The 72,089-nt window shown below is 37.7% G+C and overlaps 4 protein-coding genes across 4 annotated transcripts; 2 read left to right on the top strand and 2 right to left on the bottom strand.

Moving 5' to 3' along the window:
• Positions 1-6,380: 6,380 nt before the first annotated feature.
• On the top strand, positions 6,381-7,648 carry LOC129282825 (histamine H3 receptor-like). The gene has a single exon (XM_054918686.2). It carries the CDS (start codon positions 6,470-6,472, stop codon positions 7,646-7,648), a length of 1,179 nt encoding a protein of 392 aa, XP_054774661.2. The 5' UTR covers positions 6,381-6,469.
• An 11,361-nt stretch (positions 7,649-19,009) lies between these two features.
• LOC129282429 (mucin-2-like) lies at positions 19,010-32,541 on the bottom strand. The gene is made up of 7 exons (XM_064114949.1): positions 32,451-32,541; positions 30,397-30,631; positions 28,950-29,102; positions 25,812-26,150; positions 24,652-24,875; positions 23,812-23,854; positions 19,010-20,268 (listed from the first exon to the last, which is right to left on the bottom strand). Exons 2-7 carry the CDS (start codon positions 30,617-30,619, stop codon positions 20,129-20,131), a joined length of 1,122 nt encoding a protein of 373 aa, XP_063971019.1. The 5' UTR covers positions 30,620-30,631; positions 32,451-32,541; the 3' UTR covers positions 19,010-20,128.
• A 7,075-nt stretch (positions 32,542-39,616) lies between these two features.
• LOC129283233 (synaptotagmin-2-like) lies at positions 39,617-51,314 on the top strand. The gene is made up of 8 exons (XM_064115054.1): positions 39,617-39,869; positions 41,279-41,426; positions 42,508-42,676; positions 45,304-45,429; positions 45,679-45,933; positions 47,049-47,293; positions 48,183-48,297; positions 49,224-51,314. The coding sequence occupies exons 3-8, from the start codon at positions 42,526-42,528 to the stop codon at positions 49,553-49,555; spliced, it is 1,224 nt and encodes a 407-aa protein (XP_063971124.1). The 5' UTR covers positions 39,617-39,869; positions 41,279-41,426; positions 42,508-42,525; the 3' UTR covers positions 49,556-51,314.
• A 234-nt stretch (positions 51,315-51,548) lies between these two features.
• Positions 51,549-55,219, bottom strand: LOC135157784 (uncharacterized). Its single transcript, XM_064114663.1, has 3 exons — positions 54,843-55,219; positions 53,245-53,598; positions 51,549-51,741 (listed from the first exon to the last, which is right to left on the bottom strand). Exons 1-3 carry the CDS (start codon positions 55,067-55,069, stop codon positions 51,549-51,551), a joined length of 774 nt encoding a protein of 257 aa, XP_063970733.1. The 5' UTR covers positions 55,070-55,219.
• Positions 55,220-72,089: the final 16,870 nt, after the last annotated feature.

Genomic DNA, 72,089 nt, shown 5'->3' with positions numbered 1-72,089 from the left:
GCTCGCGCTTCGCGTATGCATCAGTTGTATAGATCAATATCCATACTATTCATGGCTACAAAATTGCTTAGAACGTTTGGTTTTGGCACTAAATATATATATATATAATATAAATTAGGTCGCGCTACGCGCTCGGATAAAATGGTTTAGGCACCGATCCTGTTCATGATTACCAAAAGTGCTTAAAGTGATTGGTTAACATTGGTTTGACTTTTTAAAAATCTGAGCTAGAAGGTCACACTTGTCACCTGTGTCTGTGATATGTTACAAAAATGAAGCCCAGAAAAAATTGCGTTCGAAAAAAATTATTTAGTGCTTCAAAAATTGAAATATAAAGTGACCGAAAACACCATCTTAATTTCATCCCATACACTTATGTGTACTATTTAGGCGTCTATAAGACGCCTATTTACAAAATCAGGGTTTGCCTTGTAGTTTTAGCTTTTCATTCTCAATAATATTTGTTTTCAGGGTTTATTAGTTCTAATACATGCACTTGTACACATGTTTCATCTTGGTTTGATATTTTTTTTTAAATTGGCTGCTCACAAAGTTAAACAATACCTTTAAAATCTAAAGTTTTGGGTAGAAATATCAAAATTTTGTCAAATCAATTGCATAGACAGATACCCATCATGTTCATGGTTTTTTTTAAAGATGCCTAGAATATCCAGTTTTGTGTCGGAATATCAAAAATTTTCAGCTCGCGCTTCGCGCAAGCATGAAATGTTTATGTGGATACCCATCCTGTTCATGATTCATATTTACGGGGGGCGCCATTTTTCTAAAGGTACACAGGGGCACCAAAATTAGGTCTGGGCTGGCCCATGAGGCGCAAAATCCCGCGGGTTACGCGCCTGCCTTATTAAATATCTCATCTTGTTTGTAAGAAAAAAAAACATTAGATGTACAGAAAACTTCAGACTTTAGTGGGGACTACCCCTAAACAAAAAAAAAGAAAAACAGAATCAGCTTTTAGAGGCTGACTGAAACATGTATGGGTGAAAACTTTTTTTTTTCGTCCCCCGTTAGATTTTAGATTTTGATGCTTCCGCCGCCAATGTATCCCAACCCCTCTCCGAAACACGTAGGGGCATTGTATCAGTGGTCGGAGTTCATCGACAGTGTTTCGTCGGTCTGCTTTAATCCTTCTGTATCATTTACTTCTTTGTATTAGTGCCCGCCATTTTTTAAAACTGTTTTAATGTTTCCTTCTTACCTCCTTGCAACTTGTCGATCTACTTACAAGAAAGCACAATTCTTTTTAATTGTTTTTTATGATTGACACTAAGGCGTGATTATTTCAGTGCCAATGATAAAAATATTCAATCAGTTTTAAAAACACCCAGACTAGTGATATAGATGCGTCTGCATTTCCAATCGGCCCGAACAATATTTTTATATCAAAATGGATTCAAACTATATGGTTAGTTTGAAAGATGTCTAAACATTATGTTTCTTACTCGTGATAAGACTAACTTTAAGATTGAAATAACAGAGGTTATTTATTCGTAGGCCTTAAATTGTGATGCTTCCGTCGCCAATGTATCCCAACCCCTCTCGGAAACGTGTAGGGGAATTGTATCAGTGGTCGGAGTTCATCGACCGTGTTTCGTCGGTCTGCTTTAATCCTTCTGTATCATTTACTTCTTGGTATTAGTGTCCGCCGTTTTTTAAAACTCTTTTAATGTTTCCTTCTTACCTCCATGATAAGAAGGAAACATTAAAAGAGTTTTAAAAAACGGCGGACACTAATACCAAGAAGTAAATGATACAGAAGGATTAAAGCAGACCGACGAAACACGGTCGATGAACTCCGACCACTGATACAATTCCCCTACACGTTTCCGAGAGGGGTTGGGATACATTGGCGACGGAAGCATCACAATTTAAGGCCTACGAATAAATAATCTCTGTTATTTCGATCCTTAAGTTAGTCTTATCACGAGTAAGAAACATAATGTTTAGACTTCTTTCAAACTAACCATATAGTTTGAATCCATTTTGATATCAAAATATTGTTCGGGCCGATTGGAAATGCAGACGCATATATCACTAGTCTGGGTGTTTTAAAAACTGATTAAATATTTTCATCATTGGCAATGAAAAATTGCTTGTCACACAATAATCACGCCTAAGTGTCAATTATAAAAAACAATTTGTGGTTTCTTGTAATTAGATCGACAAGTTGCATGGAGCCATATGCGTCTGCATTTCCAATCGGCCCGAACAATATTTTGATATCAAAATGGATTCAAACTATATGGTTAGTTTGAAAGATGTCTAAACATTATGTTTCTTACTCGTGATAAGACTAACTTAAGGATCGAAATATCAGAGATGATTTATTTGTATTACATCATTAGTTTTCTGAAAAGAAAATTAAAATACTGCATTATTTTTAGAGTTTTTTTTCTAAAGGCCCCATGTATAATCCTGATTTTATTCCACGTATTAAGACTCTTGCTTAGGGTTGGTCAAAAGTTACCTACGTCATGGCTATACTCCCCCCCCCCCCCCCCCCCCATCAATAATTATCAAGCGCGGTGACTGAACCTTTGTGTTTCGCCGATCTCTGTAATCAGTTGATATATAAAGTTGGTACCATGACTCCCATGACTATTGCTCCGCCATCATCTGCTGGAGTGCTTTGATTTTGAAAACGGGACATCTGAAGCGCCGTAAATACTCATAATGGACAAGGTATGTATCCAAATTATTATTAAGCAATGCGAGCACGAAGCGCGAACGGATTTTGTTTTAATCTGTCCATTATGTTCCTTTCTTCTTTTCTGTCATACATAATTATTTATTCTCTTCATGACTGTTACTGTCATTCCCATTCACCGACAGTAAACCGTTTGTGCGTGCGCCCATTGGTACAAACGTCCACCGATTTGGTTGAAAAATGTTGTCGAGATTTTTAGCATTTTACTAGGTCTAAAAATATTGCTTTTATCGATGGCCCACTATTTCCTTATGTTATACGCTTTCTTGTGATGTTACTGATTATCGGATCAAATACTGAAAAGATACGTTACCAATGTTTTGTTTCTTGCTTTTGTGAATCAATCACTGGATGAAAAACTGGCAGCCGAGTTTTTTTTTCATTTTTTTTAGTTAGGCTTTTACCAAGGCTTTCCGATCAGACTTTTTGATATCCCGAAATTATTTTTCCCACAAAGGTTACGGACCGCGATATGAATATTCATGACTTGAGTCTCCAGAATAAGAGTACGCACGCGCGTGGACTCTATCTTTACCAAATTAATTGTGGTTCACGTTGCCACGAATGAATTAGCAGCCTCGTCCACGCTCATACGTACTCTTATTCCGGAGACTCAAGTCATGAATATTCATATCGGGGTTCGGAACTCCGGTGGGAAAAATAATTTCGCGACTGGGCAGGCACAGTTTCACGGTTTGGTAATGGCGGCCGGTTTACATGATCAGCACAGCGCAGTTGCGTGTATGAGTTTTGCCACCTCTATGATATGCATTCGCCTTCGCCAATAGGGGGGGGGGGGCGAATTTGTTTCACCCATATTTCCCCGATCGGTCGCTCAAAGTTGGTGTGGATCGCACTTAATAAATGATGTGAGTGCGAAGCGCAAGCTGATTTTTGTTTAATTATTATTTTGACCCAGGACCGGGACATTTTAAGGACTATCTTCCTATTCCTATTCCCATGCGCGAGATGAAATTTGTTGATATTCCATTCTGAAAAATGGGGACAATTCACTTGTTAGGAATAATTCATGGAAAAGTTATTATCTTATGAAGCCTAACGAATGCGCGAAATTTGTTAATATCAGGGCTTGAAAACTTGACATTTTAAGCACTTTTATAATTAGGAATAGGATGCATGGGTTAATATATTTTTAGATATTAATGCAAGCGCAAATCGCGAGTCGAAATGTTTGATAAACATATTAAAAAGGCATTTTAAGTACTTTGCTATAGAATTAATAGAGGTAGATATAACTTACCAATCGAAATGCGAGCGCGCGGCTTTAGCTGATACCGGCTGATACGTTTTGACCTGAAAAGGGAATTTTTCAAATTTTATGGAACACACGAAGGTACTTAATTGGCATATCGAATAATGCAAGCGCGTAGTGCGAGGAAAAAATGTTGAAATTCAGACCATATAACGGCCATTTTACAGTGCACATTTTTTTTAATGAATTTGTTAATCAAATAGAATAAGGAAAGCTCGATGTACGAACTGAAATATGTTTTGTGTATTGACTTTAAAACTTGATATTGAGCAAGATACTATCTCATCAAACAGGCAATGCGAGCGCGAAGCGCGAGCAAAAAAATTATATTGTGACATATAACATTTTGTTTTAATTTTCCAAGTCTTCCCCTAACCATGCTGACCTTATTTTATTCACCGGTCATTCTCCTCTGATTTTGTTCTTCTTTTTTATCCTTCTGTCTTTCCCTTTCTTTTCTTTTTTTTTCTCTTTCTTTCCCCCTTTTTTCTTTTTTTGCTCCGCCAATAGTGAGGCGGGCCCCCCTTCCCCGCCCCCTGGATCCGCCTATGCATAGACTTCTAGTCCACGCACATGCATATCCCGTGTGCATGGTCAATAGCTTCAATAAAGTCGCTCTACTCAGTAAAAAAAAATGGCCGATCCGATGCACGAGCGTTACAGAAAAAAAACACTCGCAAAGCTGCTGATGTCAGTGGTCGCATATGGTCATCTTTATGGCACATCGCATCATTGATCATATCAGAGAACACCACAGGGCCCAGCTTGGTCCCCTGGGGTATACCTAGGTTAAGAGAGAACACCTTTGTACCTCACTTGTTGCTCCCGAATTGGTCCTAAATCACAAACCCATGCTACAAGTGATTTGATTTTCACTAGAATGTTTTGTCGGAAAATTTGAATGCATTAATGTGACAGAGGTGTTCAAAAAGTACCATTCCCTTTCAGGCATTTTAATATTACAAAATAATGCACAATATGAATGTGTTGTTGCGATGCAGCGCGTTCGAGGGTAATGTGCGAAAGCACTATTCGTTTGCGCCAAGTGTTTTTGCATGTTATTGCGAAGACCCGCGAGATGCCGGCATCGTCAATAACATCATGAATTTAATAATGCGCATTGCTTGTTCTGTTAAACGGGTCGGCAGTGGAAATTTATAGTGGATTGGTTGTTCGAATCGCTCCAAATTTTCGAGGGATCGCACAGACGAAGAGGTCACAACCTTTTCGCTTGCTTGTATAACATCACTGGCGTATATGCGCGCCTAAGTAAAGCGCCGACACCGATTGCCTTTCCTTTGAAAGAACTCGTATTTTAGATGGCGTCTCAGTTTTTACATGCTTTTGGTAAAATGATGCACCCATAATGCATAGTGCTGCACAAAAAATGCACGGCCGAGAGGTTGCCTAGTTGAACGTGAATCCGAGACTTGTATACGCACTCACATTGGCTAGGCCTACATCAGTGGACCCATTTTATGATATTTGTTATTCCATTGGAATACTGCTTAATTCATAAATTCGCATATTTTCAGGAACAATTGATTTTGAATGTCATGTCCTGTGGAAAAAATTAAGCGATTGACTTTTGAAATACTTGGGGAAAGTTTTGTGCTTTTGTAAACTTTGTCCCCAAAACTTCAAATTATAGGTATAAGGGCCATAGGCGGCGGAAGCGGGGGGGGGACCTGTCCCCCCTAAATTTGAGGTGGGGGGACGACCCCCCCCCCCCCTAAATTGTTTGTTGATAACCTTTTTTATTTTTTTATTTTTTTGCTTGTCAAAAAAATTTGTTGTCCCCCCTAAAATTTAGGTTGATAACCTTTTTTTTTCGCTTGTCAAATTTTTACCTGTGTCCATCCCAAAATTTCAGGTGGACCCCCCCCCCCTTAATTTTTTGGCTTCCGCCGCCAATGATAAGGGCCGACTATATTGAACGTTTTATAATAAACTTATTATTTTCATTCACTCTTTTTAATTTCTGATTCTATCTTCGATATTAACTTTTTCATTTCATGTTCTTTCCTTTTTTTTCCCTTCTTCTGACCATGCAGATAGGAAACATGACAACGTTTCGCAGAATAGAACGATGAAACTCTTTTAAGATCAAAGTTGATCTCTGGAGTTGACAGTACGAAGATTTTATGCGACTTGCATGGGTGTCTCATACAGTTCGGAACTAGCACAACCTACCCCAGGTATAGAGTAATGCTGGGACGCTTAACCACCGTTTTCAGATGATGATGACTCCTTTTGACCAGTCACATAATTATTATGTACCCATGAAGTAGCTTTTCACCCTTTACGAGACCATTTACTTCACATAGAGAATATAAAATAGATGATGTGCATGCTATTCCTTGGGCATGTATACGATATCATGTTTTATTGACTTTTGATGTGACTTCCATGGTAGAACAGGTGGATCAAAACAACAGGATGATTGACAATCTTGTAGCTCTAAAACCATGGAGAACTTAACTAAGACAGAGTTCAACAGCTCAAATTCGTACGTGTACCCATACTCAACAACGTGGCTTGTGATCGTTCCTCTAGTAATTTCTCTCATCATTTCAGTAACAGTCGTCGGAAACTTGCTGGTAATTGTGGCATACATTCAAGATCGCTGCATCCGTTTGAAGGTAGCGAATATATTCATCCTGAACCTCGCCATCACGGACTTCATTGTCGGCGCATTTATGTGGCCCGTCATGATCTCCTGGCTCATCAAGGATACGTGGGTCCACGGTGAGATCATTTGCAAAGTGTGGTTGATAGTTGACTACACCGTAACGACAATGTCCGCCCTAACCCTCTTGATGATAAGCTGGAACCGTTACTGCTTGTTCTCATCGGCCGTCACACAGCGGGTGTTTCGGACGAAGAAGCGAGTTGGATTGATGATCCTATCCATGTGGACCTGCGTTATTCTGGGCTACTCGTTCCTGGCGTTCGGCTTTAGTCCGTTGACAGGACAGTACACCATTGACTACACGTATAACTGCGAGCTTGAATTCACTTCCAATGTTATTGTTACCCTGGTAGTCAATATATTGGAATTTTTCATTCCGTTCACGCTCATTGTTAGCATAAATATAGCGATTTATAAGAATATCAAGAGAAGATCTAGGGGCAAAATAGGACCTGGTCACGGTCACCCACTTGAAAGGCCCACCATAGAGTACTCAGAATGTGAAGAACGGGCTCCTGGGATCCGACAAAGCCTGAACCAGCAGAATTCTTTGAATGCTACACCTAAAAATGTTCCATTGCCCCTTTGGTTACTTACAGGGCCTCACCCAGAGGAAAATGTGCCTTGCAGAGCAACCCGAAACCGCATCGAACCTGATAGACCAAGATTGACCAGGCATCGGAAATCCGCAGTAGTCCTTGCTATACTGACTGGCTGTTTCCTTGTATGTTGGGTGCCTTTTCAGATCTCAAGTGCCATGTTTGCAATTTGCGGCCACAAGTGCGTGTCATACCTGAACTGGGAGATCACGAATGCACTTGTGTGGGGTAACTCCATGATCAACCCTTTCATTTATGCAGCGACAAACAAGCACTTTCGCTGTAAATTTCGAGAGATATTACTTTTCAATAGATGGGTTTGTGTTATAAAGCACTGCAAAATCACTCCAGGCTGAAGATATTCATATCTCAATAAATAGAGTAAAATTCACGGAGCAAAATGCAGAAAATTTCATCAAAATCGGATAACAAATTACAAAGTTATAAATAATAATAATAATTAACATCATTTATATAGCGCTTATCACAAAGAATGTCTCTAAGCGCTTAGGGAAAATACATAGGAAGACAAGAAATTTCAGCTAAAATCAAATTATACATGTTAACAGTTGAAAGTAGACAGTTGAAGCCGCATATGCTAGGACGATCTATTTAACGAAAAGATGAGTTTTTAACATTGATTTGAATTTGTCCGTTGAGTCTGCTTGTTTTATGCTCTGAGGAAGATTGTTCCAAAGTTGAGGGGATGCTGAACAAAAAGATCGGGAACCATGAGACTGGGTGTTGATGGCAGGAACTTTTAAGAGTGATTTTTTGCATGAGCGCAAGTTGCGGGAGGGTGAGTATTCTGATATTAATTGTTGAAGATAGACTGGAGCTGATTTTATCAAACATTGAATTGAATTTTAAAGACTTGCATCATTCCGGTGAAACAGTTCTTGGCATGTCTTCATGAATATTCAATGAGCAAACTGATGATATTATATCCCCATTTGTTCTTATGTATTTTATTATATGAAATCAGGTTTATTCGACATTTTTCTACCAAGAATTAAACAATTGGATTGACAACTGATTAAGTGCATTTATAGTTATCCATTGCTGCAACTTATTTAATTATAACGCAGACACATCATTTACACGTGTATGAAAAAATGAAATAATTGTGATTCCATGTAATAACACAAGAAAAAAAGTGGGATGTGACATCATCAGCCCACCTAATGAATATTCATGATGACGTGCATATAACAAAAACAAAATATTGCTAGAATTTAAATTTTAATAACTTCTTTATTTTTTATCCGATTTTGATGAAATTTTCAGCATTTTGCTCTTCGGATTTTACTCTATTTATTTCGATATAAATATTTTTAGCCCGGAGTATCCCTTTAAGTGCATTTCGTAATAGTAGAGGTGTCTTTTAAGTCTCAATATTCGATTTTAATTCGCGCTTAGCACTCACAGTATTCCACAGTGAGATCGAGCTTACCAGAAATGCGACCTTTTTCAGGCCAGTGTATAAAACAAATAAGGTTGCGCTTCGCGCTAGGACGTCCGGACATGTAGGATAGCACTTGTACAGGTATTGGTTTTCGTATTTGCACGATTCGATCATGCAAATTCTCAAAAATGCGGGCACGAAGTGCATCAATAGTTCATGTTATAGTCCCTACTAGTTCACGTCATAATCACAACGGATTCACGCACATAGCGTCAGTAATTTTACGAACTGGCTCAAACCTCGACTGGACTCCAAAACATGATTTCAAGATTATCGCGTTCAAAGTTTGAATATTTTTCAGACCCTCCTAATTTTGCGCTTTGAAAGAAACCAGATCAATTATTTATACCAATTTGAATCGTACATTCTATTATTTTAAACTAATATCAAAAATTTGCCCGCAAATTTCGTATTCATTCTCTCAATATTTGGAATAAAGCGCATGTGTGCATTTAAGAAGCTGCTAATTTTTACCCAAAACAGGGGGTTTGGGTCACTTCGTAAATTCACGCGCATCATACGTACTGTTTTTTAGCGGCACAAACCACGGTTTGAGCCCGCAGTTCGTAAATAATTAATGCCACGCGCATGATTCTTTAGAGCGCTATTTGGAGGCACAAACCTTGCGCAAACCAACATAAGCGCAGCCGGAGGCGGCGGAACATCAGGCTCATACAATTAAAGTGGAGGGGCACCTATTATTTGACAGACAAAAGATGCCCCCCGGCCTCCACTTTTGTCCGAGCCTGATGTTCTGCCGCCTCTGAGCGCAGCATTCTAGGTCGGGTCTTTGACCTGTGCGCGCCATCATTCCAGAGACTTTTATAGTACACAAAGTATGGTTTGAGCCAGTTCGGAAAATCAAAGGTGAGGGTTGAGCATCTATTAACATCAAAATATAGATATTATGATTTGAATCAATTGTTCAAAAGACTTTTCAAAACTGTCCCGTTTTTTTTAAATATATATATCAACATATGTATATATATATATATAAACTCCTCAAAAAAGGTTTGGAAATTTGACTTTGATCGATAATCTCTCCTCGGTTTTAGTAAATATCAATATTAATGAATAGATCATTCAATTCTCTTTAAAATGATACCCTACATGATATGATTGTGGTTCACATGGAGGTGCAGTGCCTTGAAATGTGGGGCAATGTCGAAAGTCAAAAGTTGCAAAATGACACAATATTGAAAGTCACTGTTCTTTTTTTCCGTGGTGAAGAGTGAGTTTCTCAGCGGTTTCTTTTAATTGTTTTCACGCACCTTAACATCAACATTAACATGGAATCAAACACATAGCAAACAACCAAACATTCATGGGTATTTCAAACCACGACTCAAACCATGTTATCTCACAGAACCATCACTACATAAACCACACCAAAACATTAAAATGAAGAAGCAGGGGCTTGATTTGAATGGATTTTCATCTCTATTGACACAGACAAAAGAATCATGTTCTGTATTGACCCTTCATGACTATTTCTGCTTGTTTTGTAGCATTTCAATTCAGACGTCATCCAACACATTTGAATCCTGCTCTTTTCGTGATGGCATGATCATAACAAACATGGTATCATTTTAAAGAGAATTAAATGATCGTTCGAATGTCAAATACGCATTGTGTAAGATTGGGAGTTGGGAGGAATTATAAATGGCCAAACTCAGATTTTCAAACGTTTTTTTGCTCGCTTTGCAGCTTTTCAATTCAGACCTCATCCAACACATTTGAATCCTACTTTTTTCGTGAGGGCATGATCATAACAAACATGGTATCATTTTAAAGAGAATTAAATGATCTTTGGAATGATGTCAAATATGCATTGTGTAAAATTGGGAGTTGGGAGAAATTAATGGCCAAACTGTATATATATATATATATGTGTGTGTGGGGGGGGTGCCTTTACATGTGTGCGTGTGTGTGTGTGTATACAAGAACGATGGAAAACTGTATTGACCCCCCACACACACACACACACACACACACCTTTCAGTAGAGATTTCAGCCCATGCGAGCACCCCCACTGAAAAAAAATATTCCCGGCGCCCTGGGAAACTCTCATGAACAAGTTAATAACGAAAGGATGTAAATTTATTTTTAAAATATGTGTTGAGAAATCTTCAAAGCTCCTATTTCACAAAACAAAAGGAGGAACATAGATTCAAAACCAATTGCTATACGAAGATATGACTCACAGTTTGGTATCCTTTCTTCAAATTGGTTTTGCTCACTCATGCGTGAATGAGAAATTTATTATTATTATAATTATTATTATTAGTTTGGCGTCACCTGTGCCTGGAGGCAAAAATCGAGCTGAATCTTGGGACTGAATCAATGTGATCGACCCGCAGGTCTCTCCTCCCGATATAACAGACAGGGGCAGTGGAGGTCGACCACTAAACCAGGGTTTCTCTATACTCTTCTACGATTAGTGCAGTGGGTTTATAACGTGCAAAGGTGGTGACTCTCCTCGACACAGGGCCTCCATTTAACGTCCTATCCCAGCTTAAAGAAGGGACTCTTAGCTTTAGAATGACAGGTCATTTTGTCTATTGTATTTGTAATTTAGTTCCGATAAATCATTGCTAAATCTCGGTTTCATTTATTTATGGGGGGAGCACTGTATCATAATGAAACAGAAACAATTAAGTACCAATTCGAAGAAAAAAAGCTGATCAAATGTCTCAAATTTATTTTGATAAATAGTCAACAAACGATGTCATTTACTTCAGACTGCACTGAATAAACCTTAACTGTATTAACAACGTAATTTATCATTCTAATCATAAGAATTACTATCATTATGATAGAAGTTTATTTTACAACATAAATTCATAATCATATTCTTTTCAATTATTGCACTACAAAATGAGCTGTCCTAATCAAACACACATACATGCAATTGGGAAATATATATTCTCCATATAAATGGAGAATATATTAACAAGAAAATGAATGGAAATCTGAATAAATAATATATAAAGAAAAGCTTCCACGGGGCCTAGTCCTTGTTTATCCTGGGACAACATATTCAGTAGCAGCATTAGGCCTACTCAATGGACATAATTTACAATTTCATTATTAAATATTAATTCTGAAATGATGGAAGACTCATCAAAAACTATAAGATTAACTAAACAGGTTATTTTCAGTAATACATGATAATGCAAATCATGAATTCAATAAACTGCAAATAATATGTTTGGTCAACTTACATATTGATGTCGAGTTAAATGGAAGCACATGGATACATGGAGTACTGTGATAAGTGTACAGGAATGTTACCTAAAACAAATTTCCATAGACAACAGTACTGTTATAAGCTACTTAAATATTTGCACCTGATTGGCCAAATAAAGGTGGACCTGAAAAGGACTGGTTTTATTATTTTGGCAACAGTTCTTAAAAAGAAGGCTAAATGTTTCAAACGACATGAGCTGGGCCCGTTGCATAAGAGTTACTGTTAACCCTAACTTACCTGGGTTATTTTGTGAGCTTAAAATCCCCCTTGGAAACCTTTAAAATGCAAATAAAATGTTATTCTTAATACTCTGATATATACCAGGCTAATCTAAAAAAAGGGGTGAAACTTGCTAATGATAGTTTGTTGATAAATTCTGAATTCTTGATTATTACTGAATGGTTCGTGTACATCAAGGATTGGATTGATAACAGAAAAATTCTACCTTGAATGATTCGAGTTAAACACTACCTGTCCTATGATTGATAATGAACTATTTATAAACAATCTTTGTAGTGATAAGCCATTTCTGACAATGAATTTTTTTTTTACTCACTCTATTGCCATGCAAGTACATCTATTGTTACAGATTACAGACAACACTAACAAAGATGGATTGCTAAATACATACATGTATAAGACAACTGGTACAGTAAGTTAACTTAAATGGACAAAGCCCTGAAACACTAAATAGTATTAACAAGCTCTGAAACACTGAATGGTGTTTACAAGCCCTAAAACACTGAATAGTGTTCACAAGCCCTGAAACACTGAATGGTGTCTACAAGCTCTGATACACTGGATAGTGTTTACAAGCCCTGAAATACTGAATAGTGTTTACAAGCTCTGATACACTCGATAACAGTGTTTACAAGCCCTGAAACACTGAATGGTGTTTACAAGCCCTGAAATACTGAATAGTGTTTACAAGCTCTGAAACACTGAATGGTGTTTACAAGCCCTGAAATACTGAATAGTGTTTACAAGCTCTGAAACACTGGATAATAGTGTTTACAAGCCCTAAAACACTAAACAGTGTTTACAAGCCCTGATACACTAAAGCCCCTTTCACAATTGACGTACGACCTGTTTACGACCACCTGCAACAGTTTTTTCTTGTTGTTGCGCGATCGATCCCTTGGTGTCTTGCGAGCACTCGCAGTCGTTGTAGACGATCGCACAAACTCGAGGTGGTCGGAGGTGATCGTGAGTGGTCGCATCTGAACTTTGAACATGTTCAAAATCCAAACGCGATCAAATACGATTGATTCACTCGCAACAAGTCGTACCATCGGTCGGGCGACCATCGTGTTAGTGTTGTTCAACGTTGTACGACTTGGTGCGAGAGGTGGCACAACTAAGTATAGTCGCATTTAGTCGACTGGAGGTCGTACAACACTTGCACATGTGCTGGAGACCTACAGAGACCAGTCTTGCGACTGGGTGCGATAATATAAGACTGTTGCAAGATCGATCGAAATTATGGCTTACAACATTCCCCTACCGTTGCATTCGCTTGTATGCGACTGTTCAGCCCCTTTCACAATTGACGTCCGACCAGTTTACGACCGCCTGCAACAGTTTTTTCTTGTTGTTGCACGATCGATCTCTTGGTGTCTTGCGAGCACTCGCAGTCGTTGTAGACGGTCGCACGAACTCGAGGTGGTCGTGACTGGTCACATCTGAACTTTGAACATGTTCAAAATCCGAACGCGATCAAATACGATCGATTCACTCGCATCAGGCCGTACCCGGGGTCGTACCATCGCTCGGGCGATCATCGTGCGAGTGTTGTTCAACGTTGTACGACTTGGTGCGAGAGGTGGCACAACTAAGTAGTATCATTTACTTGACTGGAGGTCGTACAACACTTGCACATGTGCAAGCGACCTACATGTACATAGACCTGTCTTGCGACTGGTTGCGATAATAATATGGGCCATAAGACTGTTGCAAGACCGATCGCAACGGCTTACAACATTGCACTACCGTTTCATTCGCATGTATGCGACCGTTCCACTCGCAATCCCTCGTGCAACACTCGCATGTGATCGCACGAGCACAATAAGAGCATATGCGACTTACTCGTGCAACGGGGTTTACTGGTTGTTTTTGTTGTACGACGGCTGTTGCAACTGTGAAAGCCTCTGTGCGATCTTATGAGATGACTAGCGATTGATGCCTGTTGCAGCCTATCGCACGACCAAAAGGTCGCAAATTGTCGTACGTCAATTGTGAAAGGGGCTTAAATAATAGTGTTACAAGCACTGAAACACTGTTCAGTGTTTACAAGCTCTGAAACACTGAATAATAGTGTTTACAAGCTCTGAAACACTGAATAATAGTGTTTACAAGCCCGAAAGCACTGAATAGTGTTTACAAGCCCTAAAGCACTGAATAGTGTTTACAAGCCCTGAAACACTTAATAGTGTTACAAGCACTGAAACACTGAACAGTGTTTACAAGCCCTAAAGCACTGAATAGTGTTTACAAGACCTAAAACACTGAATACTGTTTGCAAGCCCTGTAACAGTGAATAGTATTTACAAGCCCTGAAACACTGAATAGTATAATTTACATTACAAGCACTAAAACACTGAATAGTGTTTACAAGCCCTTAAACACTGAATAGTGCTTACATGTACAAGCCCTGAAACATGGAATAGTTCTATACCTCTCTATTGATGAGATATAGTAAAGAAAATACCCCAATGTTCAATCACCTTTAGCCATTTATGGGAGTATATATTTTTTACTCACTCAGTTACCATTATAACACACAGTAATACAAATAAAATTATTATGAAAAATTAATGTAATATCAAATGTAAGGCAAATGGTACAATAATTAAAGTAATTAAAGTAAGATTGGCACAGCCATGACAAACAAGATAGAGCTATAATTACAAATAGAGGAGATTTGGTGAAGGAAATGCCAAGACGTCATTTAGCAATTGTTTAGGATTACCATACAATATTCCTATTACACATATATTATAAACAAGATTGTTACAAATATGGAATGTTAAAAACAAGGCAACTAGTACCAAAGTTACATTTGATTTTTTTTAATTGACACAGCCCTGTCAGACTGAATAGTACTATACATACATATGAAGATGATATTTTAGTATTTAAAAAAAATGCCAAGATGATGACAATCTTGACATGTTGATGCATCAACAGGAAATTTTTGTTCAGCGATGTACACAGGATTCAGGAACAGTAAGAAAAACGGCTGATGAAAAGGTGCAAATATATCATTCACTCAGAATGGAAGACTAAACTTCCATTTTGGCTCGCCAATTTATGACAAGGAGTTCTAATTCGTTCTCTGTCATTTCATCGACGTTCATCCGAACTGTCGTTCGAGTTAATTTTGGTTTTTAAAAAAATATTTTTGAGATTTTTGCAGAAAATGAAAGTACAAGTCCTATTCCATTCACAACTAAATTTCTAGGCAACAATTTAGTATTTGAGATACGAGAGGATTTTCAGGCGATGCCATGCAAAAATTGTTGATAAAATGCGCAAATCCAATTGGAAACGTGTACTGTAGCAGAGCAAACCGTAGTATCAGCACTGCATTGACTTTGCACATGAAAAAGCGATACGACGTTCGACTTATCGGGTGCATTGAAATCGCGGTCAGGGTTGTTTTATCACCTATGGCGTTTTTGTACAGGGAAAATCTAAACCACTCAAACAGAAATTACAAGCATGTAGCTCTTTTACGACATTTTCTCTGATCCTTGGTTTTGTGTAAAAATAAAGATACCAATGTCAGGCAATTGTCTTGGTCTTTCCAACCATGTATTTTTCTAGCAATGAATGTGTTGCAAGACTGGGGAACTAAGTGTGAAATTTAGAGTTAATTTTGAAATCAATTTTCTCTGAAATGGGTTCGCACTGTCGTATGTGTGATACAACGGTTTGGATGACCGCCGACGATTTGATGGACATTTGACAATACATTTTCTGTTCATGAATCTTCCGTATATCGCCGAGCAAAAACTTCAAACTCCCTCTTAGTCTGCAAGCACATACTCATATTTGACACTTTAACCAATAACAGGTCTAGAGTCAAGACTAGACGCCAAAGGCTCTGTCTGTGTCCCGCCACAGTACATAGTGAAGCTAGTCTCACTAGTTCAGACTCTGCATTTTGCGCTATGCGAATTATGAAAAATAAAGGTCTGAGCCTGCAGACTATTAAATTTCCTCTTTAAGCCAGGGTTACACCAGAACCAATTTCTCTCGAATACATTTAGACTGCTTCTGCCCAAATACGGCCTGATTCGGATGGTTTCGGTCGGTGGATTTGGAACTTATTAGTCTCTGATTCATGGAGCTCCCGAATAGGGACGAATGGGTCCCGAATAGGTACCAATTCAGCGCAGAATCGTCAAAAATTGACCCAAATCAATTTTGACAATCTTTAATAAAGCCATATTCCATCCGAATAGTGGCAAGAATCGAGCCAAAGGTGCCAAGAATCAACCAAATATGGCCCGACTGCTCCCATTAGTCGAAAGATGACCCGAATGTTGACCCAAATCCAAACGAGTATGGCCGAGAGCACCAAGCTCAGACCGTTATGCCCTGAATGATACAAATAGATCTGAATCTGCCAAGAATACTCCCAATGCCTCCCCTAATCGAACCGAATGTCATTGGAATACATCCCCAAAATGGCTCGAATAAAATTTGTTGTGGCCACATTCAGGAACATTTGGAGGGTATTCGGCTGGTTTTGAACATTTCAAAATGAGCCGAATTCCTGCGCGAATGTTCCAGAATCCCTATGAAATTTTCTCGCATTCGCGGAGGGAGAACAAAATTCTCCTGAAAACACCCGAATACGTGCATTCGGATGGATTCGCAGCTGATTCAGTTCTGGTGTAACCCTAGCTTTCGAAATCAACAGTGCATTATCACAATGAATACAAAATCAAGATTCTCTGAATACAAAAACGTTAAAAAGAAATTCACAGTAAATTGTCCCTAGGACATCTATATGTACATGAACACATACATGTAGCACAACTATAGCTCTATTTAGTATACACATAAAAATCATAACATTAATTATGAATAATAAAATTAATAATAAAAACTTATGAAGCGTTCAAATGCACTCAATAGAGTGCTCTGCTCAAGGCGCTCATTCTCCTTAATCTGGCAGATGTTCAACTCAAGGATTTGATATTCATCCTGGGTACCACTCTGCCTCACCTGGGTCGAGTGCAGCAAAATGCAGAAAAATGTCCTGCTGAAAGAAATCCTCCATGCCTAGGATTCGACTCCCTGACCCCCTTGATTGGCAGGAAAGAGTGTGAACAACTAGCCTACGAGACTCCCATAGCTCACTACCTCATGTAGTTAATGTGGACTGAAAGGAATTGATCCACATTGTGCCGTACTCAACCCAGGTAAGGTCACTCTGGGTAGCCATACCCAGCAGGATTAATGCTTGAAATGCACAGCGCTGGACACAGCAGCTGAAGCTAAAGCCGGGGAAACAGCAGTAGTCCACCGCGGAAAAGAATATTTCAAGGATGGTGCTACATAAGTGTCTATTGATAATTATTATTGTATAAAAACCAACAATGTTAAAAGTTTGCGTCGAATCAAACAATACGTTTCATGATTTAAAACAAACCCAAGTTCTTAACAGGGGCAGATCCAGGAATTTTTTAGGGGGGGGGGGGCAAATCCAGGAATTTTCTAAGGGGGGGGGGCCAAAGGCATCGTAACAGCACTGAAGGCGTGTCCTGACGGGGGTTCTGGGCCTTTCCCGAGAAAAATTTGGAAAAATTAAGGACGACTCGCCACCTCCCCCCGCCACTCCCCCCCCGGATCCGCCCCTGCAGCATACAAGCCAAAAAATTAATCATTCTACATTTTTCAAACTTTGAATGTAATAATTCATTGCAATAAATATAATAAATCATATCATCATAATATTAATATTTCAAGACATGATAAGCATAAAATCAGATATTACATACTACATGTATGTATACTATTTCTTTCATGATTTAAACCATTTTATATAATATTTGATAAATAATACAAGAAACATACAACTTTCTATTAGTCAACAATGGCAGCAAACGAGTTGTTATTATGCAGAACAAATAATTGCTTGATTAATAATTGCAATGAAACTAGAAATCCAAGGCTGGAAAGGGCAGTATTCAATTCAATACTTGGGCCAGAATTTCAAACATTTTACACAGTATTTTACACAGTATTCTACTAGAGTAAAATACTTAACATCTCTGTTACTCAATTGTCATCTTTGGTCTATTAAAGTATTTTTTTCTTAAATCTAAGTCAGCCCCTACCTAAATTAAGGCCATGTACACATATTCAAACATGCTGCACACAGGTGGGTGGATACATCCATGCAAGCCTCCATTGTACACTATTCAGTCAAAACGTCATGACACCTCCCCCCCCCCCCCCCCCCTCCTCATAAAGGTCAAGTCTGAATATTTGTTTTGAGCAAATAGAGAAAAATCAAACTAGCATAACACTGCAAATTTCTTCAAGCTTGGATGTAAAATAGGAAAGTTATGACATTTGAATGTTTCGCTTATTTTTCACAAAGCAGTAATATGCACAGCTCAGTGACATGCAAATGAGACAGTCGATGATGTCCCTCACTCACTATTTCTTTTTTTTTATTGTTTGAATTATACAATATTTCATTTTTTACAGATTTTTTAGGATTAAACAATGCTAATTCCACATGTTCAGGGAGGAATGAAATGTTTCACTATACAATGAGAAAATTATAATATTTCATCTTTCTTATAATAAAATACAAATATATAGTGAGTGGATGTCATCAGTCTCGTCATTTGCATACCAACCAGGATGTGCATATAACTGTTTTGTGAAATTAACGAAACTTTAAAATATAACTTTCTTATTTTACACCCGATTTTGATGAAATTTTCAGTGTTATGCTGGTTGGATTTTTTTTTTTTTATTCAAATCAACTTTTTGTTGGGGTGGACTTGTCCTTTAAGTATTTTTCTTAGATTTTGCTTGAGGGGGTAAAATGCTTCAAAGTGATCTGATTAGGAGTGCAATGATTTTGCTTAGCCAAGTAACATGTTAAGTAATTTACTTAGTCAATCAGTGCCCTAAATTGAATACCGCCCTTAAATCTTAATGCGTTCCTGTGGCTAATTTGCACCAAAATATTCACATTCATACACATAAAGCTGCTACTGATCTGGCATGTTTAGAAGGTTTGGCGCATATCACGGAGTTGTTCAATTACCCATAAGTTTAACGAAAAACTTAAAATTTTGAATAAAAATTCAAATTAGTACGATAATCACACAAAATAATGAATGGCAATAAATATGTGTGTTAAAGAAAGTTTGAAAGTTGAGACCAAAATCTATCCCAATGCCCCTAGATGAATGTAAATCCACAGATTTATAATAGGTGATATTTCAAAGTCACCTTTTGTACAAAATTTAGTTTATATTAAAATAATATCTCAATTCAAGGAGGCGTTTTACGCTTTAAAAAAAGACTTCGTCAGGTTTATACACGCAAATACGCCCACGGTATCTTTACGCGTAACCTCATTGACGAGTATGCAGTAGTACACGTCCTCTCAGGATGATCTGACTCATGCGGTGATGTATCACATACCGCACGCAAATGGGACCGATTTTCGGTCACACCTAAATCTTTGTGAAATACTTACCTGATCATAGATGTATTCAGTGAGGAATTTGACGTTGTGTAGCCATTTTCTCTCCGTTTCATGCCGTTTTCTAGCCATTTGATTTTGAAGGCTCATTTTCGCTAATTTTGACTAATTCTGTCTATTCTGACTGCTCTAAAGAAATTAGCAGGGATGTAGTCAATGCCGAACGTTGCAGTGTCACGAGGCCGCTGGAGACTATTTTCTCCCATAGACTTTGTACACGGGCCGAGGCCAAGGCCGGCAAATGTGGCCTAGAGGCCGGCCTCGACTACATCCCAGGACAGTAGTACATGAAACGGCTACAAAACGGTAAATTAGCTGACAGGAATTCCTGAAGGTAATTTAATTGATTAATCGGCTTTGCGTCAAGTTGTACTGAACGTCTAGCTGTAGTAGCCATTGATGAGGTAGTCCACCTTGCTGTATTTCCTCCTCTGGTAGCCCTCGCACCATCTTTTCCCCGACACTACAATCATCGCCAGCAGGAATATGATACCAAAACACAGGGTGACGATGAGAATACCTGCAATGGAGCAATAGGAGAAAGGTCTAGAGCCAGGAATAGAAAATTGGGGGGGGGGAACCTTAAAAAGAATATGAATTCTTGCCATGTCTGCAATACTGTAGTATCCCCAGGACCTATCCTACGAATAGTTGTGATTGATGCCATGAACCTCAACATATGGAAATCCACCATTTTCACAATTTTTCCTACCGGAAATTTGCACAGTTTTTTTGTAAACAAAGAGGAGCATACTATATGTTCAGAACAAAGACGTAACATATACATCATATCTAGGAAATATTTTGCACAAACATGCACCTTTAGATGTTGATGGCTTTCCATAGTTGTGGTTGATTTGATCAATCATAACCCTTTTTAAAGGGGAATCCAGCCTTGGCCACAAAATGTTGGGTTGGGAAGGAGAAAAATAAATTAAACAGAATGGTGAAAGTTTGAAAGAAATCGGACAAGCAATAAGAAAGTTTTAGCTGCTTTAAAATTGAGATCACTAATACTATGTAGATTTCAAATTGGCAACTGGGTAAGTAAATTATGACAAGGGGCAAGGACAACTTTCCCATAGGCCATGTACTTTATTATCAGGGATTTGTGGTTTTCTCCTAAGTACCCATTCCCCTGGGGCAGTAATCTAAATATAACCCAGGTAGTATTTTGTTTTATGTCCTCATGAAACATAAATATAATTTGAAATAAAACTTATGGGAAAAATGACATTTTAGCCATAATATGTATTGGAGTACATGGAAGAGTAGTCCTTGCCTTACATCACTATGACATCCCATATGTGGCCAATTTGAAATCTCCATGGGTATAGTGATTACCAATATATACAACTTTTAAAAAATTCATAACTTTTTTGTTGTTTGTCCAATATTGTTCAAAATTTCACCTATCAACTTGTTTGATTTTTCTTTTCCTTATAAAAACAAGTTTTTATTTGGGTTGCTAGAAGGAGTCACACAGTTTCATCTGCTTCCTATCTTTATCTTAAATCTGAGAAATGGGAGCTGATTCATGTCCCTCCCAACATTTTTTTAGATAAATTCCTAAGATAAGAAGTCCCGACTGCAAAGCCATAACCGCAGCTGCAACGGTAAAGCAATGCTGGTTGCATGCAAGCAATTATAAAGTGCTTAGAGGCGTTGCTCTGATGTAAGGTGCACCTTATATCCGTTCTAGGAATATTCATGAGTTTCCTCAATGACTGATTAGTGAAGTTTTCCACTACATATATATTTTAAGGAGATTAAATATTCAGCATTATTGCACAGTTCGAACCCCTCCCCCACCTCCAGCAAACATATCAAAAACTATACAGAGCTAACGCTGAATCTCGGGTACAGCAGACAGCACAGGCCTGTCGTATAAAAGGAAAGCTCTGGCAATTTTTTGCCAGAAATTTTTTTTAAGTGTTGAGTGTCAGTGAGATAATTATGATTGCTAGAGTTTTTGTTTATTTGCCTGATTTTTTTTTTATCGCAAAAGTTTTTAAAGGGGAAGTTCACCCTGAAGAAAACTTTGTTGTAAAAATAGCAGAAAAAATAATTAAAAATATTGGTGAAGGTTTGAGGAAAATCCGTTAAAGATTAAGAAAGTTATTAGAGTTCAAAGTTTTGTATTTGTGACGTCATAAACAAGCAGCTGCCCCATATGTTATGTAATATAAAATGCATGAATTTTAAATTTTGTATGGTTCCTGATGACTTAATTTGGTTTTCTATTCATGATCGGGTGTGAAATGATTTGTCTATTGATATACAAAAGGTACAGTGAAAACCATTCTCAATTTTCTGAGAAAATGACATTTCATTGATTTTTTACCATTCGCTATGTAGGAATGCGGCTCGCATATGACGTCACAAATCAAGTAATTGAAATTATAATAACTTTTTAATTCTTTGATGAATTTTTCTCAAACTTTCAGGAGTATTTTTTATTATTTTTTCTACTATTTTTACTATAAACATTTTGTCAGGGTGAACTTCCCCTTTAAGGCAACAGGCCCCAGGTTGTCTCTAGTGGGAAACAATCGCAACAGTGGCCAGTGCACCCCCCCCCCCCCTTTTGAGAGTCATAGTCATTATTTTTAATGGGATATGCCATTTCTACACAATTGAGGACCTTTTTTTCGTTCTTCTTCTTTTTTTTTTTTGCTTGTCAATTTTTTCAGGGGAAATTGTGCCCCCCCCCCCTTTTTGGAAAATCCTAGATCCGCCCCTGAATTGCAATGTAGCAGCGACGACACTGATCAGATTCCACTGAACGTGGTGGCTGAACAGATTAAGTTCTGAATGGAGATACGGATCAACCAGAGTCCCGTAAAACACAGAGACTAGCGATTAATCGTACACTTAATTTTCAAGATTGATTGTACGTCATGGTCAGTGCAATCAATCGTAGAAAAAAATTATCTACAATGATTGCTAAAATTCGTGTTAAGGGACCCAGGAGAAGATTATGGAGGTTTATTGTTAAAACAGGAAAGAAGGGATATTAGTGGTGATTAATATATTCATCCTTGGTTGGATTGGCAATATCAATTAATATTACTCCCCACAATACTTTCTCAAGACCTGGTATATTTGCATACTATAAGGCAGAATATTACTATTATTATTATTACATAGGTGATATGCAAATGAGAGTCGATGATGTCAAATACTACAATGTTTGCGGGTTCAACAATAAGGAAGCTCTTTATTGACTCACAATAGGTTGCAACAATGAGGACAAAAATTGAAATATTTCATGTTCAATTAAGACAGAAAAATCATTGAGGGTATCCCCAGTTTCCTCATTTACCACATACAGCTAGGGATAGAAGAAAACTCGGAGTTATTCAGAATCGTGCCGCTCGATTAGTTTTTGGCTTTGGATCCCGAACTCATACTACACCCCTACTTAAGGAACTCCACTGGCTACCTCTATTCGAACGTATTCAGTTTAAAGTCTGTTTATATGTATATAACACTCTAAATCAATTGGCACCTGAATATCTTAATAATACCATCAAAGTATACACACCCTCTCGTAATCTTCTGTCAATCACTGACACATGCAGACTTTGCATTCCCTTGTCAAAACTCTCCTCTGCCGAAAAACGTTGTGCTGTAGCAGCTGCCAAGACTTGGAATGCTATCCCTCTTTCAATAAAAAATGCTTCCAGTGTTCTTGGCTTCAAATCTTCTCTTAAGACATACCTTTTTCCTCAATTATTAATTTCCCTTTTTATCTTGAATATTGTGGTAATTATTGCAAATGTTAAATTATCATTCATACATTTTACGAGCTATGGTACTTTTTGTTTTTAGCGCCTCTAGATATCCATTATTATTATTACATGTAGGATGCAAATATAACTTAATGTGAAATCAGTCGAACTTTATCTGTCATAATCTTCCTATTTTTCAATCTGATTTTGATCAAATTTTCAGCAACATGTTTGCATAATATTGTTCTATTTTATTTTCGTCAAAACATTCCAATGGAATTGTCCTATCATTCATCACAGTTGTATTTTTTTTTCTTTTAAAAACTTACTTGTCTGTGTTACTGTGGTTCTATTGATGTTGTCAGGAATAACCTGAAATATAAAAAGAGGATACAAGTAGGGAAAATATTAATCATTAATATTAACTCAAATTACAGACATGCTTAGTTGCCAGCATGAGACATGAGACTCCCGCATTAAGGCTTGGTCCCACTGCACGTACGGATGCAGAGACGATGTAAAACGGAAAATAATCTTGGCATCATTTGGAAACGTTATGTATCCGTTGTGTACTCTTTGCATACACGTTTCATGTGCTCTAATCGATCCATCGAGCATCCGTCCACTGTGAATTCATTGTTTGCCAATTTTGTCCATTGTCTGGAGCGGATGGAGCCATCCAGAAATTCTGCTTGTCCGCTGTATCCGTTGTGAGTACATTTTGTGTCCGTCGCCCAGTGGGACCAGGCCTTTAGGGACTCTTGCTCATTCTCCAAAATCTTTTTTCTCATGCCTGTATCACAGCCAACCCTTATACATGACCAACCACCCAAAAACCAGAATGTTCTGTGTAAAAAGCCCAAATAATAATTTGGTGTTCAAGAAGTAAACATTATAAAATTGGCCGACTTGAAAGAACAATTCTTCTTTATACTGACAAAATTTGAAGTTGGTCAGTTTTATAAAAGCCGAGGTACCAGTATCTTTGACACAAGTTTTACTGGACAGTCCGGACTGCTTGGAAGTTTCACTGAGACTACACAGCGTACATATCTCCTTCTACTTGCTCGAGTAAATGCCAAACTTAAAAAAAAAAAATTCTCCTCACTCTGATCTCTCACTGAATTTCTTCAAAATTCAAACAAATATAAAGAAAATTTCAAACCTACCTCTCCTTGGTCATTGCTTCCTTCCGGGCCACTTTGAGTAGCATTGATTGGCTGAGATGTATTACTTTGAGGCTTCTGATTGGTTGATTGTGAAACTGGACTGGTCCATGATTTGGGACTGAGGGTGGAGTCAGCTATACCGGATTTTGTTGCAGGTTTAGCTGTAGCTTTGGTTATTGGAACCTTGGGACTTCCTGTTGTTTTGGGCTTAGGGGTTGGGATATCTAAAAATCAAAATAAAAGGAACTTAAAGAATTTGAAATACATTTAAGTGAGAACTAAAAGTTGGCACCCAACGACTGATCCCCAGTGTCGTTCTTAATATCGTACATAACTTATAATCATGAAATGCCACCCTGGTCTAAAAATAACTATAAGATGATATATATTTCACTCATTTGTATGCCAGTTTGACTTATTGTTTATATCACTCCAATATTCAACACTGAATACAAGAAAAGCAAAGCTGAAAACACACATACATGTACATGTAGCAAGAATATCACTGCAACAAAGCTGTAGGTGTAACAGAAATTTGCTTGGAAGCTGTCGTTGATACCATTCAGAACAAAACAATATTAAATTGTTTTTAATCAAGTAAAAAATAATGAATCATTAATATTTTTTTGACTGGGAACAGAAACTGCTATTCATTTTTGTACATGAAATAATATTTTTGATGAATTTCGGGCCCGATATACACTTACAAAGTGCTGCATACTGTAAGTTTAGAAGCACAAAATTGGTCTTAAAAAAATCATACTAAGTTTTTTTTGGGACTGGTAACAGAAACTGCTATTCATTTACGTACATGAAATCATATTTTTGATGAATTTCGGGACCGATATACACTTACAAAGTGCTGCATACTTTAAGTTTAGAAGCACTAAACACATATTGGTCTAAAAATACATCATGCTGAGTAAAACTAAAACATCAACCAGGAAGGGGGACATACTTCTTTGCGACCTCTTTCTCTGTAACTATTTCTTTTAAGCAGAATATTTAAGTTATCTGCAAAACTTAAAATGTATTATGAGTAGACAATGCTGATGCATTTTGGATGACAGTATAGCTCAACACTATATTGTGTTGCTGATCTTTGCTGTGCACAGAACTTGTTTCTCTGCAATTTATATGAACAAGTCTGATATATATACCTGTTGCTGCCACAGTTGTTAGTGGTAGTGGCGGTGCATTTGTGATAGCAGGTTTAGATGGAGGTGATGTTAGTGATGATGAGTTGAGGGCACCGTTCAGGTCATCAAGGGCTCCCGCAGAGTCATTAGTGGGGATTGCATCCGTGGAAGACGGTGTTGGTTTAGAAGACACAGCAGAGGTTGAGGTTGGGGAAGAGGTTGACGAAGAGGTAGGGGGAGAGGAAGGGGAAGAGGAAGGAGGCGTGGATGTGCCAGCTGATTCAGGTTGACTTACAGGAGACGAAGGAGGAGGGGGATTAGTAGGCGTGGTTGGAGGCGGAGGAGTTGTTGGTGGGGTAGCTGCGTGAGAAGATGTCGGAGCAGAGAAGGATGAGAGAGAAGATGAAATGGTTTTTCCCTTAGAGTTGGGATCGTTACTAAATGGGTGTGAAGGGGTCAAGGTGAACTTTGAAACAGGATGGCTTCTCTTACGAGTGGTGCTACGAAGTGTCATGAATGGAGATGATGAAAAGGAGATTGATGATGGTGATGATGACGAAGATGATGATGATGACGATGATGACGATGATTGAACTGAAACTGGTTGTGATGTTGATGAGGAGGGTGAAGATGATGCCGATGGAAATAGTGATTGTGGTGATGATGATGATGGTGGTGATGATGGTGATGATGATGGTGATAATGATGATGGTGATAATGGTGATGATGATGGTGATGATGATGGTGATAATGATGATGGTGATGAGGATGATGATGGTGATGATGATGGTGATGATGATGGTGATAATGATGATGATGGTGATGAGGATGATGGTGATAACGATACTGCTGATGGTGGTAGTGATGACAAATGATCCTTAGAAGGATTATGAGCTACAGGAAAGACATCATCAAAAGATTTTGCCTTGCTCGATGAAGAAATAGGCTTTTTGTGAGAACGGACCCTCTTTCTTATTACATTGTCTTGCAATAGGTCAGGATAAATAGAGCGGCGAACTACATGTTGACGTTTAGAATTAGAATGCAACAGATGAACTAAACCAGATTTCAATATCAATTCTATATCAATTCAGAAGAAAAGAAATATGATCAGTTTGTATACAAGAAACAGAAGGGGAACAGGGATAAAAAGTAACATATAAAAAGAATGAATATGGCATGGTCAAAAGAGTTATCATCTTGCAGATTAAAGGACAAGTCCACCCCAACAAAAAATTGATTTGAATAAAAAGAGAAAAATCCAACAAGCATAACACTAAAAATTTCATCAAAATCGGATGTAAAATAAGAAAGTTGTAACATTTTAAATTTTCGCTTAATTTCACAAAACAGTTAGATGCACATCCTGGTTGGTATGAGACTGATGACGTCATCCACTCACTATTTCTTTTGTATTTTATTACATGAAAAATGAAATATTCTAATTTTCTCCTCCTTGTCAAGTGAACCAGTGATTAATGCCTCCCTGAACACATGGAATTAACATTGTTTAATACTATATGATTCAGTCAAGTCGGTCCCTATGGTCAAATCTGTAAAAAATGAAATATTGTTTAATTCAAACAATAAAAAACAAAAGAAATAGTGAGTGATGGACATCATTGACTGACTCATTTGCATGTCACTGAGTTGTGCATATCACTGTTTTGTGAAAAATAAGCGAAACTTTAAAATGCCATAACTTTCTTATTTTACATCCAATTTTGATGAAATTTTCAGTGTTATGCTAGTTTGATTTTTCTCTATTTATTCAAATCAACATTTTTCTGGTGTGGAATTGACCTTTAATAAATCATAATTCCAAAGCCCTTTGTATAATGGTCACAAATTTATAATTTCCCCAATTCAATGGCAATGTTTTGGCCTAAATCCCTTTTTTCTTTATTTTTGGCGGGGGGGGGGGGGGTTATGGGGTTATCAATTCCTATCATTAACCCTGTACTGCAACAGCTTAGACTGAGTATTCTTTTTCAAACGTAGTGCGGGCAAACAAAAATTGATGGAAATTAAAATTGAAATTGGTATTGGTATTCATGAAGATGATTTATTGATCAATAAAATATACATGAAGGTGTTAACAACAAACAACTGGCATGGGATTAGAGCATGAATGAAATGGATACAATTGAATAGGCAATATTTTTTTTAATATATATGTGGAGGTGGTGATGGCAGCTGGCTGCAGTTAAACATTATGATGAAAAACAAATTCAGAAATCGGTTTCTTTTACAAACATTATGGAAACAGTTAACAGCAATTTTGAAACCTTTCAAATCAATCTAGTTTGTATTGTACCATCCCTGACTGTTGGAAGAAAAGAAATTTGAATACAGGTTTGTTTTTCTTACATTTTATACAGTTGTGTTTTGTTAAAGGACAAGTCCAGCCCAACAAAAAATTGATTTGAATAAAAAGAGAAAAGTCCAACAAGCATAACCCTGAAAATTTCATCAATATCGGTGGTAAAATAAGAAAGTTTTTAATGTTGTTTAATTTTGCAAAAAAAGTTATATATGCACATGAGACGACTGATGACATCATCCACTCACTTTTTCTGTTGTATTTTATTAAATGAAATATCAAATACTGTAATTTTCTCCACACTGTCATGAGAAAGGCTTTTTATTCCTCCCTGAATATGTAGAAATACTATTTTTTAACATTTTATGATTCAGTTAAGTTGGTCTTTATAAATAAATAAAAGTGAAATAATTCAAACAAAAACAAAAGAAATAGTGAGGGACTTCATCTATTTTCTCATTCGCATGTCACTGAGTTGTGCATAACTATTTTGTGAAAAAAAAAGAGAAACATTAATTTGTCATAACTTTCTTATTTCACATCCAATTTTGCTAAAATAGTCAGCATCATGCTTTACATAGAATTTTTTCTTTATAGATTCATTTTAAAATTTTCTGGGGTGGTCTTGAGAGCACGGAACATAAGGTTTAGAATGCCAAGGACACAGAAATCAGGGTCCACTTCAAAAAGACTTGTTATAATAAATAACAAGTTCAGTATCAGCCAATCAAATCAAACGATATCAGTAGCTTTACACTGTTATTGCAAATTGATTTAATAATGTAACAAGTTTTATAAAAACGGGCCCCTGGTGTCACAATTCAAGAGTTACTTACGATGCTTAACTGCGATTGCCGTGAAGTCCGAGTGTCGAACGTGCTTTGTGAAACAAACATCTTCTTGACTGCCATCAGGTATACACTGGACAAGAAAACAATTCATTGCTTCTGGGTTGGCTTGGAAATGATACACCGCAAATGTACACCATTCTGCACAAAAGAAAAACGGGGAACAAATCTAAGAATACATATACCTAATAAAGTTACATAACTTCCCAAAAATCTAGATTTATTTTTGCCATCGATATAAAACTATTGAAAATAAATGCAATTCATGCATGATAATATGTGATCAAGCATGGCAACACCCACAAAAAGTAGCACCGTGTGATTTCCAGTACAAGGACATTAAAATGGTATGGCTTGATAGAGTTTTTCTATGGACTACAAAAACAAAATGGATGTACCAAACAAACAAAAATTGCTGTTTTAACAGTTTTAATTAGACCCATATTTTGTCTTTTAAGATTATTTTGGAATTTATTCTTCTTTGTGAGAACCAAAGTATTCTCCTCATTTTGAGTTCCAGTAAAAAAAAAAGATTTTTTTTGTTGATATTTTTATGTAATCAAGAACAGGATACCTATAAATTAGTGTGACAAATTTGGGGCCAATTTGATGACCCCTTCTAGAATACATGTACTATGAACTAATTATAACCCTCTCTTTGTCACCCTAAACAATAGTGTGAGGCTCAGCGTCAATAGATTTGTCAACTTTAATCCCTCTTTTCTCAAAAGCAACATTCTATGGTAGTCAATGTTCTTCTCCTAGGGACAACCAATTAAGAGTTATTTTAAAGCTGAGATTCTCCTCTCTCAGTCGAGATATTAAACTGAAAATTCATATATATCTGGCAACTTTTGTGGGTTTTCATTTGCCATGCCTGGTCACATACAGTGCGTCCCAGAAAAAAAAAACTTGGATTCCCATGTCTTTTTTCTTCAAAGTCAAATAAATTATGATATCTAATTAACATCATCATACCATTCAATTATGTACCTCTATATTTTGATACCTAATATAAGACAAACACTGCACACATTAATGAGCAAGACGAGTTTGAAATTTTAATGTCAAAATCCGGTTGTGCAGACAAATTTGACAAGATTGGTTCGTGATACGACAACCATGCTTATGTTAGACAACTGGCTCATTAGCATTTTAATTTTTTTTTTTTTTTCGTCTCATTGATCCCTGAATTGAGAGTGGACTCAGATTCACATGTGAGTTTCTGCACAAATCGTTTCTGGTATGCGTCAATACTTATTGCTAGTAAGCTGCAAAGTGTGAACGATTTGCTAAACTGTCGATCATAAATTAAAGACGAGATTCCACTCATACTACAAGTATCACATTTATTGTAAAAACATATTTGATAATTGTGAAATCCATCTCTGAATAAAGGTTTCCTTTTTTTGTGGGATGCACTGTATATCCTCACCTCCCTCTGATTCACAGCAAGCTTCCGCGCACTTGATCTTGTTTTCGGTGTGGAGATCCGTTCTCACTTTGGCTCCGGCGTTTTCCGACTCTGCAACTTGAAGGACATGATCTTCCTTGAAGATGAACTGGCATCTGTCATCGGGCGAAGCGAGCGTCTCTGGGATGAAGCCGAAGGAGAGGAGAACAGCAACCCTGAACAGGTGCTGCAAGGAAGCCATCATCTGTGCCCTGGGCTAGAGAGGGAAGAGAATAAAGTTGAATCAGAGAGATTGCAAGAATTAGATGTAGATATGCCTAGTTCACTTAAATGCAATTATGTTATAGACGGTCAGTAGAGATGGATGAAATCCGTCTCATTTTCTACTCTTATTTGGACATATATATATAGGCCTAGGCCTAACGTTCATGACGTTACATCTACAATCTATAGATACTAGAGGATGAATTTTTTCTCCTTTTTTCAATGGAAAAAAAAACATTCAAAGCTCAGGAGAGTAGTGAAATCACAGACCTTCTTAAAAATAATGTTGACTTAGCCTTGGTGGGCCTAACTTTAGTTTTAAGACAAGACATATCAGCCTGCAGTGTAACCCAGGAAGCTCCGGCCTGCGAAGCGGGCCAGAGCCCAGGACTCGTCCGTGTAATATTAGGCAGACATGGGAACTCTCCAAAATGGGGTAGAATGGGGTCGCAATAGCACTCCAAATAAAAGGGGGAAAAATAAATGATGCACTTGCCTCGATTATATGAAGGTCTATCGTGACACAGAATCCTGACATCCAGGCACAAACTGGACCCTCAAAAAAAGGAAAAGTTAGACCTATGTCGTGTACGTTCGTTCTCGCTATCGATCAGCTATTTTGTTTTCAATTTTAAAAGAAAGGGAATGAACGAGACAGAAGTTTTCCTTTTTTGAGGGTCCAGTTTGTGCCTCGATGTCAGGATTCTGTATCACGATAGACCTTCATCCATATAATCCAAGGTGCATTGTAAGTGCATAATTCATTTCTCCCCCTTTTATTTCCTTTATTACCTTTATTACCGGATCTACTGGAAAAATGCAATTACTTATGCAGTCGTGTTTCCAGGTCTATCACTGTTGCTATCTCCATCTAACTATTAAAATAATGTGTGCCTGTGTGCTGTGCCAGAGTTACTATTCCCAAGGGTGAGTATATTGCACTGCAGACCAAAACTTGTCTAACTGTGACTTGAATCTGTTCAACGTTGATGCAGTAACTATCTCTGCCGGCAAGGAGTTCCAGTCATTTACAACTCTGGCACTGAAAGTATTTTTTCTAACATCTAGTCTGCTTCTCCTCACATACAATTTGGGGTGCTATTGCGACCCCATTTTAGAGTGTACCCTTTGCCTAATACACGGACGAGTCCTAGGCTCCAGCCCGCAAAGCTGGGTTACCTGCAGTGGAAACTTTAATCTGTCTCATCCGATGACCTGAAATTGAATAAGGTTTATCACTAATCAGGACCGCAGGCCGCAATGCATTATGGGAAATCGAAAAGGGGGCAATCAAGCTAGCTCCGCGCACTGTCTGTAGTGTGCGGAGCTAACTTGATTGCCCCCTTTTCAATCCCATAACGCATTGCGGTTCGGATTAGCGATAAACCTGATTTCACTTCAGCGTGGATTTAAATTTGATTTGATTCTTTTAATTTTATCAATATTATTTTTCAAACATAGCCTACTCTTCTACAACAGTTACTCGACGATTTCGGCCATATCAAGGACCAGGCTGAGCTCCCACGCTTTCTTGGCTCTTGGGCCTGTCTTGGGTTTGAGACAATTTGACTTTACTGTCCCCGACTTCCCAATCAATTCCCAGTGCCATCACCGCCCCACCACCCTCCCGGCTCTCTCGGCGTGTCAGTGGCCTAATTCAAGCCTGGCTACACGTAAAGCAGCGGCATCGACAGGTAGACGAGGCCGAGGGAATATACAGATACTTACTCGCATTAAACCAACACAAAACTCTAACATCCAAACCCACATCTCACATAAAAGATATACCATAGGAATAACAAGTCCCTTACCCAATTCAATACCGTATTAATATCAAAACAGAAAGAGAAACCAAAAATTTCCCGAAGTCGGACTCGGAGAGAATGTAAACATCCACGTAAAACTATGCATATAACGGACAGTAGATGGCAGTATTACTCTAGGATCTTACTATACTTGAGATGTCTCGAGTGTTTTTTATTTTTGTTATTGTTGTTCAATGCAGACTCTATATTGTTTATTTATCTCAGTTTTAAATTTCGATATGAGCATTTTCTGATTGAATGTGTAGATTCGTCTAAGTTTGGACTGAAACATAGAAAGTTCCTGTCTAAAGAAAAATTATATCCCAACAAATAGGCCCTAAACATAAACATGACTCAAGAAATGAATATAAATTCTGCTGAGTTATATTCCCTATCATGATGTTGAATTTTATTTGTTTTCGTTTTTAAATATGCAAAAATAAAAGAAAATTGACCTATGGTTTACTTATACGAAAACGAGCTTATTTTGTGGACATTTTCGTCAGAAGCGACACTGCAGACACATCCGCTTCAAGTATGTTTTATTTCATTTTATTTTTTGTATGCTCGTTTCATTTGTGTTTAATTCTTTATTTTTTTTGCTTGCATTTTTGCACATTATGTATGTTTGTTTGCCTGTCTGATTTTAAGTGGGTCTTTTCGTTTGTTTTCTTGTTTGTTTGTTTGACAGTACCTCTCCAAATTACTCATTGTCTCCTAGTCCAGTAGATATGTGAAAAAGATGCTCGAATCTGGCAGAAAGTGTGAAATTTGGCATACAGGGGTATTTTTGGGCGCTGATTTCAAAAATTGCCGGCCCCAAGCGATTTGACCATCGGGTCGGCCGCCATTTTGAAATCCAAAATGGCCGCCATGAAAAATCATTAAATGTCATTTTCTTGAGTTTTTCATGTCATGTGACACTGAAATTTGGCATATAGGGGTATTTTGAGGCACTGATTTCAAATATTGCCGGCCCCCAGCAATTTGACCATTTGGCCGGCGGCAAAATGGCCGCCATCTTGAAATCCAAGATGGCCGCCATGATATATTATTGCAATCATTTTCTCGAGTTTTATATGAACTGCGGTATTGAAATTTGGCATATAGGCTTAATTTGGGGTGCTGATTTCAAAAATTGCCGGCCCCAAGCGATTTGACCATCGGGTCGGCCGCCATTTTGAAATCCAAGATGGCCGCCATGAAAAATCATTAAATGTTGTTTTCTTGAGTTTTTCATGTCATGTGACACTGAAATTTGGCATATAGGGGTATTTTGAGGCACTGATTTCAAATATTGCCGGCCCCCACCAATTTGACCATTTGGCCGGCGGCAAAATGGCCGCCATCTTGAAATCCAAGATGGCCGCCATGATATATTATTGCAATCATTTTCTCGAGTTTTATATGAACTGCGGTATTGAAATTTGGCATATAGGCTTAATTTGGGGTGCTGATTTCAAAAATTGCCGGCCCCAAGCGATTTGACCATCGGGTCGGCCGCCATTTTGAAATCCAAGATGGCCGCCATGAAAAATCATTAAATGTTGTTTTCTTGAGTTTTTCATGTCATGTGACACTGAAATTTGGCATATAGGGGTATTTTGAGGCACTGATTTCAAATATTGCCGGCCCCCACCAATTTGACCATTTGGCCGGCGGCAAAATGGCCGCCATCTTGAAATCCAAGATGGCCGCCATGATATATTATTGCAATCATTTTCTCGAGTTTTATATGAACTGCGGTATTGAAATTTGGCATATAGGCTTAATTTGGGGTGCTGATTTCAAATATTGCTGGCCCCAAGTGATTTGACCATCGGGTCGGCCGCCATTTTGAAATCCAAGATGGCCGCCATGAGAAATCATTAATGTCATTTTCTTGAGTTTTACATGATGTGTGACACTGAAATTTGGCATATAGGGGTATTTTTAGGCACTGATTTCAAATATTGCCGGCCCCCAGCAATTTGACAATTTGGTCGGCGGCAAAATGGCCGCCATTTTGAAATCCAAGATGGCCGCCATGAAAACTCATTAAATGTCATTTTCTTGATTTTTACATGATATGTGACACTGAAATTTGGCATATTGGGGTATTTTGAAGCACTGATGTCAAATATTGCCGGCCCCCAGCAATTCGATCTCCAGGTCAGCGACAAAACGGCCGCCATCTTAAAATCCAAGATGGCCGCCATGAAAGATAATTTGCTCAAGTCTTACGTATGGCCTGTAACACTTTAGATTTGGAGAAAAACTTGATCTTTGCATCGTTGATCAATGAAAAAAAGATAATAAATAGATGCTATTTTGAATTCCAATATGGTTACCAAGTTTGAATGATGTACAACATTATAATGGTGAGTATAACCCATTGTATAGGCACTGAAAACAAATCGAACACAAGCACATCTTTGTCCGTTGCAAGGATTACAATACTTTGGCACCCTTAATTGCTGATATAGATGTTACTTAAGTATGAAGCACCATACATACACAAACCAGCTAGCTTCTTCTGCAGTTACACATTTGAAGTGGCTTTGGTTGAATAATAACCATCCGGAACAATCATTTTCTGTTGAGAGGCTGTAAATTATTTCTTCATATGATCTGCAGTATTGCACTTTGACATATCGACGGAGTGTGGGGTGCTTATTTAAAATATTGCTGGCCCTCAGTGATCTGATCCCGAGTCAGAAGCAAAATGTCAGCCATCTTGAAATCCAAGATGGCTGCCATGAAAAAAGATCATTGAAAAAAATCACTTTATCTAGTATCACATAACGTATTATTTTAAAGTTTGGCATCTAGGGATATTGAAAATGCCCCCAGTAATCTGTCCAATAGATATGCTGCAAAATGGCCACATCTTGAAATCTAGAGAGGATCTACTGTCATGAAAATTCATCAAAATCATTTTCTTGGTTTTAAATAATTTGAGGCACTGCATTTTAGACATACAGGCAAGTTTTTGGCCTGCTGGGGCCCGTTTCTCAACATCATCATAAGTCTAACTTCTTGACTAAATTGGAGATAGTGAGCTACTTGTCCGCTAACCGTTTCACGAAGCCCTCTTTACCAAGATCGGGTATAACAACCTCACTAAATATTTATGACACCTCCGAACCTGTCATAACTTCTTTCTTAATGACGTAGTGGCATCACGTGGGTAGACTATGACATGCAAAAGTGCCTAGAAATTTTAAAATTATAATCTTACGTAATCAATCATAGAGGTTGAAATTACATCACAAAACAAGTGGGTTAATGCATTCAATGATAATTGTAATACAAAGAAACTATAAAAACTGTTGGTAAAACGCCACAAAACCATTCATTTTGAAATAGTAAAATGATTTAACTGATAAAGATTCTACCACGTCAGGCCATCCATAACTGAACTCGTATTTGTTGTTTTCAGACCCCTATTAACAGTTGGATAAATTCTATCTCTAATTTTTGCATATAATTTGTCAAATATCGTATGTTTCGGTATCAATGATTAAAAAAGTTTCGTTAAACTGTATTTTAATGACGTTTGGAATCGTAAAAGACCGTATAATTATCATCATTTTACAAAGAAAATCGTTATGGTTTACTTTCGTAAACTATTGAAATTGGATATCCCGGGGGTACCCATCTCAACGTCCACAGGTGATTTTTTAGTCATGAAATGAATTATTCATAATTTAATTTCTCTGCAATAGAATGCTCCAGTCTTCATGGTCTAAGTATGTATGATGCAGAATTCACCTATGTTATTATTTTGAAAAGATTTGTTTCCCAATTCATCACAATATTTGCAATTTTGTCATAATTTTTCTTTTTGAAAATTATGCTATTTTGTGACTAAGGCTACGTCTCGTCTGCTCTTTTTACCGATAGTATCGATATCGAGGTATTCTAGTTAGGAAGCCTTTCGAGAAACAGGTTTAGTAAGATTGGAACTAACTCCGTGGTTGGTGGATAAAGATATGACTAACTTGTCCATGTGTTGAGAAACGGGCCCCTGGTTTGAAAATATTGCTCCAATAATTGCAATATTTTATTACAAATCAACATGAAGAAAACTGCTCCAGACTTGAAGTACTGATGGTTATAGTGGTATGATGATGATGATGAAATTAATATCAATGATGGATGATAATAATACACATTTTATTGTTCAAAATAGAATTCAGTAACAGAAATGCTCCGAAAATTTATTTTGCCCATACCCTGTAGATCGTGAGCCCGGCAGCAATTTAGCAGCGCCACACAGTCAGACGTTGCTCTATCCCTTAAAAAGGGGAGTTCACCCCGGAGAAAAGTTTGTTGTAAAAACAAAAGAAAATATGATATAAAAATGATATAGGTGGATCCATCAAAGATATTAGAATTTTAAGTTTTTGATTTGTGACGTCATATAGGCTACTGTACGAGCAGCTGCCCCATTATGTTGTGTGATATAAAATGCATAAATGGTTCATCATGGGTATTTTTTTATCTTTCTGGAGCGGGTGTGAAATCATTTGTTTGTTGATATACCGAGGCTTCAATAAAAACATTTTGATTTTTTTAGGAGGCTACATTTCATTGATTTTGTACTATAAGAAACATGGGGAAACTGCTTGCATCTAACGTCACAAATAGACCAAATGAAATTCCAATAGTTTTTTTAATATTTGATGGAATTTCCTCAAACCTTCAATATTTTTTCATTATTTATTCTGTTATTGTTTCAATAAACTTTTTGTCAGGTTGAACTTCCCTTTAATTCGTTGACCGCCAAACAGGTTAGAAGAAACTCCCCTCTTTTAACATATTTTGGTCTAATGCTGTCGGAACTTGAACTCCCGATCTCCCGATCGAGAGGCGAACATGCTCCCATTGTCAGATTGTCGAACACACGATGGATATCCAAAAATGTCAAATTTCAAAATAATAACTACGTTATAATTATGATACTTATTTTTTTAATGAATTTTTTTATGGCAGCCATCTTGGATTTCAAGATGGCTGCCATAAATTGGATGAACATTACTGAATTCGAGAGAAGTCAATGGAGATCACAGGGAAATCCCAGTTGTGGGCGATTTCATCAAACTTAAAACATGTGTAGAAAGCAACTCGGACGCAAAAAGAAAGCTTATTTTCTTCTCTTTCGACTGATGATACATATATTTTGATTGCTTGAAAACACTTGGTTATTTACCATCTAATCAAAAGACACATATCATAATTTCACCCAAGACCACAATAATATATGCATGTGCGTAAGCCCGTTTTTATACAGTATTCAATGGTGCTTCAGCAATGTGCCCGTACCGCACGTTCCAGGCACAAATTTTGTGTTTCATTTTTAGCCATCGAACCCATGACGATATACATTGTTTAGCTCAAAATTTTACATTTTCTTGTCGAAAAATTATGAATTCCACAATATATAATTTGCAAGAGAAGTTCAGTTGTTGAAATCTATCATATGCGATATAGCTCCCATCGTTTTGCCTGTAAAACGGGAAATCTACGCAGTTTCAGACTCGTAGCAAGGATTGGCGATAGTACCATGACAAATCTGTGTGGTGGAATAGTGTATTCCATGGAGGGTGAAATCAAGCTCATACAACAACGGTCACCCTTCGCACCCATTGTTCACCTGACATGTATATCTACCATGCACCCCTATCAACGTGTCTTTATGTATTGGTGATACGCTTAAGTGCACTCGAACGTTTGCAGTGAAAGGGAGAAGAAATTTGAGGTCTTATTTTTCGATATGCATGGCGGCCATCTTGGATTTCAAAATGGCGGCCGACCCGATGGTCAAATCACTTGGGGCCGGCAATATTTAAAATCAGCACCCCGAATGCCAAATTTCAATACCGCAGTTCACATAAAACTCGAAAAAATGATTGCAATAATATATCATGGCGGCCATCTTGGATTTCAAGATGGCGGCCATTTTGCCTCTGACCAAATGGTCGAATTGCTGGGGCTGGCAATATTTGAAATCAGTGCTTCAAAATCCCTAAACTGTGCCAAATTTTAGTGTCACATGTCACGTAAAACTCAAGAAAATTACATTAATGATTTCTCTTGGCGGCCATTTTGGATTTCAAAATGGCGGCCGACCCAATGGTCAAGTCACTTGGGACTGGCAAAATTTGAAATCAGCACCCCGAATTAAGCCTATATGCCAAATTTCAATAGCGCAGTTCATATAAAACTCGAGAAAATGATTGCAATAATATATCATGGCGGCCATCTTGGATTTCAAGATGGCGGCCATTTTGCCTCTGACCACATGGTCGAATTGCTGGGGGCTGGCAATATTTGAAATCAGAGCCTCAAAATACCCATATATGCCAAATTTCAGTGTCACATGCCATGTAAAACTCAAGAAAATGACATTTAATGATTTTTCATGGCGGCCATCTTGGATTTCAAAATGGCGGCCGACCCAATGGTCAAATCGCTTGGGGCCGGCAATTTTTGAAATCAGCACCCAAAATTAAGCCTATGTGCCAAATTTCAGTACCGCAGTTCATATAAAACTCGAGAAAATGATTGCAATAATATATCATGGCGGCCATCTTGGATTTCAAGATGGCGGCCATTTTGCCGCCGGCCAAATGGTCAAATTGGTGGGGGCCGGCAATATTTTAAATCAGTGCCCCAAAATACCCATATATGCCAAATTTCAGTGTCACATGCCGTGTAAAACTCAAGAAAATGACATTTAATGATTTTTTTTGGCGGCCATTTTGGATTTCAAAATGGCGGCCGACCCGATGGTCAAATCGCTTGGGGCCGGCAATTTTTGAAATCAGCGCCCAAAAATACCCCTGTATGCCAAATTTCACACTTTCTGCCAGATCCGAGCATCTTGGCCATTTTTTGTCACATAACCGCTCCACTATCCCCTCCCCCGCGCGCACCGTGACCCACCGAGAAGACCTACCCACGGGGAAGGGGTCGCGTTAGATACCACTAGCTGATAGTAGTTGGATATTATAAGGTCTTTGAGTTGGATTATAGCCCTCTGTGTACCAGCATTTTCATGTATTGTTCATGAGAAGGAAGCAGAGACACCCTTATATCCTAATACGCGCTGAAAAAATACCTGCAACATTTTCAAGCACAACACTAGAAAACGTAGGTACTTGATAATATATAGCTTCTACCCAGGATTACATAGTATAATGCCAGCTGTGCAACAAAATTTTACCATCATAGTACGTACAGTAGCAATAGATTATTATTTTATTCTGATTCTAAGGTGTGGATCCCGGCTTGGAGAGGCCTACTCGTTTCGGAATAATACTGCTGGATGTTGCGCCTTTCCAAGTGGAACAAGGGGCGGAATAGCAACAGGATTATCAGTTGTTTTTAACATGAATTCAGCAGCACTCGTTCTGAGCTTGCAGTATAGGCCAAACTGACGTGAGTGTACATTATTTTGCTACTGTGGTGTAAGCCGCCAAATCGGTGTACGTAGAAGGACAATACGAGTCACATCGGCGTTAATTTTACTGTTATATTCAACTCCTATGGGTGTTATTACAACACTGTATAGTTGCTTTAACACTCTATGGTGTTGTTCAAACTATAGCAGAACCCCCCCCCCCCCACACACACTTTTTTTCCAAAACCATATACAAAAACGTAAAAATTACCATATGATCGTGATTTTTTGCATGGTCAGCCCCCCCCCCCCCCCCCCACTTTGAAAACCGTTCCTCGGCCTCTATAGGATGTAACCTTAAAGGGGAATCCAGCCTTGGTCAAAAATTGTGGTGTAAGAAAGAAGAAAAATAAATGAAACAGAATGGTGAAAGTTTGAAATAAATCGGACAAGCAATAAGAAAATTTGTTTGCTTTGAAATTGAGATCCCTGATGAGACTATGTAGATTTTGAATTTGGTTCCGGGTAAGTAAATTATGACAAGGGGCAAAGAAAACTTTTCAATACAGGCCATGTATTTAATTATCAGTGATTTTTGGTTTTCTCCTAAGTATTCGCCAGGGGCAGTATAATCTAAATATAACTCAGGTAGCATATTGCGTTATGTCCTAGTAAAATAAATATAATTTGTAATAAAACTTTTGGAAAAACAAAATGACATTTTAGCCATTTCATTGTTGGAGTACATGAAAGAGTAGTCTTTGCCTTACATCACTATGACATCACATAATGCGACCAATTTGAAATCTCCATAGGTATAGCGATTACCAATATTTACAACTTTAAAAATTCATAACTTGATTTCATATTGTTTGTCCGATATTGTTAAAACTTTCACCTTTCAATTTTATGATTTTCCTTTTTTTCCTATAAAAAGAAGTTTTTATTTCGGTTGGATTGCCCTTTAAGACCTCGTGCTGTAGTCCTCTATTACTTTCGGTTGTAACACCCCGGATAACACCCCAGCTTCAGTGTTAACTTATACGTGCATGACTTTCATTTTTTAATTTGTCAGATTTTTTTCATTTTCCTCTAAAAACAAGTTTTTATTTGGATTGCATTCCCCTTTAACACCTCGTGCTGTAGTCCTCTATTACTTTCGGTTATAACACCCCGGATAACACACCAGCTTCAGTGTTGACTTATACGTGCATGGCTTGACTTGTGTCCTCGTTTCTTTTCTGATACAATCTTCATTCAATCCGAGGACACTTTTGACTGAAAACATTAATTTTCCATGAGCTTAGGAAATCTTCCAAGGTCCAAGCCAAAAGCTCTTTAACTCGTTACACCCTTGTAATTTTCTCCTCGGCGTAAGCCTTTAACAGTCAAAAGGTTTCTTCGAATTGCTTGGATGATTTTAAATGCATTTTGACTTTCGGCTCAGGAACACAACTAGATTACAGTCTGCGAATGGGATATGGACGGACAAGACGGAGGTCGACATGAATACAAAATGAAGAAATGGTGGAGAAACTGCAGAATGCTGTAAACAACTTTTCTTATTATCATCGCAACCAGAATTCTATTGACTGGTAAGTTTATGCTTCTACAAAGGTAGATATATATATATATGTATATATGTATATATATATATATATATATATATATATATATATATATATATATATATATATATATATATATATATATATATATATATATATATATATATATATATATATATATATATATATATATATATATATATGTGTGTATATATATATATATGTATATGTATATAAAGGTAGCATTGGTATATATAAATGTAGCATTGGTAGGGCTGGAGTGCATTTTGCAGTGGATCTTTCAAAAAGTTAGATTTTGATTTAGGAAGGTAAATAAAATGTGCTTTTTTGTCACCCATGTCAGGTTAGGCCCTCTCAAGAAAAAACAAGTAACAGAAGCAAAAGAAAAACAAGAGTTGTTGCCCATTCAAATTTTACAGTATTCAATTCAACATAACAATACCGATATCATATTTACTTTTGCTCTATACATAACATTTTCTGGTACGTTAAATGAGTCGGTACACCCAACAAAATGTTCCCGAATCGTTTGAGTAATATAGATATTATTATTCATTATGAAAACAAATACTGCATGTCCATCAGTCCATGCATATTTTTACCCGGTTCATGTTTCGAATCTTTAGGTATGAAAACTGACCCGTATAATTCTGAATAGAGTGAAGTTGATGACGATCTATATCATTATCTATACTGCATAGAATTAAAAATAGAACGTGCGGATTAGTACATATACGCTTTATTTATTATACAGCGTTTCACAGCTTGCTTAAAAGCATTTTTTAGCTGATAGTAGGATTTTTTTACCGCAATAAATAAATAAAATACACTCACTTTCCTTCCAAAACAAATTGAAGAAGAATGGAACACTGGGAACAGGTTAGCTTGTGCGTAAACTCAATCAATGGAAGTTTGAGAAAAATTGGAAAATATTGATAAGAAATAAGAGCATTTGAAATTCGAGGTAAACATTCTTCGACAGGACATAATTTTATGAACTATTTGGAACCTTTGATTTATATTTCTGTGACATATTAATCCATTAAATGTGTAAACATCTACCCCCCCCCCCCCCCCCCCCCCACAGAGAGTTGATACCGGAGAGATGGCACACATGCAAAACGATCCGTCCTACCAATCGCGTATTGATGCCGCTATCTTCTGGATAATCCGCGTTGGGATACCAGTCGTAGCTTTTATTTGTATCGTCATCATTGCTTTCCTTATTTGCTTGTGTTGGCGGAAGAGGAAAACCGGTGAGTATATTGGATAGCTGAGAATGAAACACCAGGAATATTCCACAGGTTAGGTAAGATTGTTGCACGAATTGTAGATGAGTGCAATATTGGCCGAAACGAGGGTAATATTCCTGTTTATGAGGCCTACCAAGCCATGTCATTCAATATAATCATTATCTTTAATGATCACATGAACGTTATTTATATAGACCGTGTAAAATTAACGACATGGTATTGCAGTAAACATTACAGTAAGAGTTCCAACTAAGCCTGTAGGAACTTTGTCAGATTCCGGTATAGGCCTATTTTTTGATAGTTTACAGGCAATTTATGTTTTAAGGCCATAAAATGAAATTGCTTTCAAACACCAGCCCATAGCACGGAATTTTCTTGTCCTTAAAGTCTTTACTATAATAGAGTACCGAAGTGTGACGTCATCAATTATCACTTTTGGCATTTCAGCGCTTTTTATACCATATTTTGTTAGAGCATGATGAAAAAACCCACAACCGAAATTTGGTGAGAATCGGTCCATGGGGCCCCAAGATATGACCTCATGAATACATAATTAGCCCCAGTGAAGTCAATGTATTATTGGCCTGGTTCTAAAAGTTATATTTAGGAACCAGGGGCCCGTTTCTCAACACTGTCATAAGTCTAACTTCTTGACTAAATCGGAGATAGTGAGCTACTTGTCCGCTAACCGTTTCACGAAGCCCTCTTTACCAAGATCGGGTACAACAACCTCACTAAATATTTATGACACCTCCGAACCTGTCATAACTTCTTTCTTAATGACGTAGTGGCATCACGTGGGTAGACTATGACAAGCAAAAGTGCCTAGATATTTGAAAATAACAATCTTACGTAATCAATCATAGAGGTTGAAATTACATCAGAAAACAAGTGGGATAATGTATTCAATGATAATTCTAATAAAAAGAAACTATAAAAACTGTTGGTAAAACGCCACAAAACCATTCAGTTTGAAATAGTAAAATGATTTAATCGATAAAGATTCTACCACGTCAGGCCATCCATAACTGGACTCGTATTTGTCGGTTTCAGACCCATATTAACATTTGGATACAATCTATCTCTAATTTATGCATAGAATTTGTCAAATCGTATGTTTCAGTTTCAAAGATTTATTTTTGTTTTTGTTAAACTATATTTTGATGATGTTTGGAATCGTAGAAGGGCGTATAATTATCATCATTTTACAAAGAAAACCGTTATAGTTTACTTTCGTAAACTATTAAAATTCGATGTCCCGGGGGTACCCATCTCAACGTCCACTGTGATTTTCTAGTCATGAAATGATTTATTCATAATTTCATTTTCTCAGCAATTGAATTCTCCAATCTTCATGGTCTAAGTATGTATGATGCATAATTTACATGTGCTATTATTTTGAAAAGATGTATTTCCCAATTTATCACAATATTTGCAATTTTTTCATAATTTTTCTTTTTGAAAAATATGCTATTTTGTGACAAAGGCTACGTCTCGTCTGCTCTTTTTAGCGATAGTATCGATATCAAGGTATTCTGGTTAGGAAGCCTTTCGAGAAACAGGTTTAGTAAGATTGGAACTATCTCCGTGGTTGGTGGATAAAGATATGACTAACTTGTCCAGGTGTTGAGAAACGGGCCCCAGGCCAGTAAAACATTGACTTCAATGGGCCTATAACTATATGAATTCGTGAGGTTATATCTCAGGCCCCCATGGACAGATTCTCCCAAATTTTGGTAGTGGGGCTTTTTCATCATGCGCTACCAAAATATGGTATCAAAAATGCTGAAATGCCGCAAAAAGTTTTTTTTGTGACGTCGTCACTTCGGTACCTTATTCCGCATCGGGAATAATCTTGCTTTGATAGATTATTACGTGACGTCTCGACGCAATTTAACAGACGAATTACAGTAAAATAGCGCCATCAACCTTGCTGCGCCTGTCCACGAATAATTATGGCGAAAACGTAGAAATGCCCGAGAACGGTTGTACAATGATAGACGACGGAGGATGGACTATACTCGTGCATGCGCACTTGCGTAGTGTAAGGCTGATTTCCCCCAAATCGGAAGATTTGAACTGCGTTGTGGATGATAAATCTAAAACTTCCGATTGTAAAGTCAATATTGGCCTAATTTCATCATTGCCTGAATTGAAACAAAATGATTCGATAGCGGATAGGATGGGATTGTTTTCTGAGCCTCATAGGGCGGTACCCCCCCCCCCCCCGAGGGTACACATAGGCCTACGAAGAAAATAAACAGACCGAGGCGGTTCCATTGATGTACAACACCCCCCCTCATTATTTTTGTTTAATTGTTCTAACTTTTTATTTTTATTCCCACCTCTATTTCTCCTCGCCAATCTACACCCTTCTCTCACACTATACTCTTTCTGTCTATCCCATCTGTCTCTGTCTCTTTCTACAACTATTGTATCTTTCTTTATTTCTCTCTCTCTCTCTCTCTCTCCTTTACCTTTCCATCTCTATTTTTACTCTCTCTCTCTCTCTCTCTTTCTGCTCTTATACACTTTCGCCCCTTTCCTTTAAAGTTAACCCCTTGTCACTCTTTCCTCCCGCCTCCTCGTTTTATACTTCTTTTTGTTTTATTCCATCACCATGGTTACAGAAAAGAAATCACGTGATGAATATGCTCTAGAAAGATTCCCGCCATCGAGGTCCAACAGTGGCGTTGAAAAAATATCTCTTGCATCCACTTCGTGTTCCAATACTTCAGAGGGTTATGGATCGCTACATATAAGTTCCAAAAGATTTAACGGACGAACGTAGAGGGCGTCAACAAAAGAGATGCAGTACCTCGTATTAGTAGTAGTGCTTTCAGAGTTGTCACCTCCGTAGGCAGTCGGCTTGTATTGTAAGCAATACGAATGTCAATAATAGGCCTATGCACAATTAATTTGAAATAAATGTTGAATCTAATCTTCTGTATGTTTGTTTCTAAAGTGCGTTGTTTCACACATTTTTGTTTGATTTATTTCGGAACAGAGTCGCTCGTTGCTGCTCGGACGCAACGCCTCCTCCGTCCACGAAATCACCCCGGTCGAGAACATCCACCATCTCGACATCGATGACGTCGAGACATCTCCCGGCGACATCGGTCAGGTCCTCCTCTCGTTATCATACAGCCAGTCGAACAGGTTGACGATTACGTTGCTCGAAGTCACGAACTTGTTGCCGAGGCCGTTTTCAGAAAGCATCGATCCTTATGTTCGAATACGAGTTAGATCAAGCAATAAAGGTAATACTATGAACAATGAAAGATTTATATTAATAATTATGTCGAAAATCATATTTTTCTTTTAGTGCTTGGCCCTTTTTTCAGGAAGCATTGATCCGTACGTTTGACCTTCATTCCATTTCATGCTCATTTCAAGTGCGTAATTTTATTGTTTCGATCTCGGATATCATGGCCATTGATCGTTTTATATACCTGGGGCCCGTAACACAAAGCTTGGCAATGATCGTTGAACATTTTACTATGATTGACTGCATAGACTACAATGTACAATCAATCGTAAACATCAAGCGTTCGATTAATCGCAAACCTTTGTGTTACGGGACCCTGGTGGATGTTTCATAAAGCCGTTCGTAAAGTGACACACAACTTTACGCATGACTGGAACATGTTCTTAGGTCATAAATCAATCATAGGATATCACAAAGCACAAGAAAGGATCATCAGTCGTGCGTAAAGTCATTCGTATCTTACGAAAATCTTTATGAAACACCTACCTGGAGGCCGTTTATAAAGCTGTTCGTAAGTTAAGAGCGACATTAAGAACGACTGGTAAACCTTTCTTACGCGCTAAACCATTGCCAATGAACATTTTGGTGTTTACCATTTACCACCAGAAAGGAGCACCAGTCGTTCTCAAAGTATCTCTTAACTTACGAACAGCTTTATGAAACACCCCCACCAGATTGAAATAAAACTTAATTGAAGGGTATACTGTTTCACAAACGATCGTTCCGTTGGAAATCTTTTCTCATTACTTCCTCAGTTTTCACCCAGTACTCATGTCATGATGTTAATTTACACACACGTTGGTGTTGAAGTGAAGCCATGCAGTGCATATTTTATTTGCCGGGTATACGGAGTTGTCACAAGGCTGTCATGCTATAGGGCTGAGGCATTATTCAATTTTATATATATTTCTAGTTCATTTTACTTTTACCTTGATTTAATATTCTTTGAATTCATATTATACTTATTAATTTCAATTTGCCAAATTTAATTTAATTCTCGGTTACCTGTTTCACTCTTTGCTTTATTAGGTATTGTAACGGTAACGTCAAAGTTTGTTTGGTCTCTCCCTTCATCTCTCTCCCTCTCTCTTTCTCTTTCAATTACAGATCATTTTCACGATTTTTACTTCCAAAGCGCGGTCAAGAGGAAAACGCAGAACCCAACCTATGAAGAAACCTTTGTTGTGAATCTATCCCCCGAAGAACTAACGCACTACATCATCAGGCTCGAGGTGGTCAATTTTCATAAATTCTCGCGAAAGGACGTGATTGGCGAGATTTGTATTCCTCTTTATGACGTCACGACAACGAATGAGATAACGCAAGCTTACGATCTGAAAGAGCCGATGAAGGTTAGTTTCGAGGGGGGGGTGAAAGTAAATATTTTTTTTTTTATTATATGAAAAAAAAATATCACACGCATATTTTTTTTCTATTTTGTCGGTCGCAATGGGACTCTTTTCTTATCTCAGTATCTAATCCCTCCCTCCCTCTCCGCCCCCACTTCTCTAACTCCGTCCCCTATTCCCCTCTACTAGTATCTCGCCATCTCTCTCTCTCTCTCTCTCTCTCTCTCTCTCTCTCTCTCTATCATTCTCTTGTTATCTTTCCATCTCTTCCTCTCTTCTCTCCCACAGTTTCGTACTTTCATGAATCTATTTCCTTTTTATCATTTTGCTCTCGATTAATCGATATTGTTGGCACTGAAAAAAAATGACAATGACAAACTAAATAGATAATGATGATAAAACCATACTTCATTAATCACAGGAAGAAAATAGATCGCAGAGGGTTTCACAACTTTCATAACCAGTTCAAACCTTGTTTCCGAATTTAATGATCTACATGCCACTTCGTGAAATAATTTACAAATAATTTTACGCACGTAGGATGGCTCTTTTTGTGCTATTTTTGTTACTTTATACAACAAACCTTTTCAGAAGAGGGTGCATTTCATTTTGTCCCTCCCCCTAAATAATATGTACGACCAAGAAAATAGAGTCATCACTTCCAAATGAAGGCATCTTGGGTTCTCCTCTTCTGCAATTAGGCCATATACGATACGGGTGCGCTAGAACCCCCCCCCCCCCTCCTTCCCTGCCCCGCATCCTCGTCTGAACAAGCTGACATAGATTCAAATAAAATGCTCTTGTCGTGTGTAAAGTCATGGGTAACTTTACGAACAGTTTATGAAACACCCACCCTGGTCGAAGATTGTTGATGTTTTGTTGTTTATTCCAGAAAATGTGCGGTGAGATGCTGCTTTCTCTGAGCTACCTGCCAACATCCAGCCGCCTGCTTCTTGGTGTTTTACGAGCGAGGAATCTTACGTGCCAAGATGACTCGAGAAATATAGGTAAGATGATGATGATGACATAGAGGACGGTGACGACGACGACGATGAATGTAGTGGTGATGGTGGTGACGATAACGATGATGATGATTATGAAGTTGTCGATGAGGATGACGACAGTGATGATGATGGTGACGTGACGACGATAGTGATAATGATAATGATGGTGATGATGATGGTGATGATGATGGTGGTGATGATGATGATGATGATAGTGATGATAATGGTGATGATGATGATGATGGTTGTGGTGATGATGATGGTTGTGGTGATGATGATGATGATAGTGATGATGATGGTAATGATGATGATAGTGATGATGATGATGATGATGATGATAGTGACGATGATGGTGATGATGATAGTGATGATGATGGTGATGATGATAGTGATGATGATGGTGATGATGACGACGATAGTGATAATGATAATGATGATGATGGTGATGATGATGGTGGTGATGATGATGATGATGATGGTTGTGGTGATGATGATGGTTGTGGTGATGATGATGATGATAGTGATGATGATGGTAATGATGATGATAGTGATGATGATGATGATGATGATGATAGTGACGATGATGGTGATGATGATAGTGATGATGATGGTGATGATGATAGTGATGATGATGGTGATGATGATGATGGTGGTGGTGATGATGATGATGATGGTGGTGATGATGATGATGGTGACGATGATAGTGACGATGATGATGATGATGATAAAGGCAGTATGTGATGATAATGATGATCATGTTGCAATGTTAATGGTAAAGATTTTGATACCAGTGATGGTAATTATGGTGGAAATGATGATAAATGAGGGTGTTGACAATGACGGCACTGCCGAAACCATACTAGTATTTATGTTTTCCCAAAGAACCACAATTATTGTAACCATTGTATGACTTTCTTCTCATTTTACAGACTCTTGTGTTCGGGCTAGACTCATCATGGGCGGCAGAAAATGCAGAAGAAGAAAGACCCGCGTCGTAACGTCCGATGTTGACCCCGTATTCAACGACAAATTCTTTTTCGAAGTCCCAGCGGAGAAACTCGAACGCGTCCAAATTTTAGTCGCGGTGACGAACGAGCGAGACAGCGGACAGGACTCGGATACGGATACCGGTTACAGCGAAGCCGAAGTCGGTCAAGTGATTCTCGGTTATCGGAGCACACCGCGTGCGCATGCGCACTGGTTAAAAATGATGACAAACCCGAGGGAGAAATACGCTCAGTGGTATGACTTGACAGTCTAAACTGCCCCCCCCCCACTAACACTACCAAGAAAAATAAATGATTATTTGCCAAAACAAATCACCATCGTTATAAGTCATTATCGTAGTAGTGGTAGTAGTAGTGGTGGTGGTAGTAGTAGTGGTGGTAGTAGTAGTAGTAGTAGTAGAAAGAGTTGTAGGAGTAGTTAGTAGTAGTAAAAGTAGTCAAACTAGTAGTAGTAGTAGCAGCAGCAGTAGTAGTAGTAGTAGTAGTAGTAGTAGTAGTAGTAGTAGTAGTAGTAGTAGTAGTAGAAGTAGTAGTAGAAGTAGTAGCAGTAGTAGTAGTAGTAGTAGTTTAGTAGTAGTAGTAGTAGTAGTAGTAGTAGTAGTAGTAGTAGTAGTAGTAGTAGTAGTAGTAGTAGTAGTAGTAGCAGTAGTAGTAGTATAGTGGTGGTGGTATGATGTATGTATCATGGAATATGTCTAGCCACCATAATGATCTTACATTAGGCCTATACAGGGACTATGAATACGAAATTCCCTTTTCATTTTTTTTTATATACATCTTCGGTCGTTAATGGTTGAAGGCTGTATGATAACAAAAAAAGTTTAACTTGTTAATATACTCCATATCTATCGCACTGTAGTTGATATTTTCGACAGTCCTGATATTCACAACATGCTTCTTTTCTTAATACTTTTTAATCTACACAAGTCATTTCCCTTGTCTAAGACATGAATCTCCACCGGAAAAAACACAAACATCTTGCCTTCCATAACCTTAATTGTAAGTTACAATAATATTCGATAAGAAGTATTGGAAAATCGAGGCGAAGGGTGCTATTTATAATTTCAATATTACACTTATAGTTGATGTTGTTGTATTTTAGAATTTTGTATTACACATTGGGGAAAGTGCATTATATCCACATGATTCTGCAATCATGATAATCTGATTTTACGTTAACCTTAGAGCAATAACTATTTTCTGTATTTTACGATTGATCTTATTGATATAGTATAACGTTTTTTACTAATGCAATATATCGTACATGAAATTTGAAATAAAAATGTGTGAAATTTATTCAGTATGTGTCAAAAAGCCGTCACACTTGTGCTGGGCTCTTTATTTCTGCACTCGTATGTGAAAGAGAAACAACAAACGTCATAGTCGTTGGGTAAGGAAAAAGGCGATCCTCTCCCAAATACCCCCTCCCTCACTCACATCGTAGGTCCCATGCACACACACACCCCACACACACACATACACACTCGGGCATTCCAGTACCCGATATCCTATCACCCCGCGTGTCAGGCTATAAGGTGTGAGGCGGTGAGACGGCAGGAGCACCATGTCCGAGGCAAACAACTGATAATCCCACCCCCCCCCCCCTGCACATGCACACTCGCACACCTGCACTTGCACTTTCACTTTTATCAACGTTATTAATCTTCTCTCAATCAAATTTCTCTTCCCTATCCACTTTTGATATATTCCTATTATTTTGTGCAATAAAAGATAGTCTCTTTTATTGCACTATACAGTCTGGTTTTCTATCCCCTTTCCTTTCGAGGCCTCCATCACTTTCAAGCTCCAAGCTTAAGATGGAGGTCTCCCACATTTCTATATATATATATGTTCAGTAATTAAAGAAAATTTATATATAGATATAATTTCACAGTACAGTTGATATTTTATAATGATTTATGTGCATTATTCATTATGTTTAAAAAAACATTTGCCTATTATGTAATATTGAAAAAAATATTATACTTGTATATTCTTTGTTTTTGTTTTGAAATGTGGAAATAAAATAAATCAAATCAAATCAAATCAAATCAAATTTGCCATTTTTATTCTAATTTGAATTTAATACAATTATACACTGCAATTTGAATATGGGGGGGGGGGGTTCACCTCGCTCTTACGCCAGTAGATGCACATTATTTTTCCAAATGTACTTTGAGACAAAAGGGTAGTCTATTTCTTTTTCATTCTTAATTTCATTATTGTACCCCCCAAAACAAAATACATTCAGAGAGATAAGAGTCTCTGCACAGCGGTGTGTGCATCACTTTGCAAAGTATTCTTCCGCCTCAAGTAGTCCCGGTAATCTTCGAAGTTGACGTCGTCGTACCGTCTGAGAAAGACTCGTTCGCCCTTGATAGACAGTCCGTCCCGGAAGAGTTTGTAACGGGCATCATGATCTTTTAGGGTTATTAACCATCTGGGGTGTGGGATAGAAAAGACAAAATGGGATGATTGAAGCGGGTGAAATAAAGAAGATAGGAAGGTCGATGTGAAGAAGAAGAAGAAGAAGGAGGAGAAGAAGAGGAGGAGAAGAAGAAGAAGAAGAGGAAGGAGAAGAAGAGGAAGGAGTAGAAGAGGAAAAAGAAGAAGAGGAAGGAGATAATGGCCCTCCAATGGTTACTTAGATGGAATCAATGACTCCAGTTGGCTGTTGATTACATTCCAATGGTAGACGCCACTGGATGCACTAGCGTACCTAAGGGGGGGGGGGGGGGCAGACTGCCCCCCTGACGAGTCACAACTCATGCAAAGAACGTATCCCTCCCCCCCCCCCGACGAGTCAAAACTGATCTCTGACGAGCCACAAGTGGCCCCCTCCTTTGAACTTGAAGACTTTTTTTTTTTTTTTTTTTTTTTTTGCTTGTCAATTTTTTTTCTGGTGCGAAATGTCCTTTACTTGCGGTTGAAGACTTTTTTTTTTTTTTTTTTGCTTGTCAAATTTTTTGGCGGACGAATTTGCCCCCCCCCCCTTTGGAAAATCCTAGGTACGCCACTGACTGGATGGTAAAGTTACCTTAATAGAGTTTTTATGCAAAGGGGCACACGTCTTTGGACCAAGCTATACCTTTGACAAACTGGAAAATGCATCAAGAAGGAAATTTCTGACAGCTTCCGCTGCCCCCCCCCCCCCCGTCTGCTTGACTATGCAAACCCTTCACTCGAGTTAAGGGTCTGAATGTGCAGCCTACAAATGCCTTGTGTACTGAAGGCTCTCTCGCTCAACGACTGAAACGGCAAGTTTTGTATTAATATGCTAGTCTTCGCATGCTGACACACTTGATCAAAGTTTCAATCAGGGACTGTGCCTGCAGACTAGCACCCCCCCCCCTCCCATGATCCTTCTTTCCTGTAACTGGAAAGAGCTGCCTGTAAAGGTGTTATATTTTTTGTAGGGTGTCATTTAGGGGGAGAATTTTCCTCAAGGGAAGTTTCCTCCATGATTAAAGGAAAAGTGCGCCAGTGATTATTGGGTGTGGGAATTGTATCCGGTGGGATTATCTTTCCAGATGAGTAATTTTGTCCTGCTCCACGCTGATGTTAGAACACCATTTTGGCTAATGGCCTTAATATTTCCAATGCGCAGATTGGACGCAATTTTTTTAAAGCTATGTGAATACTTGGGATTGGATGACCTTGAGAGGGGGGTCCCCAAGACGACACAAAGGTCACGCCATAATTTTGTTTCTTAATTGAAATAATAGTTACGGACTCGAGTTAAAAACCCAACATGCCTTCCTTTTTATATTATTCTTCCTTTTCTATTCCTTGATCTACCCAATGAGATTTGATAAATATAATACCTTCCTGATTTACCTCCTTTATTTTTCACGACTTTGTAGTCGATGCCTGCCCCTTTGGCGCTGATATTGGTTGTATGCAACAAAGCTTTGTTACTTACTAGTTTTTAATACCAACCAACCTATTATCAACTCCCGCTGCTCCTAGAATGACATTCATATCGACGAACTGAATGCTCTTGATTCTCTTGACGTCGATAGGTCTCCTTTTCTTGATGCCGTCCAGCACATCCCGATGGATCAGATCGTATCCCGGGTAGGAGAAGCACAGCGTCAGCGGTGCAGGCTTTGGTGGGGCGTTGAAAAATCGAATCTTCTTCAGAGCAAACTGGTCCTTGCCCATCGACAGCCGTTGATCACCGTGTTGCAGTCGACGAGCAGCGGTGTTGCTGGGTGTCGGTGTTGTCAGCGGGGTGGTGCGCCCTCTGCGGCGAGGTTTGGACTGAGGTGTGCCATGACTGACGTTGAAGTCTATCCTAGAAAAAAAGTCGACAAAATAGTCGTCATATCAAATGAATTAGGTCTTCATGAGAAGGAATCGGTGGGGGTGTAATGATTCTTTACAAAGGCATAGTTGCAATAGGGGCCTATTGCTCAAATGGTAAATTGCCAATTCGTCTGTAGACTGCAAACTCGTCCACTCACAACATGGTCAACTTTCATTTAGTCTAATGCCATTCCGTCCATCGACATTTTGTCTCTAACAACCATTTGGTCCTGTCATCACTTCGTGTAATCACCATTTCGTCTATGACCATTTCGTCTCATAACCAGTTGGTCTAATATCCAATTCATTTTCATTCATTTTGCCCAATTAACACTTAGTCCAATTAGACCAAATGGTATACGGACTAAATGGCTATTGGACCAAATGGTTATTAGACGAAATGGTGAGTGGATGAATTACAATTTATTAGACCGTGTGGATAGTGGAAGAAACTGATGGAAGACCAAATGATAGTAGACGAGTTGGCAACTGGACGAATTGGAAATAAACCTGCTTAAAATATTAGGCCTAAAATAAAACTCCTCTTAAGATATCTGCCCTATTCATGCATTAATATAATACTGAAATAAATCGTGATTAGGGCAGGCGTTGAGCAGTAGGATGGGGGATCGGGTGTCCGGACACTTTATATTTTTGAAGCCTTCTTTTTTGTCTTAAGATTACACTAAAAATATGAATTAAATAGTTGTAATCATCTTCTATTTTGTTCTCTATAATATTTTCTAAAATTTTGTACTAAAATTTGATGAAACTTCGCTTGTAATTTTTTCCAAATGACTTTCTAAAATTGATCGTCCGGACACACAACCTGTCCGGACACACAACAACTGGGTATATAGCCTGGGGAATAAAATTGTTTAAATTCTTTACAAACATAAAGTAAAAAAAAAAAGAAAGGAATTAACACAGAAGCTCGGAAGAAGACAAATAAAGCACAGCGACAAATAGATCTAGACCTGACTTTTCATTGGTTTTCTTTTATACTTCTCTTTTTTCTCCTTCTGTTCAATTTCTCATTATCCACTTTCTTCCTTATTTTCTTCTCCTTATCATAAGGAGAAGAAAATAGGGAAGAAAGTGGATAATGAGAAATTAAACAGAAGGAGAAAAAAGAGAAGTATAAAAGAAAACCAATGAAAAGTCAGGTCTAGATATATGCCTTTATAATTAAGGTTCACTCGATTAAAATTTAGCCTGGATCTATCTACTCACCGAACTGACGGTCGAATTCGAGCCAAGATTGGGAATTTAATGCTGTTTGTATTCACTCTTCCCCGTTTCTTCAATGTTTCCAGTCCGTTATCTGATGTGACGCCCTCTTTGTCTACCGAACGTACAATTTGTGTGTTAGAAGAGGTGTTCAACAACGACGATGTGCTACTTCCCGATGGGCCTACAAACGGGCTTGTCAGCCGACGTCGAGAGCTGGATATCGGCATTTTTTAAGCGTTCCCAGCTCTTTTCCCCCGAATGAAATGTTATGCCAACTCCGTCTTCCTTGATCTACATGAATAACCCTGAACTGGAATGCTTGATTTGTGGTGATGTCAAACAATTTCAAGTCTGAAGTCCTTCATCAAACATCACTTCCCAGCAATGAATCAAGCTGAAGAGGAGAATGTTGGTAAGAAAACAAGGAAACGAATAAAAGTCAGAGAAAATCAAAGAATGATTATAATTTTATTTTTTACACATTCAGTGCATGCAATGTTTCCCTTTTCCCCCTCTCGAGTCGTGCGCGCATTGACCCATTAATATTTGCGCGTAAATACATTGATGCGCAGTCGCGGATTTTATGGGGAATCCCCAGCCACGATTTAAGAGAGAGAGAGAGAGAGGGGGGGGGGGGGTTCTCTTGCGCAAACTGACTCGTATGCATTACTCTGCGCATTCTCTCTCAGTTGGGGGAATCCCCAATTGAAATGATTTTATTTTCAATGTTATAGATCTTTTTATTTTGTTCTGTCCTTTGCCGATGCGCCGACCGATGCCAAGCAGACTAAGGTTATCATCACTTTTGGCTTTTACAAGAAATATATATAGGCCTATTGAGATACTAGTTATAAAGGTTGTTTGGGAACAATTATTATCATTATTATTATCACAATTTGCATTAACGAAGGGATTTTTACTTTTCGGGGTTTTCCCCTATCTTTAAATTAAAAGTTTACCATAAACACGATAAGGAAATGATTATGTTCAGATTATTCATTTTCACACCTCTGTAACAAAAAAACACACAACAAAAACGGTGTGTTTTTTGTACAATTATTTTTAAAGGAAACAAAATCATTCAATGTGTTTCGATAACGGGATATCCCGACAGAGTCATAATACTCGATATTTGAATAAAAATGGGATCGATATATACTTTTAAAACAATTTAATTTACAGTTTAAACAACTTGATTAAAACCTTAAATAACAGTTCTTAGAGTGACAGGCTTAAACAACATTGCTTGAAAGTTTAAACAGCGTTTTTACTGTGTAAACAATACCAAAGTAATCCTATTCTTGGTAAGCCCCCATCACACTTATTCCGAATCAAGCAGAATTGGCCTGAATGAAAGGACTATTGTTTGACCACCAGTTGGTCATTTAAATCTACTTCGAACACCGTTCGATAATATCCCTCGAATGTTTTGAACATGACCAAAACCTTCGGGACGGCCAAAAGAAATGACAAAAATATTTCGAATGCACTCAGAATGCAGTCAGGATATTTAGAATGTCCAAGAACGTAGCATGAATTATCAATCTGACTCCATTGCGGTTCATTTTGACTAGTGTATGATGATACACCTGGTCAATTTACTGAATTTCAACTCCAGTTTGGTGAATTCATAAGTTCCTCCCAAAAATTTCTAGATTTTTTGAATATTTTTTTCTTTCCAGCTTCTGCTTGATTCCTCCTGATTCCGAATAAGTGTGATGGGGGCTTAAGGTCTAATCACACTGAAGAGTCTTACAAATATATAATCATGATTCAATCAACCGAAGAAAGGAGGAAGGGTAGTTTACATAACTGAAGAGGGGACCATGCAGAGAGATCAGGAATTCTATAACAAAAGAAATGGTCAAGTAAAGGATGGATGAGGTTAACAAAAGGCAAGAAGGCTGATAGAGCTGGTAGCAACGAGAGGAGGAATGTAAACAATTGCCATTCTTGAGATAGACAGAGGGAGAAGGCAATGTGCTGTAAATGTGAAAGGGGTTTAAAGAAGTGAACTCTCGCTTAGAAAGAAGTGAACAAAATTAAAAAGGATTACTTACCGTACGTGATCTTTGAACAAGAAGATTCTAATGTGGTAATGGACTTTAATAATGTACAAAACAGTTCCCCCACAGTAAATGCAGGGCGTTCAAGGGGGCGTACAGCCAGAATGAGCACGCAAGAAGCAAGAATAAAGAGAAAATGAAAAAAAAAGGGATTCGTGTACTAGAATCCTTTGTATTTGCAACATTTTTCTGTTAAAATGTTACAAACTCTTTTCCCTTCTTAGGGGGAAGGATAATGAGGACGAAACATTTCAAAAGTTTTTGATTGGTCAATTTTCTAATGAATATGCATGACGTCATTGTAAACAAACTGTTTCGCAATAGTATATGGGTGGAGTGCAGCAAGCGACAAGCGCTCGGCGCGAAAGCTGTCGTATTACGACGGGGTCGCATCGGCGTGAAAGTTCTGCATCTGCATGCTGTATGTTGCTATGCTAGCTTGCTACTCTGAAAACGTGGATTAAAAGCGTGTGGCCATCATCAGCAGTGCGGGCCGGGACAAATTTCAGCGCTTCTAATTTAAAACACGGAGTGACACGTTAATCGTCGAACCAGATTTGATATCAGAGATGTTGTTGTGCTTACAGAAGCTCCAATCCTCGGAATGGTTTTGAGATAATTTTTGAGGAGTGAATAGCGGAAAAAACGTAGCGATGGCTGAGAAGGATTTAGGTACGAAATCTCGCAACACCTCCTCACCGCCCAAGGCCTATTCCTACTCGAGCGTAATTGAACTCGACCCAGTCAGCTCGTCATCGGATATGGGTAGCAGCGGGGCGGGCCAGGCCGGGGGATGCATGGCGTACTCCCAACAGGTGGACAGCACATCGCGTAGCCCACTGGTCCAAACTCTAAATCTCAACAACAGTGTGCAAACTGATAAGGAATTTGAGAGAAAATACTCGGAACATGTGAGCAAAAGGCCCTCGGTTCGGATGAGTTTTCAAGGGAGAGTGTATAACTTTTTGGAGAGACCGTCTGGTTGGAAATGTTTTGCTTATCATTTTGCTGTGTAAGTATGACAGAGAGAAAAAAATGCTATGTCATGCAATGATGCATGATGAGTCGTGAAATTGTTATTAATGTCATAGTCAAATTTGATCCAATTTAGATAACTCCGCTCTGCTGTAGATCTACAGGATAGTGCAGGATGTCTGTAAACAATCCTAGTAGATTCTGTCCCTTTTGGTAAGTTTAGATCTAACTTAGATTTAAAATGATGTGTAGGCCTAGTGGCCTACAATTTATACATGTACATATTTGTCAGGGGCGGTGGGGGGGGGGGGGGGTGGCTGGGGGCTTCAGCGTCCCCCCTCCACTCCCAAACTATGTACAAAAGCATACAATTTTCCACAAGATTGTGATTTTTACATGGTCAGACCATCTTTCAAAAACTGTTCCACAGCCACTTTTCGTATTTTTAAGTTCTTTTCAACTAGGCCCTTGTATCTAAATATAATACAACAGTGGCAGATCAAGGGGGAGGGGCCACACCTGGCCCGTGCCCCTTTCCCTTTTCAGAGGCATAATCAAAATTTGTAATGTAAATATACTGTTTTTTACCCAAGTGTGCCTCCCTTTTGAAGTGAGGACCTTTTTTTTTTTTTTTTTGCTTGTCAAATTTTTATCAGGAAAATGTGCCCTCCCTTGGAATTCCTGGATCCGCCCCTGCTAAAATATATATATATAATTTTTTTTTCAATTTTAAAAATTCATATCCAGGACCTATGCTCCGGTCTAGTGTCTGACTGTACTAATGGCAGACATGTAGAGCCGGATAATATAAATAAAGTGACAATTATTAAAATTATTCAGTTTGGATGATCATGGTCAGGGGCCGCGAGATTCAGGACTTTCCAAAAGGGGAGGGGGCACATTTTCCTGAGGAAAACTCTTTCAATTACATATTCCCATTAAAAATTGATGAGCACTGTGACTTTCAAAAGGGAGGAGGGGCACACTGGTGTAAACACGGCATATCCATTAACAATTCTTATTATGGCTCTGATCATAATGTACTGATGATTTCTTTCGATTATAATTTAAATCTTCCTGAAGTATTGCAATGTAATGTTTTGACTATGAATGAAATTTTCTTGGTACAATAGATTCCTCAAAGATGCCTCATTTCATTAAGTATCTTGTGGATGATTTTCACTGTTTCCTTTGCTCTTAGCCAATCACAGACAAGGATATCAGTAGCTTGTAACAGTTACCAGTGGAATATCAATTGACAATTATTTATTGAATACCTCGAGTTCAGTTTCTTCAGGGGGCTGGTGAATATTTGCCATCCTAACTTAATATCTAAAGTAGATAATTATACTGACAGAGATTCACCTTACCATGAACATTTTTAAAAGTTATTATTTGAAGAATAAATCTGAAATTCACTTATTTCCCATTTTCTTTGGTCCTTTTTGCTCCATCAAGTAGATGTTGGATTAAAATGAATGAAATTTACTTAAAAGTATGTGAAAATACTTTGTACTTCAGAAAATTACATTTCAGATAATGCTTTGAGAAGTAAATGATCAATTTGGGTTGGTCCCTATTGCTAAAATTGCTGCTGAGCTCCCAAAAAGATGACTAGTCTACTTTCGCATATGGCACAAAATGGGTGAATCGCTCAGTCATGATTACATTAAGTAAAATCTGAAAACTTATAGATGGAAATACATGGATGCATGTATGTGTTTCCCATATGTAGCTTTATCCATGCTGATGAATTAATGAGATGTGCAAAAATATGAATAAACCCATTTAGGACAATTTCGTTCTGTATTGAGCGGGATACATTATCATTTTGAAATGATATGTTTCTTATTTGTCACCCTATAAAGTAATCTAGATAGAGATGATAACGTTTGACCATGAGTTTTGGTAGAGCGTGTACCGCTTGGTGACATGCCTGTAATATCCAGTGTCACTCCGAATGCAGCATAATAGTCGAAAGTCAGAGTTGATTTGGGGAAATATATATTATAAGCGCTTGTCATCCAGGGCGTTTCATTACTTAGCGTCCATTTAAGCAATTAGGCATAGCATTTCAAAACAATCAACTTTGTGTCACTCATACGTGTATGTGTACATATATACAGATATGGAAGGGAAGGGACGGATTGGGGGAGTAATTACTCGGCTCGGAAGAGAGAGAGAGAGACTGGGAGAGAGGACATAAAATAGGAGAGAAAGGGAAAGGTCGGCATAGAAAATGCCAAGGATGAGAGTGAAAAGATTTAAAACACGAAATAGGTAGGAGGGAAATAAAAATAAGTTGATATAGTAAAGGATGAGAATGAGTCAGAGAGAGAGAGAGAGAGAGAGACACACACACACACACACACACACACAAACATCATGAGGAGAGAAAACATATAAAGAACTTGACATTTTGAAGAGAGAAAAGTCAGAGTTGAATTGGGGAAAATTTTGTAATTTGTGTGATAAAAAATGTGCAATATTGCGCTATCTTTCTTTTTTAACTCTATTTTTAAGTGCACATATGTATGTAATTTTAATTGTACAATATATTATTGTTAATCTTGATAATGATTTTAATTATTTGTTCATATGTTGGCATTGTGTAAACATGTACAATTCAGTCTGTGACTGCCAATCATGTTTTTTGCAATAAACCTGAATTGAATTGAATTGATTTGAGAGTAAGCGGAAGTGGGAGATTAAGAGAGAGGGAGAGATAAATAGCTAGAGATTGTACAAAATACAATCAAGTCCTGAAATAAAAGTGTACATGAGATTAGAGACAGAAAGTATATAACGACAGGACAATAAGTTGTGTTTATCATGAATTCGTGGGAAATAAGGGTAGGGTGAATTGAAAAAGGAAAAAAATAGGAGAGAGAGTCAGAAAGAGAGACGGAGGGGGCATGAGACAGATCGAGCTGGTCTATGAAATTATGCAAGCCTTGAGGCTTGCCCTCGATTAGCTCCAGTAATTAACAGCAAATTTAAGTGGACAAGGGCATGGACGTGGTAATAAAAAGTGATATATCTACTCTAATTTAAACTTGTATGTACATGTAGCTACTGTAAGCAACGTAAAAGGTCTCAAATAGGGTTTCAATGCACTACTTAGGCTCAAGCGCAATTTATTAAGCCATATAGTCGTTATTCTAGTCCCTTGTGTTAATTCTTCACCGCATGTGTGATAAATTTTACATACCATGTACAAATGTTTACTTTCAGTGTAATAAACTTGTGGTGTTTTGAGGGGTTATCGATTTCATAACCTATATGAACAAGATTGATCAAAAATTGAAATTACATGTAGATGGAATTACAGTTTGAATTCAGTGTAATAGGAATTCAACACATTGTTGTTGAATACTGAAAAGCATCATTATCATCAATTATCTAATTGTCATTAATTACTCCCATTATTGCAGTCAAATCATTCTAATGTTTTGTGCACAGTTTCTACCATGCTGCTGACAAATTTTCTGAAAATTAGAAAAAAAAGGCTTGCATGCAGTGCATTGCTTATTGGTTTTGTGTGAACACATAAGTGTTTAATGAGTCTAAGAGTATAATGAACATTGTCAAACCAATGTGACTGCTACAGTATATGTCTAATTAGTCTCGTATGAACACATCACTTAGACCATAGGATACATGATCGTGTGTGACAAGATTGTTAGCTAGGAATAGCCTATTACAAGGCTTGCGTACATTGCTTTGCTAATCGGTTTCGTGTGAACAGCTCAGTGTCTAATGAATCTTTGAGCATATGAACATTGTCAAACCAATGTGACTGCTACAGTATACGTTTAATTAGTCTCATATGAACGCATCTACTGGACGGCCTGTAGGATACATGTGTATTACAAGCTTGCTCTAGGATTTGATATTACAAGGCCTGCGTACATTGCATTGCTAATTGGTTTTGTGTGAACAGCTCAGCGTCTAATGAGTCTTTGAGCATAATGAGATACATGATGGCATTTTGTGTATCCAGTGTCTGGTCATGCTCTCTATTTTGGGAATAATTTGATATTCCAGAAATGCAGTATTTCTTCACAATGTTAGGATTGAAGGAGATCTGATTATAATTCACCCCTTCGGAACTGTCTGCCTATATCTAAACATGGACCTGCTTAATGATTTGAAGAGCGGCCCCACCTATTGATATTTGTGTTTCATTCTAAGATGGAAGGCTTCTTGTAATAATAATAATAGTTTTAATGATGATGATGACTGAGAAGGAAAAGGAGAAAATGAAGGAGGACGAATAGAAGAATATGCTGAGAGATGAATGAAAAGAAGAAAATTGGAGAGGAATGCAAGGAAAAGAAGAGTGATGTATAGGGGGCCTGCTACTGCCAATTTGTCCACTGCCAACTCGTCTACTCACCACATGGTCTACTTTCATTAAGTCTAATGCCATTCCGTCCATCAACATTTCGTCTCAAAACCATTTGGTCCAATCATCACTTCATCTAATCACCAGTTCATCAATGACCATTTCATCTCATAACCAGTTGGTCTAATATTCGTTTTATATTCCTTCATTTTGCCCAAATAACACTTAGTCTAATTAGACCAAATGGTATATGGACTATAAATGACTATTGGACCAACTGCCCGGCAACTGGTTATTAGACGAAATGGCAGTTAGACCATGTGGATATTGGACTAATTGATGGTAGACCAAATGAAAGAAGACGAGTTGGCAATTGGGCGAATTGGCATTGGACCAGATGAACCCCCCCCCCTCTATGACAAAGGCCTATAAAAGAAGAAGAGGAGGATGAATCTATAAAGATGTTTGATTTTTACGATTCACGATGGATTAACATTGTGGTCAATGAAATCAATTGTAAAAAAAAGGATGATTGCCAAGCTTTGTGTTATAGGCCTCTGATGTATAAAAGCAGTTTATCATGTATCTATTCTTTGTTTGTAATGTTCTTTCCAATTGTCATGACTGCGTAAATATCAAATAGGATTCTTTTTATTCATTAAATAAAACATACAAATATAAAAAAATAAAAACAAAATTATTTATTCTTTAAAATAAAACTATATCAACATTTACAAACAATTTATAGATGATTGTATTCAGTTTTCCAAGTCAATGTAGATGTATGTAGACATAGAAGTTGAACAATTCATTTTGGATTTTGAATGCAATACATTGTCAGTTGAATCAAATAATCATTTAGAGCACATACTGTGCACACAAAAGGCTAGTTGATTGGGAAATTTCGAGCTCAATATCCAGTCAAAAAAATGGCTTGATAATCGGGTTAATCTGATGATAAATTTTGAAAAATAGAACGAGAGGCAGGGAAGAGGAATGAATTTTGAGAGGATGATTGTCTGATCACGAGGGAGGTATTTTAGAAGAGAAAGTTGATGAGGTAGATAGGAGCCTTGATAGATACATGTGGATGGATGAATAATTAGGTTAATATGGCAAAAAGGCTGAGATCTGCAGTAATACATGTAGCACATTATTGAAGGAGAGATTTATTAGGAGAACAAACAAAGAGAGATGGGGAAAGAGAAAGAGAGACATACAGACAGGTGGACAGAAAAACACAGTGGCGGATGGGGGGGGGGGCACAGCTGGCCTGTGCCCCCCCTTGAGAGCCATAATCAAAATTTGTAATGTACATGTAAATCGTTTTTTTTACTCAAGTGTGCCCCCCCCCTTTTGAAAAGGAGGACCTTTTTTTTGCTTGCTTGTCAATTTTTTTTCCGCAGATGAAATGACCTTCACTTTCAAGTGAAAACCTTTCTATTTTTTTTTGCTTGTCAAATTTTCATCGGGAAAATTTGCCCCCCCCCCCCTCTTTTGGAAAATCCTAGATCCGCCCCTGCAACTACATACATGTATGTTGAGAGGCAAACAGATAAATTAGGAATATCTTGTGCTAGGGCATGTATATGCAGTTGTGCTCAAAAGTTAGTGAACACTACCTCAAAATGCACTCCTTCATACTGAGTGTTGAATGTTCACAACAACACTACAAAGATCGGCAAGCCCAGAGAACCAATGTTTATTGCATCGTATTTTATCACCTGACTTGGGAGCGGATCCAGGATTTTCCAGAGGGGGAGGACATTTTTCCGATGAAAATTTGACAAGCAAAAAAAAATCAAAAAAAGTTTTCCATCTGAAAATGAAGGTCATTCGGTCTGCGAGAAATTTGACAAGCAAAAAAAAGTTCCTCACTCTCAAGGGGGGGGGGGGCACACTTGTGTAAAAACGGTATATTTACATTACAAATTTGTATTATGGCTCTCAAAGGGGGGGGGGGCATGGGCCGACTGTGCCCCCCTGGATCCGCCACTGACCTGACTCCACAAATATAGCAGAACTTTAACACTTTAAATATGTTCATTTTCTGGTTGGGCTCACTAACATTTGAGCACCAATGTAGTATAGAAAATAGGGGATAACAATACATGGGGGTTCATGGCATATTGAGTGTTAATTCCGTATTGAATGATATTTATAGGGATGAGTAAATTTTTCAAATAGGACGAGTAAAATGACCAATCTTTTAGTAACAAATGTACACATGCATATTTGTAATTTCTCTTCCTTTTTAAAAAGGACTATTGGTAATGATATAACTTTGTTTTCTTTTATGGTTTGAAAAGATTTCTGAAAAATTAAATTGCTTAAAAGCATGATTAATCCCTTGTCTCTTCAAGAATTGGTGATGATCAATATTTTCAGTTGATTATAAATATAATACAGATTTACTTTTTGATTGGATTCAGTCTCAAATGCATCCACGCTTTATAAAGTGCTTTTTGATATTTCAATCTTGTTGGATTGAATTATAATCTTAAACTCTTTCTAGAGTACTTTTTGACAGCTTCAATGTAAATTATTTTATCAACTGAACTCGGTAAAAATCACTCTTCTCATATCCCTCCCTCTTTTTTGATACGACATGTACTGGGAGGCGATATTTGTTTATAATTGATTAATTCGTACACTTCGGGCCTACTCAACAATGATGCATGTTGCATGTTGCGTTACACACGCACAATAGAAAAACACCATTGACCACATGGATGGGTGGACTCCATAATTTCTAGTGTCTGCAGACTTAATTATACCCACCCAAAATGATCAAATATGCCTGCATTAATTGTATAGCATTTGTAGATCAAGGCTACACTATTGACTTTGCAATTTAATTAACTGCACGGCTGGATCCTCCTGTGTTTCTGAACGAACAGAGGTGAATTTGAAATCGGGCGGCTGTGATGACATAGAGGTTACTATACATATAAGTTCCTTTTAGAAGGTCCGCAAAATAAACGCATACTCAACTGAGGGTAATTTTCATTTAGCTCCAATATTAATGATAATGAAAATGAGAGTAATAATATCAATAATGATAATGATAATAATGATGATAATAATAATATTAATAATAATGATAATGAAAATAATGATAATAATGATAATAATGATAATTATATTAATATTAATATTAATAATAATAATAATAGTGATAATAGCAAACAGTTTTTGAATAGTTTTTCACATTATGATATCTTCTCATTTCACTCATAAAGGCCTTGTCTATTATTACTCTGGAAATGCCCATATATCCCCATATCCCATTGGGTTGTATACAAAACAACACATTTTGAGATTGACCAAAAAAGCACAACAGTGGCTCTTCTACAGAAAAAAATATATTCCTGCTTTTGGGTTTCACTCCTTAAATGGCAACGGTTGTTGTTATAGTTTATCTTGATTTAAGCAGCAGCTGTAAACCTCTTGTTCTTTCTATGTGGGTTTTTTTTACTATCAATAGGCAGCAACTATATATAACCTCTGTTGTTATTTTCTACCACTCTTTTTTCTAAACAGTTCACAGTAAAACAAAATCTCTTATTTCTAGTAGGTATTTTTACAAACAATACAGAGCAAAAATTAACCTATGGTATCATTTCTAGTGGTTATTTTCTGCTAACAATACACAGCAAATTATAATCTCTTGTTATTTCTAGTGGTTATTTTTTACTCACAACATATGGTGACATATAGGTTATTTTAGACTAACAATAGCCACTGATTTGTTATTGATAGTGGTTAGGTTTTGCTAACAATGTACAACAAAATATAACCTATTATTTGTAGTGGTTAAGTTTTGCTCACAATAGGTAGCGAAATATAGCCTCTTGTTATTTCTAGTGGTTATTTTTTGCTAACAATACGCAGGAACTATAAACTCTTGTTATTTCTAGTGGTTATATTTTTTTACTAACAGCAAACGGTGACTTAGAGGTTATTGAGACTAGCGATAGGCAGCAACTATAACCTGTTTTGTTATTTAATTATAGTGGTTATGTTTTGCTAACAATATACAACAAAATATAACGTCTTGTTATTTTTAGTGGTTAAGTTTTGCTAACAATACATAGCGAAATATAGCCTCTTGTTATTTCTAGTGGTTATTTTTTGCTAACAATACGCAGGAACTATAACCTCTTGTTATTTCTAGTGGTAATATTTTTTACTAACAACAAATGGTGACTTAGAGGTTATTGAGACTAGCGATAGGCAGCAACTATAACCTGTTTTGTTATTTCTAGTGGTTATGTTCTGTAACAATGCGCAGCAAAATATAACCTCTTGTTATTTCTAGTGGTTATTTTTTGCTAACAATAGGATAGAGAGCTCATATGCATTAGAGTCATCCACATTAAAGGTTAAGGGGGGCCGAGGATGCGATTACATCAATAAATTACACCTTGCCGAAGCTCAATTTCCATGGATTTTCGTGACTCCTTATCCTCCCCGTTTGATCGCGTAACCCGATCATCTCGTCGTAATAACACGGGCATTATGGGCCAGACAATATCCCGCTTTTCTCTTCTTTGCCGGGCACAGACACGTCTAGTAGATTGAATTTCAAATAATATCAATCCTCCGGGATCTAATTGGATGAGAAAGTGCTACATAAATGGACGGAGACCCCCCTCGTTTAATGAAAAAATTCTCAGCCCTGACGAGCGGCTCCTTCTCCGTGTGTGCATAAAAATGATATGATAATGACTGTTTTCATGGCTATTTCTTAACAAGTCACAATGACGTCAGATTTTTTTATTGTCATTTGATTAGTGTAATGTATCTTTCATATTTAAGTCTGTTGATTTTCCTTACTCATGCATGTGAAGAGTTGCCAATTTTGCTCTAAAAGTGAATTCATCATGCAAGGAACTTGTTCTTTTAAACATTCAGAGTATTTTATTTGATGTACTTTTCTTCATTTATTACAAGTAGGCAACACCGCCAATCGATGATGCTCTCATAACATTTTCAATAAGATCTAGATCACTCTTATACATGTATATCCTGTTGTTTTTTTCTTCATGTTTAGTGTCATTAACATCAGCATATACATTATTGCTTTGACTTTATTACATGTAATCTGCATCGACTTGAAGTGGACATTTTGTTTATTTTTGATGGATGAAATAAGGGAAATAATGAACCCCCATTATAAATATTTACGGCTTAAAAGTAGTGAATAGGACTTGGTTTTTGTTGCACATGTTGCTGTAATGGAGCAACTTTTTTTAGTTTGTTTATTGCCACAAGGTTTGTTTCTTGAAGGTTAGTGTTTTATCTACTCTGGGAGAGTGTTTCGTGAAGCATTTTGCCAGTGATTTCACCGACTAATATGTTCTGAGCCAATCAGATGCAAGAATTTCAGGAGCTTATAACAGTTATCAGTGAAAGTCACAGACATTTTGCTCCATGAAATGCTCCCTGGGGGTGTACTTTGGGAAAAGATCGTTGACCATGCATCGAGCCGATGTATCTCGATTCCAATTGTTTCGGAAAGATATTTTCAAGGTCCAATGTACAGTACTCCTGTGCCTGTTTCATGAAGCTTGATATCAATGGCAAATGACAGGCTCCTGTGATAAGCCACTGAAATCCTGCAATGTGATTGGATGAGAGCTATCTGCTATAGATTTCAAGCATTTGTTGATATTGAATGATGTTTTGTGAAACGGGCCAGCAGAAACAATCAGTTCACATTTATATTTGTCTACTCCGCCTTGTCTTCCCCAAGGGTCTAGATTGAATTCAACGTATTTGGGAAGGTGTGAGTTCAATTTGTTTTAATGTGAGGTTGACCTTCAACTAGATTGAGTCCCAGTATGGATGATGATATCTTATTGGGAAGGACATTTCCCCCTGAGTGTCTTCTCAGTGTGTTCACAGTGTTCATGGTGTGTTCTTTGTGTGTCTACAGTGTGTTCATGGTGTGTTCACAGTGTGTTCATGGTGTGTTTACAGTGTGTTTACAGTGTGTTCACAGTGTGTTTACAATGTGTTCACAGTGTGTTTACAGTGTGTTCACAGTGTTTACAGTGTGTTTACAGAGTGTTTACAGTGTGTTCATAGTGTGTTCACAGTGTGACTACAGTGTGCTCATTGTGTGTTCACAGTGTGTTTACAGTGTGTTCATTGTGTGTTCACAGTGTGTTTACAGCGTGTTTACAGTGTGTTCATAGTGTTTTTCCCTGTGTGTTCATAGTGTGTTCACAATGTGTTTACAGTGTGTTCACAGTGTGTTCACAGTGTTTTTCCCTGTTTTCATAGTGCGTTTATAGTGTGATTACAGTGTGATCATAGTGTTTTCACAGTGTGTTTACAGTGTGCTCATTGTGTGTTCACAGCATGTTTACAGTGTGTTCATTGTGTGTTCACAGTGTGTTTACAGCGTGTTCATTGTGTGTTCACAGTGTGTTTACAGTGTGTTTACAGTGTGTTCACAGTGTCTTCCCTGTGTGTTCATAGTGTGTTCACAATGTGTTTGCAGTGTGTTAAAAGTGTGTTCACAGTGTGTTTATAGTGTGTTCTTGTATTCATGCTGTATTCACAGTGTGTTTACAGTGTGTTTACAGTTTGTTCACAGTGTGTTTACAGTGTGTTCACAGTGTGTTTACAGTGTGTTTACAGTGTGTTTACAGAGTGTTTACAGTGTGTTCATAGTGTGTTCACAGTGTGTTTACAGTGTGCTCATTGTGTGTTCACAGTGTGTTTACAGCATGTTTACAGTGTGTTCACAGTGTTTTTCCCTGTGTGTTCATAGTGTGTTCACAATGTGTTTACAGAGTGTTTACAGTGTGTTCACAGAGTGTTCACAGTGTGTTTACAGTGTGTTAAGGGTGTGTTCACAGTGTTTTACAGTGTGGTCACAATGTTTTTCCCTGTGTTTCCATAGCGTGTTCATATTGCTTTCATAGTGTGTTCACACTGTGTTTAATGTGTGTTAGTGGTGTGTTCATAGTGTATTCATAGTGTGTTTGCAGTGTATTTGTGATGTGTGTTTATTGTATGTTCACAGTGTGCTCAAATTGTGTCCATGGTGTGTTCCTGGTATGTTCACAGTGTGTTCATAGTTTGTTCACAGTTTGTTCATAGTGTGTTCATAGTATGTTGAAAGTGTATTCAAAGTGTGTTCATGGTGTAAATTCAAAGAGTGTGAAAAAAAGTATACAAATTATTTTCCTCTTTGTTCCCCATTGAAAAATGAAAACACGCTTCGGGGGTTGTTGTGGGACACTGTGTAAACAACAAAAGGTTAGGAACTTTAAAAGAGAGAGAGAGAGAGAAAGAAAGAGAAAGTAAGGTAAAAATGGGTGAAGGAACTACATGAATTAACTTTATTACTGAAGTAGAACATGGATGGTTTCTCTGTGTGTTATTTCAATTATGTTTGACATAGTCAGTTCTATCATGCTTAGTCTGAGTTTATCTTTCTATTTTGTTATGAAATGCAGGATTTGTAATATTTTTGACATGTTACTTTCTTTGTATTTTGTTAACAAAAAGTTTTAAAAACAAAATACAAAAAGGAGGGGGCTTGCAAATGAATGTTATAGAGACATCAACTCAGTTTAATGTACCTTTATATCAGGAAGGGGGGGGGGGGCAGGATGGAAGAAGTAATCATGATGTAATAGTGACCTCACATTCACGGCTCGTTTTTCAGGTTTCCTCGCTTTACTAAGCACAAGTGTTACCGAGGAAACACGAGTCAAGTAGGAGGCGCTGTAAAGTGAATCGTATGTGACTGGAATATCATTATTTTAAATATGCAGCTCGTTTGCCTGAGGCGTTCTGGGGCCATGCTGGGGGTTAGGAAGCCCGAGAGATATCTTGTCTCGTCAGTAATGACTTAGTTATTACCCCACGCACTCTGCCTGCTGTCATAAGTCTGTGAAGGGCTCTTTAGGGTTACCGTTTCCACTTTATACTTTTGTTTATTTTGTAATCTTGGCCTGGTTTTATAGTTTCCATTCTTTAAATCAAAGCCTGGATGGGGTTTCTTGAAGTTACTCATAAGTTGCTTACGATTTGTGACCTGCCTATTCCCCCAAAACTGAAGATAGGTTGCCCAAAATTAACTTTGATAGAGAGCCAGAAAAGGCTTAAGCTTTACAATATATAAATCTTATCGAAATTGAACGACAATGACCTATACAAATATTTGATTGAATGAAGACTAACTTAATAAGCCAGTTCGTAGTTCCACTATGCGCATGATCAGGAGATTCTGTGCACGATCAGAGGAAGGTCATTTGTACTAAAGTGACATGGTGGTTTAAAATTTAATGAGATAAGCACCAACTTTGATGTCTTGATTATTCATGTATTCTTTTTAATTGTGTTTTTCATTTTATTCCACAAAGAACAACAATGCGTCCACAAACGACTGGTATTTCACAGTTTGCCAGTACATTGTACAGCATGCTATAATATGCATTCAAAGTAGATATGCGACAAAATAGTGTTCATTGGTGTGCTATTCTAGTCACCTGGTCTATTCAATTTCTTCATCCTGTTATGTAAGGCATGCTTAGTAATATCTTGCTTTGAAATCTGCCTATCACAATGAAAGAAATGAAAGTTCATTTGACCAAAATTGTCCATGAAGTAACTACGAACTGGTCTATTGAAGGCGTAAAAATTAAGGTGAAAATGAGGTTTGAGGTTCAAGGCTCATGCACTCAATTATAAGAGGTGCCACTGTGCAATTATGGTGAAACCTCCAGATCAATGGTGTCCACGAACTCATGTGTCTTGTCTTTTGTTCGATTTTTACCTCATAATAATAATATGTATTTATATTGCGCAGTTACTATGTGCATATACTCAACTGTGCTTTGATACTTGGTATCATATTATTACCCCGGCTGTAGCTGAGCCGCCATATCAATAGGCGCTAAAGCGTTCAAGGTATAAATCCTACCGGGTACCCATTCACCTCACCTGGGTCACCTGATGTAGATCATCAAGCATTGACAGAACTACATGTAGATAAGAAGAGGCATTACTCTTCCAGATAAGCAAATTTTAAAATTTTTACTTTTTGAAGATCAGATTACTCGAGAACCAGAGAACCTTCCCTTTTTTGGTGTTTTTTGTGGAAGTGTGCCCTGTGGAAATTTGGTCTTGCCCCTAAACATTAAAATTACAGCCTATGATGAGGATCAGATGAAACTTTTTTTTTATTTTAAAGGTCAAGTCCACCTCAGAAAAATGTTGATTTGACTCAATAGAGAAAAATCAGACAAGCACAATGCTGAAAATTTTATCAAAATCGGATGTAAAATAAGAAAGTTATGACATTTCAAAGTTTCGCTTATTTTTTACAAAAAAGTTATATGAACGAGTCAGTTACATCCAAATGAGAGAGTCGATGATGTCACTCACTCACTATTTCTTTTGTTTTTTATTGTTTGAATTATACAATATTTCAATTTTTACGAATTTGACAATTAGGAACTCCTTGCCTGAACCACAAAAAGTTAAAATAATGGAATTCCACATGTTCAGGGAGGAATGAAACTTCATTTCACATGACAATGACGAGAAAAATCAAAATATTTCATATTTCATATAATAAAATACAAAAGAAATAGTGAGTGAGTGATGTCATCAGTTCCCTCATTTGCATACCGACCGAGATGTGCATATAACTGTTTTGTGAAATGAAGCGAAACTTTAAAGTGTCATAACTTTCTTATTTTACATCCGATTTTGATGAAATTTTCAGCGTTATGCTTGTTGTATTTTTCTCTTTTTATTCAAATCAAGTTTTTGTTGGGGTGGACTTGTCCTTTAAATATTCTGCATAATCCTCATGTGAAAACTCTAACT

Source organism: Lytechinus pictus, unplaced genomic scaffold (genome assembly GCF_037042905.1).
Source record: "Lytechinus pictus isolate F3 Inbred unplaced genomic scaffold, Lp3.0 scaffold_20, whole genome shotgun sequence".
Classification (NCBI taxonomy): Eukaryota; Metazoa; Echinodermata; class Echinoidea; order Temnopleuroida; family Toxopneustidae; genus Lytechinus; species Lytechinus pictus.
The sequence above is the reverse complement of the archived record's forward strand: the minus strand, read 5'-3'. Positions and strand labels throughout refer to the sequence as shown.

Bases quoted from the DNA above. Each gene is read 5' to 3' on its own strand.
- LOC129282825 (XM_054918686.2), top strand. From the start codon at position 6,470: ATGGAGAACTTAACTAAGACAGAGTTCAACAGCTCAAATTCGTACGTG.
- LOC129282429 (XM_064114949.1), bottom strand. From the start codon at position 30,619: ATGATGGCTTCCTTGCAGCACCTGTTCAGGGTTGCTGTTCTCCTCTCC. The intron at 24,876-25,811 runs GTATATATATCA...TTTGATTTTTAG, and splicing joins AACAACTGTGGCAGCAACAG to ATATCCCAACCCCTAAGCCC. The intron at 20,269-23,811 runs GTAAGTTTTTAA...GCTCCATTGCAG, and splicing joins AACCACAGTAACACAGACAA to GTATTCTCATCGTCACCCTG.
- LOC129283233 (XM_064115054.1), top strand. From the start codon at position 42,526: ATGGCACACATGCAAAACGATCCGTCCTACCAATCGCGTATTGATGCC. The intron at 42,677-45,303 runs GTGAGTATATTG...CCATGGTTACAG, and splicing joins TTGGCGGAAGAGGAAAACCG to AAAAGAAATCACGTGATGAA. The intron at 45,934-47,048 runs GTAATACTATGA...TTTCAATTACAG, and splicing joins AGTTAGATCAAGCAATAAAG to ATCATTTTCACGATTTTTAC.
- LOC135157784 (XM_064114663.1), bottom strand. From the start codon at position 55,069: ATGCCGATATCCAGCTCTCGACGTCGGCTGACAAGCCCGTTTGTAGGC. The intron at 53,599-54,842 runs GTGAGTAGATAG...CTTTTTTTCTAG, and splicing joins CGAATTCGACCGTCAGTTCG to GATAGACTTCAACGTCAGTC. The intron at 51,742-53,244 runs GTTGGTTGGTAT...CCCACACCCCAG, and splicing joins GCAGCGGGAGTTGATAATAG to ATGGTTAATAACCCTAAAAG.